The 72,089-nt window shown below is 36.0% G+C and overlaps 1 protein-coding gene across 1 annotated transcript; it reads right to left on the minus strand.

Moving 5' to 3' along the window:
* Positions 1 to 883: 883 nt before the first annotated feature.
* LOC149783315 (sacsin-like) lies at positions 884 to 55,132 on the minus strand. The gene is made up of 9 exons (XM_089933365.1): positions 54,509 to 55,132; positions 50,993 to 51,067; positions 43,281 to 43,396; positions 34,926 to 35,039; positions 34,178 to 34,325; positions 29,910 to 31,493; positions 18,262 to 29,291; positions 16,460 to 16,752; positions 884 to 14,157 (listed from the first exon to the last, which is right to left on the minus strand). The coding sequence occupies exons 2-8, from the start codon at positions 50,994 to 50,996 to the stop codon at positions 16,462 to 16,464; spliced, it is 13,287 nt and encodes a 4,428-aa protein (XP_089789491.1). The 5' UTR covers positions 50,997 to 51,067; positions 54,509 to 55,132; the 3' UTR covers positions 884 to 14,157; positions 16,460 to 16,461.
* Between the last annotated feature and the right edge of the window lie 16,957 nt (positions 55,133 to 72,089).

Below are 72,089 nucleotides of genomic sequence, written 5' to 3' on the forward strand. Positions count from 1 at the left end.
TAATTTTCATTATTGATCAATTATGGACCACCAAACCGGTAAATACTCTATTATTTCTTCACCCATTTCTAGACTGGTTCACAGTTCTTCCGTATAATTAGTACCGTGTGTCCTATATAGTGATGTCTAGCACTGGGGCATCATTGCGCAACATGTAGCATGATGTTCCACCCAGTCACATGATCCTGACACCAGGCCAACCAGTCCTAACATTAACCTCTTAATGCTGAGCGCCAAGCGAGGCAGCTGGTAGTACCATTTTTGTAAGTCTTTTGTATGATTCGGCCGTGGATAGAACACACGATCTCCCGCATCCGAGGTGGGCGCTCTAACCACTAGGCCACCGGAACGGTCCATATCAACGATATACCACTCGTTGTATATATATTTCATTAAAAGGAAACGGCAAGCCTCATTTCCGTTTAATGAAAAAAATTATAAACCTCGTGGCATATCACTGATACTGCTTACATACATACATCCACACATACAGATGGATGTGTTTGTGTATGGAGAAACATATCTAATCTTGCTGGATGAACTGGTATATTTGTGATGCAGTCTTTCATTGTAAGTATTGTACATAATGCTAAACATAATTAGAAACAATTTATGAGTGGATTAACGAGAAATGTATTAATACAGAATTAGAGTTAGAATGACAGACAAGAATCCATAGAAACATACCCATACACATCTACATATAATAATGCATACATACATACGTACGTACATACATACATACATGCAAGAAAAGCAGGCAGATACATATGGTTTTATTGATTGATTGATTCTTTAAACGACATCAATTAAGAAGAGAAGAAGAGGGAACAATTTAAAATAAAATGGCACCTGTCATATCAAAAAGAAGAAAAAACATAAATGATGGATGAAAAGTCTTTATTAAGTTCCGCTCAATCAAATTATGTATATTTTATTTACAAAAAGTTTGGCCAGTAAATTTCCATGACGGCATTGTTGTCACTTAGCAATCTTTAAAGCCAAAATATATGCTCATCTGCGACCACATAGTTACATAACGGTAAAACTGATCTCCTATCGCATTGCGACATAACGGTAGAACTCATCTGCGACCGCATAGTGACCTAACGGTAGATCTCATCTGCGACCGCAGTGACATAACGGTAGATCTCATCTGCGACCGCATAGTGACATAACGGTAGATCTCATCTGCGACCGCATTGTGACATAACGGTATATCTCATCTGCGACCGCACTGTGACATAACAGTAGATCTCATCTGCGGCAATACAAGTATATAAAGTTTGAATAGTAAAAAATTAATTTAGCTTCTATATTTTTAAAGTAAATTCTAAGCTTTTTTGAGGCATGGCCTAATGAACTCATATGTTGGTTGTTTTTATTTTACTCAAGACTGAAAAGTAGGTTAAATAATTTGTAACTGTAGCCAAAATGTAGAAGCAAGGGACACTTCATTTACTGTGTCATTATTATTATAAAAACAATCAGTAGATCACATTCCATGGAGACCGGAAACAACTATGTTAGATTTTAATTCAATCAAAATATTAAAGCTGGAAAAATACTGTTTGATAACAATAATAATAATAATAATAATAACAAGAACAACAACAACGACGACGACGACGACGACGACGACGTCAACAACAACAGATTTGCCATTTAAAGAATATTTCTCATTTTAATGGCAGCCATATTTCATGCTGGATATTGGTCACTTTTAAAACTGAAAGGCATTCATTCCAAAATACTTTATGTTGAATTTAGTATAATAATTTCAGTGGTGTGGAGAAAAAGAAATATAATTGTTTTCTTCTAATTTTACCAGCAGTGGCCATATTTTATGGCTAGTCGGTATTATTTCTACAAACTTAAATTTCCGCGTACCAGAGTGCTTTCTGTCAAACATGGTCCGATTTCAGAGCAGCGATATGTGAGAAAAATTTGGTTTATTTTCATTGTTAGTAACGGCGGCGTTCTTTGGTAACATATTAGAAGTTGTGCACAAATCCGCAAGAAAATTTACCGTCTAATTTAATTCTAGTCTGCTGAATATTTTTATCATACATCATTTAACTTCTCTTTTTCTTACTTTTTAGTATATGAAAATAGGTCCATGCCATTTGTAGAGCTGGATAGGTTTGTATACCATGAGAATTTATGTCAAATTTTAATAAATTCTGTTCAGTATTTTTAAAAAGAAGTCGCTTCGAGTTTTTCTTATTTATTTAAATTTACCTCTAATAGCAGAGTCCATATTTCTCGACATCATTACAAAGTTTGAAAGATTATTATGCAAAATTGCTTTTTGCTAAAAGTAGATGAAATTGTTCCAGGTTTTTTTGGTAACATGCTTAAAATATCATTGCTTGATTGACAGAGATGAACGATGCACTAACTATAGCATACTCTTAGTCGGACATACGGACAGGTGATCTAATAATAACAGTTAATACCTACAGACAAATAACAGGTTGACCACATACTTTTTTTTATAAAACTAAATTGTCATACTTGATTCAAATCGCAGATCATGTGCAGCGCTGCGCACGATATAATGGAAGATCATGGACTGATCTTATCGTTCTCATTGTGGAGGAAGATTCGTTGATATTAGCTTGACGCGATTATACTGTCCTTCAATTTACCGTTTTGGTCATAACTCTTTTGAATACATAACTGAGATAAATAACAACGGGAAGGTCATTGCATAGCTTGTCCGAGATATCAATAATCAATTTTAAATATCATCGCACCATTACCTAATTTTTTTAGATGGACTTGTCTTAACATTAAAAGCTGTATTAAAAGCTGTATTAAAAGCTAGAAGAATCACATTAAGGCATACAGTTTATAAACATACATACTGAGAAGACCAATGTATCATTCGCATAGACAAACATGTCAAACTCAAGCGTGAAAACGATACAAACTTCTGTATATATCTTTTTCTTGATTTATAATTAACTTTCTATTTCTTCAAAACTTTTCAATGTATATCACATTTATAATCAAGGATCCGAAATTGAGAATCATATAAACACCACCTTTTAGTAGAGAATACACATTTACTTAGGACTATTTATAGAAACCCATTCTCTAACAGTTATGTATATGATGAACCTTATTTTAAATAACATCTTCCACAAAAGGATAAATGATGTTGTCTCTTTAGTGTTCTTTAAAGAAACGATTCACCACAAGTATCTAAAAGAGAAAACGATGGATACAGTGCAACTTGTATAAGTGGACACTTTTAAATAAAATAAGCTGTTGAAGTAGAAGATTTGTAAATCCTTATTCGTAATTTTACAAAACGTAAGTAGCAAGTATATAATGGAGGATCTTTTATGTACATCTTTCACTGTGATTGTATAAATGTACAAAAATTACTGATAAAGGGAATCCTGTCTAACAGAAAACTAGAATATTAAGGAATATGTTTGTGTAGAAAAACGATTTACACAATTCCACAAAGGACAAAGTTTGGATGTTCCCTTGAGTGATCTTTATATATAAATTCCACTGTAAGTGGATCTGAATATGATACCAATAACAGTTAGACCACCAAACCCTAATTCTCTTTTTTTCCCATCGTAGGAGTTAAAGATATATTTAAAAACTTTAAAGATATCTAATTATATATTTAAAAACTTTAAAGATATCCTTTTCACCATCCAGCTTAATCTTGCTCAAACATAAAATGTAACTTCGTTTTAGCGAAACCAAACAAAAGCAAAAAGAAACGAAACAAAGCACAAACAAATTCATACCAATCATGTTGGTAGGTTTCACACCATAACATCGAATATATCCAAATTATATACAACAATGCAACAAAGATATTATACACAGCATTTCCTCAATATATTAGATTCATTCGAATATGCAAAAGCTCAGATTCATTCGGATATGCAAACACTCAGATTCAATCGGATATGCAAAAGCTCAGATTCATTCGGATATGCAAAAGCTGTCTTCAATGCCAAGATGATCTGTAGAAAGTAGTATGAAATGCCCAGGTTTCAAACTAATCCGTAGGACTTAGTATGGTAGGTAGAATACACCCCGTGTGGGTTGCGATTGATCCAGCGAATGGAGTTTTATTATCTATCCCATCAATTAAATAATAATAAACCAAACAGTTATTTGTTGACCTAGTATCACATGAATTTGTGGGTTACGTAGCCTTTTGCACGTTTCAACAGACACCGACAGGTGATCAGTCAGGTGTCAGGCTCTACTTGTCCAAAATGCTAGCTAATAAATGAAGTCACTCAGCCAATAGGATTGCGATACAAAACAACTTTTCTCCATGGTGCCTAAAGTTAGGCTCAACCTAAGTAAGAATTTTCCCTTGTTATTGTCCACTCTAGTCCTTTTAGTATTATTACCTTTTATTTCTTTTGCTGGGTTTAAAATTGTTGATGGCTGTATCTGAACTATTTAAATAGCTCGACTCGTTATATGAAGAAACTACTGTATATCAGGAATCAGTCAATATAATATTAGATTATTAAGCAATCAATGCTTGATTTCAGAAAACAATCACCTTGATCACTTAATTATGGCAATAATTACGTACAGGAGCAACTAAAATCATGCTGCCAAAATAGATAGCGTGTTATGTAATAAAAGTTTCCCCAAAAGGTGGGTTTTTTTCTTCATATGAAACGTCATTGTCTGCCATATTGAATACAGTGACTTACTATCTTGTCAGCTAAGTGCACAACGATTTTGAGATACAATTTAACTAACTATTCGTAACCAATTTACTTATAAGTGTTAAATTATTTAAGGAGATATCCATCAAAAGTTTCTAAGAACATTATCTCATCTTCTAATATGGTTCACACTTGAAACAAAGATACTATGCTTTATGATTTCATTAAAGACGCATTTACAACTCAGATGAATGCAAGCCAACTTGAAAGTATCCGTATGTAAAAAACAAATACTTTAATTCAATACTTAAGGCATCTGTGTCCAGTTAAAATGTTTTAAAAATACAATAACCTAAAAGTGGACAATTTTCATATATAATTAGCCAGTAGCTAAAATAATTTACTGATTAAGTTACTGAAATCAGGCAGTGCATGATTTTAGATCACTCTGTACTTAATTTTCCAAAAATACATTTGATCCCAAAAAGCCACTGACAACTTTGATCAACTAATTCTATATATTATGATAGCATGATATTCATGACATATTCAAAAAGTATTTGCTATACGAAAGAAAAAGAAAAAACTGTATTTACAAAATTAGTGCTAAAATTACCACATATCTCTGAGTGTCTTATTCAAAGAAATGAAAAGCTGTATTCAGATGAACATAATGCACAAATGCTAATAGATGTTATATATATATATATATATATATATATATATATATATAAAGTCAAGTTAGCACTTAAAATTAATAAATTCAGTACCAGGACACAGTAATATGTAAATAATAATAATAATAATAATAATAATATGTAAATAATACTAATAATAATAAAATGTAAATAATAATAGTAATAATAATAATAATAATAATATGTAAATAATAATAATAATATGTAACTAATAATAACAACAACAATAATAATATGTAAATAATAATAATAATAATAATAATTAACAAAGATAATAGATTTGGTCATGAAAGACTATCTGCTACATGATCCTCGACATATTAATAGGTTATGTTATCATAAAATCAATTATACACATTAAGGTATACGTAAAATCAATTATACACATTAAGGTATACATAAAATCTATGATACACATTAAGGTATATGTAAAATCAATTATACACATTAAGGTATGCATAAAACCAATTATACACATTAAGGTATGCATAAAACCAATTATACACATTAAGGTATGCATAAAACCAATTATACACATTAAGGTATGCATAAAGCAATTATATACATTAAGGTATGCATAAAACCAATTATACACATTAAGGTATGCATAAAACCAATTATACACATTAAGGTATGCATAAAACCAATTATACACATTAAGGTATGCATAAAGCAATTATATACATTAAGGTATGCATAAAACCAATTATACACATTAAGGTATGCATAAAACCAATTATACACATTAAGGTATGCATAAAACCAATTATACACATTATGGTATGCACAAAACCAATTATACACATTAAGGTATGCATAAAACCAATTATACACATTAAGGTATGCATAAAACCAATTATATACATTAAGGTATACATAAAACCAATTATACTCATTAATGTATACATGTAAGTGCACTGAAACTGAGATCTAACATGGATTGAAGAATCGTAGAATGGCACCCCTCCGAAAGATGGTTACCATGTGGATAACATAACTTCAAAGTTTCTTGAAACTCCACCTGCGGTTCAGGAGAAGTATTTGTAGACTCACAGTATAACTGTGCCACATATCAAATGGTTCGTTGTTTTGGATTCTGAATTCCATTAAGACTCTTTAAGCAAGATATCTATGGTACAAAATACTATGCAATACTGATGGTAAAATTATGGCCTTGCATGAAATGTAGACATTACTTTAATCTTAAGAAACAAATCCCTTGATATTATATAATTATAACAACATAATATTGTTAACATAATCATTAGAAAATAATATTCACTATTATATTTTAATTTTTAAAACTCTATGTTAAAATTAATATTGTCACATTATATTTGTTCTTATTTTTGTCATTTTAATTAGATCCTACTATACTGTACCTAACTGAACATTGATCTATCCTTTGAACTATTTTAAGATACCACCAGTTAGAACTGATCATTTGTTCCTATTTGCGAGTCAAGACTTGACTTAAGCCTGCACTACTGGTCCCCACCCCCATCAATTAAATCAATGAAAACCCATCAATAATAAGAAGCTGACTGGTTCGATTGGTGTCGATTGAATCAAGGCTTGGCACTGACATCAGAACAGCCTTTCATATTTATTTTCATCACATTATAACACACCCACTATTATTAATTAAAATGAATAATCAAATAAACTAATCTGATACATTTCAATGCATAATAAGGTAAACATCACATTAGGAAAGTAAAATAATAATAGCATCATTGCATGGACGGTAACCAGAATTCCAGAAATATTAATGATGTAGATTTTCTGAAGTCTGTAGCAAAGTTGCCAAGCTTGTCCAGTCTATTGATAAGTGCTCATTATTAAGCCAAGTGTTTACAAGATTTCTATTTTGAGATATAGGGTGCATACATGTCATTGTTTTTCTTTCCAATTTACACAACAGACTTAATAATGGAAAGCTAACTATGTCATGTCACTTGGTCAAGCTATATGCAGTGCTCATGAATGTAAACGTATTAACGATCATTTAAGTATTGTATGGCAGGTACATTTAACACCATTTTTGCTCTCATCAATGTTTTTTTAACCAAAGAAAATTGCAATTTTTTTCATTAAATGTAAAAAATTTAAACATAAACACTGAAAGCAATGTCTGAGCGACATCTAGACATCTGTACATAAACAAAAACATTGGGAACTAATACACTTGAGATATATATATATATATATATATATATATATATATATATATATATATATATATATATATATGCATACTTGACACTTGCACAAGAAAACTACATCTTTACCAAATATACATAGAAATAAATTCATAAATGAAACATCTGAAGTTTTTCTGACAGGTTTTACTTTATATCACCTTACAAGCTTCAATAAAAAAACCACTCATGTTCAATATTCACAAACATATGTATATACAAAATGTAATTTTGCCATGGGTAAGTATTACCGATTTGTATTACATGTAATACACTGCATACTGTCTAGATAAAGTATTACTGATCTGTATTACATGTAATACACTGCATACTGTCTAGATAAAATATTACTGATCTGTATTACATGTAATACACTGCATACTGTCTAGATAAAATATTACCGATTTGTATTACATGTAATACACTGCATACTGTTTAGATAAAATATTACCAATTATGCTGATATACCACATACTGTCTAGATAAAGAATTAATAGTTTATACTGATGTACTACACACTAAGTTTATTATTGCTGACTTGTCATAATAATCTGCATACTGCCTAGATAAAGTATCAGAAATTTATACTAAATTATAAAATTTATACTGATATACTGCATACTGTCTAGGTTATGTATTACTAATTTATACATGTATAATGCATACTATCTAGGTAAAATATTACCAATTTATACTGATATACTGCATAATGTCTAGGTTATGTATTACCAATTTATACTGATATACTGCCTACTGTCTAGATAAAGTATTACCAATTTATACTTATGCATGTATAATGCATACTGTCTAGGTCATGTACTAGCAATTTATACTGATATACTGAGCCGTGTCCAGATTAAATTTTGCAGACTTGTACTGATATTCTGCATACAGTCTAGGTTATGTATTACTGATTTATACTGATATACTGCATACTGTCTAGGTTATGCATTACCGATTTATACTGATATACTGCATACTGTCTAGGTCATGTATTACTGATTTATACTGATATATTGCATACAGTCTAGGTTATGCATTACCAATTTATACTGATATACTGCATACTGTCTAGGTCATGTATTACTGATTTATACTGATATACTGCATACTGTCTAGGTCATGTATTACTGATTTATACTGATATACTGCATACTGTCTAGGTCATGTATTACTGATTTATACTGATATACTACATACAGTCTAGGTCATGTATTACCAATTTATACTGATATACTGCATACTGTCTAGGTTATGTTTTACCAATTTATACTGATATACTGCATACTGTCTAGGTAAAATATTACCAATTTATACTGATATACTGCTTAATGTCTAGGTTATGTATTACCAATTTATACTGATATACTGCATACTGTCTAGGTAAAATATTACCAATTTATACTGATATAATGCATACTGTATAGGTTATGTATTACCGATTTATACTGATATACTGCATACTGTCTAGGTTATGTTTTACCAATTTATACTGATATACTGCATACAGTTTAGGTTATGTATTACCGATTTATACTGATATACTGCATACTGTCTAGGTTATGTCTTACCAATTTATACTGATATAATGCATACTGTATAGGTTATGTATTACCAATTTATACTGATATACTGAACTGTGTCCAGATTAAGTTTTGCAGACTTGTATTAATATACTGCATACTGTCTAGGCTAAGCATTACTGACTTGTACTAAAATATACTGCATATTCTCTAGGTTAAGTATTGATATATTGCCGAATGTTTCTGGTGAGTATTACCGATTTTGTATTGATATGCTGCATGTTATTTAGAGTAAGTATTACAAATTTATATATATTGCATACTGCAAAGTCGCTGAAAATCATTGTGTACAAGTTCTCGAAGACAATATGACTGTTTCAAGGCATGAAACTGAATGTATAAAGAGACAATTATTAATATGTTAAGACATTCATTTCCTAATTACTAATCTACAAATTTGGGTATAAAAAAGAAATGTCTTTTTTTTAAAAAAGAAAAAATATTTACAAAAAGATGTTATTTCACTTAGTCTCATTTCAGTCTGATTTTAGTTGCCGAGTCAATAAAAATTTCAGCAATTATTTCAATGAAATGTACATGTACCCTATGAACATGTTTTCATATGAATATGCAACTATTTCAGTGACATGTACATAAACACTATGAATATGTTTTCATATGCATATATTATATCGTGTCAGGAATCAAGTGTCTTTGAAAAAATATTTGTGAACATTTTGTTTATGGAATATAAATATTTTAAAGTCAACATAAGTACAAGCGAGGTAAAAAAAACAACCTTATAAATATCATATATACATTTGTCATCATTACATTTTATGGAGTATTTCTTTATTTACAATGGCCTAGTGGTTAGAGCGTCCGCCTCGGATGCAGGAGGTCGTGGGTTCGATCACCGGCCGAGTCATACCAAAGACTTACAAAAATGGTAGTAACAGCTGCCTCGCTTGGCGCTCGGCATTAAGAGGTTAGTGTTAGGACTGGTTGGCCCAGTGTCAGGATAATGTGACTGGGTTGGACATCATGCTACATGTCTGCGGCATGATGCCCCAGAACTAGACATCACTATAAACTGCCACATTGCAGACATCGTAGCGATATGACTGAAAAATTGTTAAAACTACGTAAATAAAAAAAATCCAAATCCAAATCTTTATTTACATACTGTATATTTATTAGTTTAACAGAGCCACATGCTCAGTGGTTAGTCTGACAGACTTGAACTAAATGTTTGCCAGTTCAAATCCTTCCATTCGATCAGTTCAAGACAGTTACCATGGTGTGACCTCAGAAAAGGCACTTTACTCCAACTGCCTTTGTATTAAATAGCCTATTTGTGTTGCTGTGCCTTAAGTCATAACCCTCCCCTCTGAATGTTTTATATATATTTTTTTACAGTCCATCAAAATATAAAAGAGAAATTCATGCCATATCAGAAATTAATATACTTACACATTGCAATTCTGGCCTTTTACATCTGACTGAATGTAGAGAAGCTCACATTTAAAAACATACATAAAGAGCAATAAATGGACTCAGTGAAGCATGATATGGGTAAAGATTGCAATAACAAAGTATGCATACCAATATCTAACTATACATACATATGTTAATGTAATATAAACAGATGATTTATTGTATGCAACATGATAGCATGTTTATCATATGTGTTTGAATACTGAACAATTTTACTATTGCTTTAATCCTGTACAACTTTACTGTTATTTGAATACTGTACAACATTCCTACTGTTTGAATACTGTACAGTTTTACTATTGTATAAATACTGTACAATATTGCTAGTGTTTGAATACTGTACAATTTTTATATTGCATGAATACTGTACAATACTGTTGTTTGAATACTGTACAACTTTGCTATTGTTTGAATACTGTACAATACTGTACAATTTTACTATTATCTAAATACTGTACAATATTCATAGTGTTTGAATATTGTACAATTTTACTATTGTTTGAATACTGTACAATATTGTAACTGTTTGAATACTGTACAATTTTAGTATTGTTTGAATACTGTACAATATTTCTATTGTTTGAATACTGTACAATTTTACAATTGTTTGAATACTATACAATTTTACTATTGTTTCAATACTGTACAATTTTTATATTGTTTGAATACTATAAAATATTGCTATTTTTTGAATACTTTACAATTTTACTATTGTTTAAATCGAAATATACATTAAAATTCAGATTCTGACAGTAATAATTTTGTACAGCTATATATATATATATATAAAGGCATATCATTGATGACATAAAAATGAGAATATCATGCCCATTTTGTTATTACTCAGACTTCACTCATAGAACTCTGAAAAGCAATAATTGGAACATTATTTACAACTTTACATATCAGCTGATTGGTCATATCATTATACTTACATAAAACATAGAGGTTATAAACAATATAAAATGTAGATGTTGTAAACAATATAAAATGTAGATGTTGTAAACAATATAAAATGTAGGCTACTTATTTTATTCAAAACTCAGAAAGAGTTAGATTTTCTGCACAATTTTATTGCCTGAGTTAGTGATGGTTTATTTACAAGTACTCCTGCCTAAACAAAATCCAATGATGTAACATGTTAAGACACATAAATTTGTTCAAATATCTTCCTTGTCATTAACTTATGAAGTATATAATATTGTAATCAATCTAAGCTATTGTCAGAAAGTGCATGACTGCTATAAATCCATATTTATAAATGACTGCTATAAATTTATATGTATCCAAGGCTGCTATAAATCCATATGTATCCAAGACTGCTATAAAGCCATATGTATCAAAGACTGCTATAAATCCATATGTATCAAAGACTGCTATAAATCCATATGTATCCATGACTGCTATAAATACATATGTATCCATGACTGGTATAAATACAGATTTTTCCATGACTGCTATAAATCCATATGTATCAAAGACTGCTATAAATCCATATGTATCCATGACTGCTATAAAGCCATATGTATCCATGACTGCTATAAATACATATGTATCCATGACTGGTGTAAATACATATGTATCCATGACTGGTGTAAATACATCTGTATCCATGACTGCTATAAATCCATATGTATCCAAGACTGCTATAAATCCATATGTATCCATGACTGCTATAAATCCATATGTATCAAAGGCTGCTATAAAGCCATATGTATCAAAGACTGCTATGAATCCATATGTATCAAAGACTGCTATAAATCCATATGTACCCATGACTGCTATAAATACATATGTATCCATGACTGGTATAAATACAGATTTTTCCATGACTGCTATAAATCCATATGTATCAAAGACTGCTATAAAGCCATATGTATCCATGACTGCTATAAAGCCATATGTATCCATGACTGCTATAAATACATATGTATCCATGACCGCTATAAAGCCATATGTATCCATGACTGCTATAAATACATATGTATCCATGACTGGTGTAAATACATCTGTATCCATGACTGCTATAAATCCATATGTATCAAAGACTGCTATAAAGCCATATGTATCAAAGACTGCTATAAAGCCATATGTATCCAAGACTGCTATAAAGCCTTATGTATCCATGACTGCTATAAATACATATGTATCCATGATTACTATAAATACATATGTATCCATGATTGCTATAAATACATATGTATCCATGGCTGCTATAAATTCATATGTATCCATGACTTCTATTTAACCTTATGTATCCATGACTTTTATAAAAATATTTGCGTGCATGACTGCTATAAAACCATATGTATGTGACTACTATAAATCCATATGTATCAATGACTGCCATAAAACCATGTGTATCCAAGATTAACATAAAACACAATGTATCATTGACCACTATAAAACCATATTTAACCTTGACTACTATAAAACCATATGTATCCTGACTACTATAAAACCATATGTATCCTGGCTACTATAAAACTGTATGTATCCATGACAACTACAAAACCATATGTATGCCTGACTACTTTACACTGTATGTATCCATGACTGTTAAAAATAACCATATATACCCATGACTACTATAAACAAACATGTGTATCAATAACTACTATAAAGCATAAGTACATGTATTGCCTTTTCATTGATTACATGTAAAATTTTATATACATGTCTGCCAGAAGAAAAAAATATTATATAGAAATATTAAAGGACAATTACACAATTACTGTGATGACATTATACTATCATTCATAATATACTGCAATCAAGCATAAACCTAAAAAAAATTAACAGAGTTAAAAAAAAGATATATATATATACATACATACATGCATGTATTTACAGCAGTACCATAAACAAATCTGTTTGTCCCATGCAACCACCATGCTGGTGCAGATGACATTACATATTTCCTTAAATAAAGTATTTATTAACATATGTTAATCATAATAAGCAAAAAGGAAGCAACTCACTAAATATAGCCAGTTTCCTGAAAGCAAAGTTTTAATAAAAAGTAAAAAAAATAATACAGTTTTCATCTCAGTCTAACAGTTAATACAATATCAACGTTACACTGAAACAAGCGATGAATGATGTGCATAATCAGAATGTATTTTGAAATCGCTCTCCATCGCTCCTTCTGCATATTTATCAAACAGCACAGGATGAAAATTTTAGTCCCACAAAGTAATACGACCTAAACAGTGCAGGATGAAAATTTTAGCCCAAACAGTAATATGACCTAAGAAATTTGAAATAGTTGTGAGAGAATGCTCATCTTTGCTTTCAAAATAAAAATTTCATACATTATTTCTTATATACAATATATACAGGGAAAGAAGCTTTCACTCCGATCCAATAAATCATACATTGTTGTTGTTCATCCGTCGAGTCGATGAGGACCACTCTAGTCATCCTAGGGTTGGAGAGGCTAGCTCTGTTCTATGCATGCACAGGTGGCTGATGAGGACAATTCTTGCATGGAATGTTCATTTGTATCAGGAAAAAGGGATGAGTGGGGCATCTCCAGGAGGGTTGATGGCACAAGCTTTCTCTGGCTTGCCTCAATAGCAGAATTTAAAGAAACAAATTATGTTCTTTATGATATTAAACCCAATATATTTAATGTTTTCACAATATATATATATATATATATATATATATATATACACATGTGTATATATATATATATATATATATATATATATATATATATACCTTTACATGAACCAAATTTTAGTTTCCCAGGAATACAACTTAAACACATCATCAATATTAGTGTGTATTTACACTGCATACAATGTAATATCTGGACATTACCTCCAAGGTCCATAATTAAGGTACCATTATTACATCTCAAGATTTCTTATTATATTCCCATATAATATCACAGGAAAATATTAATAATAAAATTCCTGAACTCTGTGCAACTATAAGAATAATCCAAATTTTCATTCATGGTTCTGGGTCTGTGATAGAGGCAGATTATCGTAAAAGTCTGAAGAAGAAAAAAATAAAAGGAAAAAAGTTGAATGTTCCACAAATGTTAGATGAATTTAGAAAGATGTGTGTAGTATTTTTACTGATGTCTGAAATAATGCTAGGGATATTAGGTATCTAACAATGCTATGGATATTAAGCATCTAATAATGCTACAGATACTAGGCATCTAATAATGTTATGTTATTAGGCATCTAATAATGTTATGAATATTAGGCATTTAATAATGATACAGATACTAGACATCTGATAATGCTACAGATATTAGGCATCTAATAAAGTTATGTATATTAGGCATTGAATAATGCTACATATATTGGGTATCTAATAATTCTATGGATATTAGGTATCTAATATTGTTCTGGAGATCATGTATCTAGTAATGTTCTGGATATTATACATAATAATAATGTAAGGGATATTAGGTTTCTAATATTGTTATGGCTATAAAGTCTCTGCTAATGTTATCATTTGGTTATTAGGCATCTAATAATGCTACAGATAGCAGGCATCTAATAATGCTCTGGATATTTGGAATCTAAAAATGCTATAGAGATATGGTAACTCTACTGTCAAAGACTAAGTTAGACTTCTAAACAGGTATGGAATCTGTTCATTTGAATTTGTGACAACATTCTAACTGTTGAGTCAACAGAATCAAAACAACCACGTCTACTTATATGCATAGCATACAAAGATTTCCTTTCCATGATTATATCACTCTGTTATAAATATAGTGTCACTTGAAAGTAAACTCTTACACATTTGGAAGAAAGATGATGAAGTTATGTTGTTGTTGTTGTTGTTGTTGGTGTGTTTAATGCCATTTTTCAGCACAAGATAGGCTATACATGGTGGCTAATGAAACTGGTGGAAGAAGAACCCTGAAAATCTCCGGGAATAAGCACCTACCCATGAGAAGCTATTGGCACGCTTTCTCACGTAACCATGATAGATAAGCCTGTGACTCGAACCCACACAGACAGAGGTGAGTTGGCAGTGATCCGTGACAGTGAGCGATTTAGACCACTTGGTCACTCGGGGCCCCATAATGAAGTTATAAAACATTAAGTCTGTTCATGTTGTGCTGTGTAAGCTGTCTAGGTGTTTAACCATTAGGCAATACTTTAGGCAAGTTCAGTATAAAAGGTAGCACTGCATGACAGATACATGCTGAAAGGGAACATGTAGCTAGCAGATAATTTAAATATGCAATAAACAACATTTGACTGATACTCAGTGATTGATAAGTGAAATTTGTTAATAGGACAATAACACTCTAATACATTTCTGACGTTACCATATAAGGTATTATGAGTGAATTCATGCATGTAAAGAAAAAATAGTCAATTATGCTTTTTTCTAAAGTTCTAATACAGTCTAATTACAAATTTACACCTTTATTAGTTATTTAATTTTGACTCCTAAAACTGTCTGACTAATGCGACATAAGTGAGTATTTTAGAAACTGAAAAGAAATATATCTGACTGTACCGAATGTAAATATCTCGAAACGTAGAGAACTTGTTAATGAAATAATTACAAATCTGACAGAAACTGAAATAAAAAAGGGGTATACTGGTAGATTATGGTGTTGTTAAAGCTATACGACTTTATTAAAGTTAATCTACCAGAAGGTAACCAGATAAAAGGTACTCTCATTCTACAGAATGTCATCTATCCATGTGTCAATAGAGTTGAGAGTACATTTCAAGTACTCAAGTATGTATGTACAAAGTAGAGAGGAGATGACTCTGACAGTTTATGTTACAACAGGCCATGGTCTGTTATTGTGTTATTTGCCAAAACCAATCCCAAATTTAAAGTTGGTAGCAAAACTGTACACCCACTTCTCATGTACTCACTTTCAGTTGATGTAATTTTCATCCACCAATTGTATAACTTCCTCCGCTATTTCAAGGGCAGTTCTGGCATGTACATCGGTATACAGTTCTGCTGGAATATGAGTCCTGGAAATGGAGTCAGGGTACCTCATCCTGGTTTCTACTCCTGTACATGATTCCATTTTACCGGCTAAACGGATGAGATCTTGGCTCAAGCTACCTTTAGTGGCAATGTTGACAAGCTGCTGACTTTTCAGGTCCATCTTGTTTGCATCCTTTGCATACACAGCGGCCTTCAAAGCTTTCTCTATCGCCTATTGTAGGATGGAGATGAGTTAGGAAATATAAATCACAACTAACAAAACTGAACAATTATGCAAACTGGTTAGTATATTGGGATAATTCATGGCTTGCTGTGTACAAATGTTTGCAGGAGCACAATGGAATGATTTTACCCACGAGCAAAGCCTGAGAGTTCAACACCTTTTCCAGCAGATGTTTTCTTAAGAAATACTGTAAATTATTGTTACTCTTGCATGAACATTTACTTAGTCCGAATTTTATAACATAAATAGATACAAAAAGTAGGTTTAAAAAATTTAGTGCTGAAAACCAGAATCTACCTAAGCAAGGCATGAAATTCCAATGTTTAAGCACAATTGAGAAACTCAATGTGCATGGCATAAACTTAAACAGAAATGGACATATTATATAAGAATACATGAATTTAAAAAAATTAAAATGCATGCACAGAAAAACTGTTGACAGTCACCAAAACCATTCATCTTGCTGATAAGTTGATAAAGGATTTTGTTGTTACTGTCAAAGAAATGTTCAAAACTTTCATATTTTGTATATCTTCTTCCTGATAAATGGATAAGGGTTTCTTTTGTTACTGTCCAAGAAACTGTCATAATTTGTATCATATATGTTCACAATTCCCTAAAAATCACTGAATGAAGCAAAAGTAACAGGTGAAGAGAACATGTTTCCCCATAGTTCAGGCATATTGTGTTATGAGGTCAACTTTTCACAAATATTCATATCTGAAATAATAATCAGGGCAATGCCATGATGTGAGGTTATTGTTACGAATTAGTCACATTGTTATGATCATTTCATATTCACAGGCCTTAAAAGCGTAAAAATTTTAAACTTTGCCATTTCCACCTGGTTACGTGGAAATAAATCCGAAATCTAAGTAGATGTTTCCTAGAGTTGTTTTGACATTTATTGAACAATCAGAGATAGTATTATTTTGTTTTGTTTTGTTTTTGTTACCGGTTTCAGTATTGAGACACTGTTCTTAAACGAGCACACTATTTGTTGAAACATATAGGAAAGCAGAACAAAAAGATACAAATGGTATATGAAATTTAATAAAGTCACTGGAAATATGTGAACTGCTTTAAAATTGTTCAGGAGTACAAATGTTTCACATTAAATTTTCACAAACTAACTCACTGTTCTCATTGCAATCTACACATTCTTCCTGATGGTTAATTTTAAGAAAACTACATGCTTACAGTTACCCCCCACCTCAGATCTGTAAATCTGTTAATGCTCTTGACTGTAATCATTTCAAGGATATGTGGCAATGGGGTATCATTTCCTATACTTTACCGTGAAATTATTTTTATCATGAACGTACATGTTTCAGAACCTAGGGTTGTCAAATGCATAACAACCTGAACATTATACATTTGTTTATAAAACTTTCACTTTCATTAGTACAACAGTTTGCACAAGGTTCCACACTGATCTCTCACCATTTAACATTCATAACATACATGACTAAACTACGTCCTGAGAAAGGCACTTACCTGATGACAATGGTAACAGATCCAGTTGAAGGCTGGAATATTTTCAACTAATGGATGAAACTCCTTAGCTGATAATAGGTCTTTCTTGGCCTGCAACATCCAGCGTCGAGCATTTGGTTGGTCAGGGGCGGGGAGAACAGGACAGGATGATCGACCAGCATGTATCCTTGTGTGCGCATGGTAGAAAGTGTTTTGTTGTTCTGTGTGTTGCTGTCTATATACCTCGCTTCTTCTGTTAACTCTTCTGCCAAGATCCTCATATACAGTACCGGTAAATGCATTCATTGCCTCATAGTCTCTTTTATTAGTGCTTACGCCCTCTAATGACTGCCCACGGTCCAACCTCAAAACAATTTCTCTGATGTATGTGAATACTCTAGTGCAATATTCCTCTTGTCCAATATTCCTGTCTGGATGCCATCTGAGCATAAGACGTCTTAAAATACGATGCCGTTCTTCAGTCGCTAGGTTCCACGCTTCACGTAGAAGATTTCTGATTTGGCTGCATGTGATATCAATGGGGAGAGAATCAACTGGTATGACATCTGAAGATATGAGCTCTTGCGACGTTGGGTCTTGTTTTCGTTCAAATTTGAATAGCGTATATGTATAGACTGTAATATGTTCTCTTTCGGGATATCCGATGTCAATCAGGTACTGCTTTCTTATTCCAAACATGCTAGGATCCGTGTGAGGACGAATAATGCGAACATAGATGTAAACAGGTTCAGCATTATCTGGCGAACGAATATCATCTTCAAGTTCATATGCTAAAGAATCATACTCATGTTTTTGGAACTCTGAAAAACCTTGCTCGAGGAATGCATGGAATTCTTTGGGAACGTATGTTCCAGGGCGAGGAAATATAGAGCGTGACAAATTTTGGGAACAGTTAAAGGGATCAATCTCCTGCTTATCAAGTGTCTCATCTATGCTTTTTATTCCCATGTAACAATTCAAAATAGCATACAACTCTAGACTCTTTGCCATGACTATACCAAGCGAGTGTTCAATGCAGCATGTGACCATTTTATGTATTCCATCTAGAACCATCTTATAAACTTGTTCGTCATTCATTTCCTTGTCACTGTCTGATTGAAAATACAGAGTGTATCGTACCGTGTTTTCGGCAGCTTTCTGATCAATGGACCAAGTTTCTTTCTCCTGTGACGATTGGATTATCGTGCCATTTAAAGCTAGATACGTGTACAGCCCTTTGACTTCTCTGACCTTTAAATATCGCAAATCATGTTCAATTTTCACTTCATCATCCCTTGTAAACTGTTCTTTCTTTCCATTTTGTATATGCTTAATGAGCCTCAGAATACCATGCACAAACTCGGCGGAGTGCAGAAAGTGTTCTATGCATTCGGCATGATTGCTGCTTTCCAATACAGTCATTTTCGACATATCAATCTCATTTTTTGCAATTTCTGTTAAAAGTTTAGGACGACAACGGTCTGGCAAGGCTTTTATTATTGGTCGCGGATTAGGCACTTCTATCTCAAGTTCAATGAACCCGATAAAGAAATCTAACTTACATTCCACCAGTCGTTTTTCAGCTGATTTCAGGTCCGATACTATTAAACTTCTGGCATCTTTGAGTACAAGGTCACGGTTAGGCAAATACAGAGTCCCAACATCTAGATCTTTTGCTTTATATGCCATAACTGCCAGTTGCTTCACGAGATTGGCAATAGCTTTCTTGACAATTCTTCGCTCATGAAGTAACAACTTTTCATTGGAACCCTTTTGTTGCTGATATAGTGCCTCCAAAACCGTGAAATAATGATTACATGTGACCTTTTTCTCAGCACCTAAATAACTGAAAAGGCCATGGTATTTCCCATAGTACACAGGTGCCCTATACAAATAGGGTTCAACAGCATCCTCTTCACTTAACTCTATAACGATGTTCCTGACAGGTAAAAGAATTCGGCTGTCTGGAATCAATACAAGAGGAGTATGCTTAAGTTTTTCTTTCATACCAGGATCCTCGTGCTTATGTTGGAGTAAGTGGCTATAAATCGACTCCAAAACATCTTTTAAAAAATCTGTGCTGAATGTTTCAGGAGTCTTTCCAGACAAGACTTTCTTCTGAGTATCACATATGTTTTGACAATGTAAAATCACCCTCTCAATTGGTGGCTTTGAGTATACTCCAAGTTTAGATGACAATTCTCTCCATTTCATTGATTCCTTGCATGCCCATGTCGGAAGCAGAGACATGCTTGTCCAGCATAACATTTCGAATGAAGCTGGAATGGATTTGGAAAAGCATGTTAGTCTCGTACAATCCGAATACTGTTTACATGTGGATACCAGTTCATTCGAGACAATATGTGCTGGGATAAACTTCACGTTTGCTATTCGTTCATATTCGCTTGTTTGAAATTTTAAACTTTCTGAATCAAGCAAATATTTAATAAGAATCATAGACATTTCCTGAACATCTTCAGTAACACAAATTGAACCTTTTCTGGCCACTTTTTCTGCGAACTCCACAAATAAGTTTCCGGTAACTTCCGTCCTCAGTCCTACAATTTTCATGAAACTGTTCCAGTTGATGGTATTAAAGGGTGCTGGCGGAAATTCACTTTCATCACACATGTGAGAAAACACTGCGTGAAAAGGATCATAAAAATTAGATGCACATTTCATACCCTTATTCGTTAAAATAAATGGAGTTGATTTCAAAACTGTTATTAATTTGCGCTGCTCTGCCGTTAATACCGTGTGAAGTTGTGATGTTTGCAGGAGTGTTTGACTCATGTACTCCAAATGTTCAATATGATGTTGGTTAGGCAGGGCATCAAATTTGGGTAGGATTTTTGAATGATATATATCTATGTTACTTGAATTTGCGCATCCTAGAAACGTGTGGAGCTGATCAAGTTCTGAATTCTGTCTAAGAAGGATGTGTCCTGTTGCCGCCGCCCATTCACCAATACCACCTGCTGGCATTCCGATGGGGATGACAAGCACATTTTCATTTCCATCAAGACTTGTAGCAGTCCCCTGTTGTGTGATATGCACAGGCAAAGCTTTGATACGATCACGTATCCACCATTCTTCCGCAACCTCTTTGAGTTTGCTCATATGCCTTGTGAGGTAAACAAGAAAAGAATTGCACTGTTGCATTGTGAGACCAGTACTTCTGATCTTCTCTTTGTGGAAATACAAGCAATTCAGAAGATCTAATGGTTTTCCATGAGATGCTACTAGGGAGTACAAAATCCCTGATAACGAGTCTAATCGACTTTCGTTAAATATACTCGTATCAATTCTGGGAAGATCCAGACACTGAAGAGCATTCCTAAGGTCTGATGTCGAGTCAAAGGAGAACATATCAACAACTGTAAACCCTTGGTTGATGGGCCTCAAAAGAAGGGTATCTTTATCATTTTGTTTTACTGGCAATAAACTCCATTCCTCTAGAATCTTTGCATTTCTCATCTGAGCATTTCGGTCACTATACTGTAATCCTGATTCTGTATACTTTACAGATATTTCATGAAAAAATTCCCAGAACCGGATAATCCAAAATTTGTTTGGGATCGTGTCTGATAACTTGCTGCAAATCATGTCTTTTCCGGCCTTGAATTGGTCAGGAGACAATGCTGACAGCAATAGTTTTTCGACTTTTGATACATCCAGCTCACATAAAACTCCACTGTCTTTGAATGTTTTAGACTGACAAGTCGAAACTAACTCTTGATGCAAAAATTTCTCAGAACAACACTGAAATAGGTTCCAGAATTTTGAGATAATCACTGGTTGGTTTGATAAATATAATCTTAAAAAGTCATCATTTGTAACAAGCAGAGGAAGCAAGTTAATTTCTTTACTAAAATTCTCCATTTTCTCAATATATTTTATCACTGTCCGTACATTGTCAACAGTACTAAAACTTGTGCTGGCGACTGGTACATTGATCTCCAATCTGCATTTATCCATTTCTGCTGAACTGTGAGACTTTAGAAAGTTTACAACAGCAGTGGGGTCTACTTCATCAACTTTAATTCCAGAATCTTCCATCGATTTCTTGATCTCAAATGGAAAATCAACAAGCTTCATTCCCAATTTTTTAAGGATGCCAGCTAAGTTAGGTATCAATTGATGAAAATAGGCGGGAAATGTGTGCCCTGATATTCGCAGGGCGGTCCAGTCTATATGTATCTTCATATCACCACTAGCTGACTGAATGTTACCCATTGATTCCAGCAGAACCGGAAAAACAGCTACCTTGTCCTCTATGATCAAACCATACAAGTATTGAACAACAGCCTTCCAGTCGTCATCTTTGGCCAAGTACAACAGAGGAAACTGGGCATGAAATGCATGTAATAATCTATACATTATATCGATGGACCTTGCGTTATTCCCTTCAAATATCTGCCGCTTCAAAAATAACAAAGCTGAAGCATACGCTGGTGATATAATAGCTTTAAAAATAGAATAGTTCCAGTCATGGCGATAGCCTTTATCTTCTTTCCACAGTGACCGTCTTGCTTCATGGTCTAAAGCGAAATGCCCATTTATGTGGCATGGTAATCCAGTTCTTGTTGGCAAAGGAAGAAAACAAAAGGCCCTGCCATTGTTACAATTTGACTCAATATGTTCTTTGCTGTATATTACATCACAAGGATATTTTTCGTTCTTGGGTTGTTCGATTAATTGTTGTATGTTTGGTATCATGACTGCTACGCCGCCTAAAGGAAGCTGTCCTAAATTTTTGTCTTTCAGTGCATGCACCACCGTTTCTGGAATACTGAATCCCTCATTGAATCCTATCCTCTGCACTATATAAAATGACTCAGATCTCTGTTTTCCATCCATCAAAGTCATTGTGTAGCCAACTTCCTTGGAAGAAAGTTTAGCAATACTTGTGCTGTCATGCTTGTACTGATCTGAAACCTCATGGACAACCTGAAAAAACTCGTCTCTCTTCCTCTTGTCCTCCTCTGACATTGTTACTTCCACTCTGAATTCTTCTACCAGTTCCCCTGAGGAAATATTTGACACAATTATCTTCGAGACATGTTTCACAAAAAGAAGTGCTTCAAAGTTTTCAGTACAGAACTTCTCTAATATATTATTGACTTCTTCCTCATTCACTTGCTTTGGTGATATCTGTATTGTCTCTGGAGATATCTTATTCCTTAGTGGGAAACGAAACATTGTTCCCACATTTGCATTAAATACATTTTCCTCTAAGTAACCTCTTAATACATCGGAATAATTTGTTCTTATTTTGCTGACCACGCACTGCACACCAGGGTTCTGTTCGTCAACTTTCGGTAAATATTGGCATGTAGGGTCAAACACACACAACATTTCCCCATGTTCAAGGTCAGGACCCTTTGTGAGAAATGATGGGGCATCTGTCAAGTGGTATACAGCATTGAATCCAACTCCATACTGGCCCGTTTTCAATGGGTCGTCGCGCTTGCTTCCGAGGCCCAGATGATGTATACCCTGTACGTCTGCCTGTGTAAAGGCACTATTGTTAAAAACACAGAGAGCTGGACCTTGTAGAGGTGCATACCTCTGATCAAATATCGCCCCACAATCATGCGTTCGGAAGTCCTTAATAAAATGTATCTCTGATGCCTGTGCATCGTCAGCATTTTGCAACAACTCTTTCAAAATGCCATCATCACAAGGATAAGCAGACAGAATTCCTCTAAGTCGGGTGACTAATTTTTCCTGTTGGCCAACTGGGATGAGACAAGTAAAGTCATCAAAGCATTTTCTTCTCCTTGTTGTCACGCCCAATGCAAGAGCAAGACTGGGAGAAATTTTGTCATTCACTATTTTGGTATCAGGACCAATCTCAAATTCACTGTCATCAAGACACAAAGAGCTTGTTTGTCTTAATATTCCGTCTGAATCTGGAGCTACAATGTCAACTAAGAGGGATTTATCAACCTCTGCATATTTAATAGCTTCATTATCCATTGCATCTTTTAGTGCGGATAGAAGTCCATGAATAAGGTCAATATCCTTAACTGATATTGGTATTGATCCCAACTGCCTCTTTATTTCTCCAAGGGCTTTCACAATATCTTCAAATTCTGCATGCTCTTTAACTCCTATTGCTTTCCACAAATGTTTATATTTTGCCAAGTCTGTATTCTGAAGACTGAAAAGAACCGGTGAACAGTTATGCTTCAAATAAAAGACAATTCTTGAAGCATCTATCATTTGATCCCCAACTAAGATGATGTCTTCTTTTGAAAACTCTTGGAAACATTCATTGCTGATGTCCTCTGAATTTGCACACTCTCTATCCAGAAATGAATATATGTCATGAACAATAACTTGACAATTGATTGCTGTATCTTTCGATGCTTTGTCTTTATATTCTTGTAAAACAGTCCTTAACTGATTAAACACTGTTTTGTATGGAACATCCCTCTTGTTTGATCCTTGCAATCCTAAATGTTTCTGTACATCAAGTAATCTGATACTCGACTCTGCGGCTGCAATAGACGTTTCATCTAAGATTAGCTTAACACAACCTACCAGTGTTTCAGTGCCTTGAGCAAAAAGATTTGCAGGTGAAGCTAGCCTGATTGCAATAGATGGATGACCACTTTGACAGGTTTTCATGCTTATATGTTTATCAATACTTCCTTTCCAGGAAAAGTGCCATCGAGAAGGCTTTTGAAGAACGGGCAAAAATGTGATATTTTGAAGATTTTGAAGATCATTATGGTTTTTCTGAAGCTTCCCGTGTATACTATAGGCACTACTGACATACTTCAATATCTTAGAGCAACGTTCAATTGCGCATTGTCCACAAGTCTGGTTCAACTTTACGACTGATTGGCACCTCTCTTCAAGGCAACTGAAAGGCAGACAATTATCCATCATGCCTAAATCTACGAGATGTGCAATGATACTGCCTAGCCTGAAAGTATTTTCCCCACGTGGAAATACCTCATCATCACAACTAAACAAATCACGTAGATTGCCAAGTGGACTAACCAATTCTGTGGGACATTTCAGATGACCGTTGGGTTCCGAGGGAATGCATTTTGTACTGGAAAGTGCTGCCCTCACTGCTTTGTTTTCAAACTCTAATGCATAAATAACAAGTTTGTCTCTGTTGTTGATATTTGTCTGTGAATGTCTCCAAAACTTGTTGTCAATATTACGGAGAAATACATTGAGGAAAAATTGTTCTTTGGACACAATTTTATTCTTCAGCTCAGTTGGGTAATAGGCTTCAAGATTTGTCATCACATGATCAGGCAATTCCATGACAACAGAGCTCTTTCGAGAATAAAAGGCAAGCAATGTTTCAAATGCTATTTCTCCTATCTTACTGTCGTTTCGGAGACTTGGATCCAAAAATATAGATTTTTCGAAGTTTTGCCAATGTAAGTCACGGTGAAATAATCTTGATTTAAGTTGTACTAATTTCATCAAGAAATGTTTTTTGATAGGAAGTTCAGTTTCTGGACATTCCAAAGGCCACAAGGAATAGTATTCATACTCCTTGGAAGGACCACTATCTCTAATTCCTTCAAGCAGATATATGTATGCATTAACCAACGCATCTTGGATTAAAGCCTTATTCCAGCTACTGCATTGAACCTTTTTGTCGTCTTCAGTCGATACCATCAACTGCCGACGATCAGATGTCACAGAAAAACATCCATTGATGTGTACTGGTAAACTGCAAGAAATGGGAAGAGGCAAGAAACAGAACAAATGACCACTTTTGTAAAATCCTAATGGTAAATCCTTCAGGAGCATTGGACATAATCGCTTGGCTCGCATTTCAAATGGCACAGCAACGGCACTGAGAGGAAGAGCCCCTATAATGTTTCTAAATGATTTAGCAACTGACTGATCTGTTCCAGTAGCCCACGAAATAAGCCAAGACACACTTATTGACAAACCAGCATCGTTTTTCAGCTGTGGCAGAATAGATCCGGCATAATCCTCTAATTTCTCCGAAATGGTAATATTTTGCAACCTTTTCAGTGGATGAGATCTTAACTCATTATCGGATTTCAGTCTTGATGCCTGTGACAGTATAGTTTCTTTAAGTGAATATTGTGGTTGACCTTGAAAATGTTCCTTGGTCATGGAAAACATTACTTTAGCTTCTTTGGGATCATTTCTGTCTGCAGGTAGATGGAATATTTTTATCTCCTGGATGTGTTGAGTGAACAGCATCAAATTTCCAGCGGCTTTGATTGTTATATGCAAGAGGTCTAGACATTCTTCCTTTGAATAGTACTTGTCACATATTTTACTACTTTGAGCTTGGAAGGCTGTTCGAAGCGGGAAGCGAAAAAGAGTGCCCTGATAACTGCAGGATATATCACATCCGAAGACACCATGGAAGGGCTTAAATTGATTTTTTAGCCGTTTCATCATTCTCCGATTTTTCATCTTTCCAAAGTCAATTTTTATACCAGGACTAGATCCTGGTAAGGCTTTTCCAAGGTGAGATTTGTCTGGATCAAAAATGACAATATTGCTACCACTGATGAAACTTGGAACGTCAGTTAGATTATACACTGAACAAAATCCTAAACCAAACTTTCCAATCTTTTCAAGCTCGTCTTTTTTTGTTGCTGCATTTAACTTTGTGATGTTCTTAAAGTCTTCTGTTTGAAACCGTGCATCGTTGAATGCCCATATAGCCGGCCCTTGACATTTTGCCATACCTTCGTCTAAAAGGTTTGTCCTAGCATCGTCATTTTCTCTTTCGTCATAAAGAAAATATACGCACTTTGCTCCTGCATCATCTGCATTCTGTACTATCTCTTTCGGAACGGAAAAACCGTCTTGGTATCCCTCCTTTATAATACGATGCAATCTCGTTGTGAGTGGTTCTTCCTGACCCCATTCCTCCATGGCAAGTTCCTCAGTATCTGAAAGAAGTTGTTGTGTAAGAGATTTGACACCCAACTCTTCAGCAGTCATATTTGACACGTCTTCGTGAACATAATAAATATCTTCTTCTTCTTCCTCAGAAGTCATATCTCGAAGCCACTGTGCATTGCAATAAGTGCATTCTGGTCCTGTTTTCATTACTAATGTTGACTCCTTTGTACAGTGAACAGGGAACAGAATCTCGTGCATACGCTCTTTTATTTTACTCTTTTCCTGTCTCAGTCTGTTAAGAATGCTGATTAATATTGATATATCTCTCTTTACATCATCACATGAACGTTGCAATAATTCATGCTTTTCTTTGATTACGATCTGCATCCTTAGAAGAACATCAACATTCTGTTCTTTGCTGCAACCTAGCTTTAGAAAGAAAGACTGAAGGCCTTTAAACTCCTCTGGAAGTTTATACAAATAAGGAGTAAGGTCTAGGTCATTCCTTTTTGATTCAAGATAAATCTCTCGTGAAGGACAAAATCCGTCTCCTCTCCAAATACAGCCTTTTTGAAGAAGGGTCACAAAGTTCGAATCAGCCAATAAGGTCTGCATGCTGTAAGTTGTGAGCTTCTGATAAATTCCGTGTATGACTGGCATGAACTCTGGTTTGTGACTGCTGTCGTACATGTCTATCAACATTCCCAATTGTTCTACAACTTTGTCACTGGGCGGATCTTGGTTCCATCCAAATTCTTTCGCCAACTCTTTACTCTGGCTGTCAATCAACGGCATTGTTGAGCCAACTAGTCCGGAAAATTTTAGAAGTCGTAATTCATATGGTTTACTCAGCATATGTTGTTGTTGGAACCATGCCAGTACACTTGGAAAGCTTCGATCTTTTGTTTCTGCATGTGGCATACACCTCATGTCCATTAACATTTTCTTTAGGGTATGTTCGTGCACATTAGCATTTAGGACAGCAGGTTTCTCCTCTAAAACCTCCAGAAACCGGTGTGCTTTCCTATGTATTACATCTCTCTCTTTTCCTTTTTCACACAGGTTTTCGATAACCCGAGCTGTTTCATACAACTCTGTGGCTGTCAGATTAATGTATGTCTTTAAACCCAGCTTCTTTAAGGCCTCAATGTCCGCATTTGTTTGGAAACAGTTCTTTGATGGAAAGCGGTCTTCGCCTTTAAAGAGTTTGCGCAACCGAGAATCCATTGGATCAAAGAGATCGGCCGGTGTACAAACATTGTGTGTGATGTTTGAATCGAGAAAAGAAACTCTACTTGCTAAGTTCAGAATATTTCTGGCATGCTCAAACTCTCCAATATACTGTATAAAGTATTGCATAAATTTTTGTTTGTCAGAAAAACTGTAGAATGAGCCTTGCATCATTCGCAAAGTCTCAATGACCAAACTTTTCTTATCCAACTCTGCTGCTCCCAGTGCACAACATAAACGGCATTCGTCATAACTTGCAGTGATTACAGGTTTAGGGAACTTTACTGGAAAGTCCACAACTCTGGTGACATTTGTATTCTCTTGAACAGATACTGCCCTACCATCTGACCCACTCTCCGTAAATAGCTTAAGACACCTCACAAAGTTTTTGCTATTCGAAGTCCAGGATGTACAACCCGCCAGAAAACAGACAAATTCATTCCTTGCGTTCTTTTCGCAGGATCTATTGAATTCAGAAATTAGTTTTTCCTTGTCAGGAAAAAGGTACAATTTGTCTAAAAGTTGAATTACTCCATCAAGTGTGGAATAATGGATATACTGTAATATCTGCGACCTCTGAAGCCACTCGGGTAGGGAGGGAAGTACTTTGATGGATAAAAGTTCCAAGCATTTGTAGACTTCTTCATGAAGGCTTCGCACATTCTGTATCTGTTTCACGATCAGCAAGTCGGTAAGTTGGTACAATTCCATTTCTTGAATATTAGACCAGGATCCAGACTGTAACAAAGGAATCAGTGGCATATGTTGAAAGTGGTTAACGTCATATTTATGTGAGAAAATATGCTCCCATACCTTTTGGATCCAGTTGCCAGTCAAAACAGAAAATCCTCTTACTATTCTCGGATAGGTCAGACCAAGGTGCTCTTGAACTGTATTCGCCAGCATAGCCCGAAATGTTGCAGCTTCCATGAGATGTATCTGGTATAATCCTTGAAATAAAACGAAGTTACGAGGTCTTACAACAATGATAGCTTAATAAATGATGAATCACGTTCATGAAATGAGATATCAAAAGAAAAGGTGCTTTCACTTACAAGAATATTGTACCATTTTGTGAAAACTAACAATATAGCTTTTCAAGTTTCAAATTTTAATGAATATTTCAAATCATTATTTTTGTAACTGGTCAAAACTTTCTTAAAAACAAGGTTTCAAATCTTAATGATATCAATATGCACCCAATATTTTTACATCTGATGTTGCACCGATGAAACCACCATCGTTAAAGACTTAAAATACCTACGGTGAACAATGATTACAATAAATGTCAACTGAATGATATTCAACAATGTAAAATATCATATGGGACCTCGTGGTCATGTAATATAAATAGTTATTGTTCGTTATTCCCAATCAAGCTGGGTACTTGCTTGAGCATAGTACCAAGCTGGCAAGAATCGATGATTAATTTAGAATGGACTGATATTATAGTGACAATGCTTGATCTTTTAATGCTGCTGATCATAAAATACTGAATGTAATTCATATCATTTGCTAATGAGGTAACGAAAGTGAAGATATTTATTAAACACAAATTGTATCTTTACCTTGTTTGACCATAGAACGCATGTGCTTCTGGAGCCATTGATTTTGGTGTGATTGGAAGACAAACTTTTTATCTAATCCTGGGAAGAGTTCTAGTTCCTCCTCGTTGCAAAAGAACACCTGGTCCGATGTCCTCTGTCTAGAAACAAAAGTAAGGAAGGATCCATCTTGCAGTGGGAGTAGTTCTATGCCTTCCAGGATCTTATAGGGACAGTCGGTTGTAAGAAACTCGAGAATATTTAGTTTTTCCTCACCTGACAAGGACTTATACCGTGAATCCTGTTTCAACACAGCAGCAAAACTTTGTGAATTCATATCCTTTAGACATTTGTTTAACTTTGAGAATGACTCAAAAACATGCAATGGAACATTCACATATCGTTTGTCATACATTTGTAAAACTTTCACCAGGGTAGACTTCACCGTCAGTGGTAAGTTGGCGTAATTACGAAATGTGGCGAAGAAAGCTTCGGCGCAGCTAATCCAACTCTTCTCTCCAGATTTGCTGACAGTCATTAAAGTGGGTCTCGAAATAATTCTCCCAAACAGACTTGGAAGTATTGCTTTCCATTCATCGACAACCTTATCAGCTCTTGGAATAGTTGCATATACACACTGAACAACATCATCTGGATTTCCCTTTCTCACAGCGTGGTTAATCATCTCTATCAAAAGAATTTCATATGCATCTGGCAGTACCTCTTTCAGGAGCTTTTCATTCCACACCAATGATTTGTCTCTGTGTAGATGCATCACATCTTGCTCAGCTGAAGGCCATTTAATGTGGCGTCTGTTCTGGCTCAAGGCAAAATAGCCGTTTACATGCACCGGCAATCCTGTCATACTTTGGGTCTTCTGAGGCAGTGGCAGGAAGCAATATACATGACCTTTGAACTCTGAACAATGTTGACCAATTGGGGCAGCCACACCAACAAGAGGCATGTATCCAAGAGAATCATCCTGAATAAGTGCCCTAAGTTCTTCAGACATACTTCCTCCCTTGTAGTAATTAACCACCTTCCATTCATTATTCATTTCCTCCACGACATTGTCTCCATCAAACAATTTTGTGCAAAAGGACAGGTGATATCTACTGTCTATCGAGTTTTGTGGAATAGACCTGTTCAAATTTCTAATTTCCTTCAGAAAAGTTTTCCTGAAATCTCTAACTTCATCTACATTTTTCACGATTTCTACAGTAAATAGCAAATTGATTATGTTTGTATCACTCTTCTTCTCATGCAAAGAAACTTTCGTCAAATGCTTCAGGAAGACCAAAATGCTTGAGGCTTCAGTTCGAAATGACATGAAAAGATCCATCACCTTTTCTTTATTGTACACTGCATCTGACAGATTTGAAGATTCAGATCTCAAAGGAAACCAAAATAAAGTTCCATCGTATCTCCCAGTCTTTAGAATCTCACTGGAAACACCAAATGTTCCATTAAGGGCCAGGAAAAAATCTTGTATGTTCAACTTCTTCCATGTCTGCAACTTGGAGAGTTGAACTGTTAGACATACATGGTCAGCCTTTCTGTGGGGATCCATAAACAGAATTCTATCACCACTCAACACTACGGGGTGATCTGGAACGAGGCAGATATAACTTTAGTGTAAGAATAAAGCCAGCGGTACCAAACACGCCCACCGCGTATTTAATGAGTCTATACATTGGTATTAGCAGAGATAGCTGACTCTGATCACCACTGACAGAGGAGTCACAGTGACCTTGATCTAAAACATTAAACCATATTATCAAGAGGTTTGAATTGTATCTTCATTTGGACAATGGCGACCTTCATTACTTTTCAGCCTAATTCAACATCTGTAGCGTACATCCATCCTATATTAACAACCCCCTTTAATTCTTATGCTATTTTCTTGTCTCTAATGTGCGGCATTGACAGTTACCCTGGATGTTTTGTTCTTTTTCTTACCTTACATGGGATTCTTTCTTGTACCATATGAAACTCAAACTCTGCCTTTTCTTACATGGGTCTCCTGACCATAGATGTTGACCTTTCAGCTCCACACTTTATAGGTGCCTTTATTCCCCCATATGTAAGATTTCCCAAACATGTGAGTGAAAGAATTTAATCCAACTTTGCATTTGAATTTTGTCCAACTTAAAAGTTACTGTGCGTAAACCATATTTGTTCAAGTTAAATTGACCTTTACATCTGATCTTATGACCTCAGAGGAATATACTTTTTTTCCACGCATGTACAAGCTATCAACAAAGTTTGGTTAAGATATGTGGTTGATAACTAACGGTATAGCATTGAAAGCAAGACGAGAGGACGGTCGGATTGACTGATAGATGGACAACATAGATAGACTTATAAAGCTCACAAAAGTAATGAAATTATTAATTTTCCTAAACTGTTCAATGCCACCTTTAATTAGATTATCCACTAATATATATATATATATATATATATATATATATATATATATATATATATATATATATATATATATTATTGTTGTTGTTGTTGTAGGGTTTAATGCCATTTTTCAGCACATGATAGGCTATACGTGGCGGCCAGTATTAATGGTGGAGGAAGAACCCGGGAAATCCCCAGAAAGAACCACCGACCCTCGAGAAGCTACTGGCAAGATTTCTCACATACGCACATTAGCTGAATCCGAGACTCGAACCCACACAGACAGAGGTGAGATGGCAGTGATCCATAACGGAGAGCGCTTTAGACCACTCGGCTACTCGAGGCCCCTTCCACACCCACCCACCCAACCCACCCACCCACAATTTGCTAAATCAATCAGTCAGTTGTTAATGATAAAAATCCCATACCTACTTTCAAAGAATCATCCTTACCCAGAACATCTACTAGTATTACAACAGTTAGATACTCCAAGAATAACACTTAGGTGATGTATGTTTTACTTTCATAAACCGCTTGATTTTATGCACTGTCAAACACTTTGACGGATAAAAAGAATTGGGCTCATTATGTAAAAGCCATCCGAAAGTGACAAATACTTTGTTTTCCTGATAACATATAAATGTCCACGCCTTAGGGAAATTAATAAACATATGTGTGACTACCTAAACACACAAAGATATCGATTATAATATATTACTTTAACACCAGAAACGGACGCAACTTAAAATTTAAGCGCATGAGATCACGACAACAGAACAAAGTGGACATGAAGTCCTCATGCTAATAATTCCTGCCAAGTTTCAATAGTATCTTCCATGATTCTGGGCATATCATCATACGATCGGGGACTAGTTGCACACACACACATACACACACACACAGATACATGCATTCAACATGGAAAAGGGACAAGATGTTCAATTCCACAACGATATGTGTCTGTAGGATCAAGTGCCAATAATTTTTGCCAAGCTTAAGCAATTCATCAAAAGCTCTGTCACTTGTTACACACAAAAGCAGTATCATGTACAACATAGCCATTCTACTAAAGCAGAACTTAATTCTGAAAACGTGCACACCACAGCATGATAAAAATAATATATGTACATGTGGACCTCATGTGAATAATATCTAGCCAAATTTTACGGCAACTCATCAAACTCTATTGTAACTGTTGTACACTAAATATAATATATAACATATACTTCGAAAAACCAAAACCAAATGACAGTGACAAAATACATCTGAGGCTGATGACAAAATGACATGGGTTATGCTTATTACGTTTAAATAGTGACTGCCAGCTAACCAAATGTTGTACAGCTCGTTTTGCACGCAATTCGTGTCACTTATGGTATATATCATTGACATCATTAAGGGGCATAACTCTGGAAACACTTTTCCGAACAAGCTGACTGCACGATTACCCCATGTCGATAAAATCATACAAGTTTCAATACAGTCTTTTTGAACATGCAGAAATGAACTGAGGAACATACGTTACGTACAACCATATGCACCCAAAAAACAGACATGCATACGCTGTATGCCTCTTATGTAACAAAAACAATAACAACAAAACACAACAGCGGTTAATTCGTCACTTTTCAAAGAAAATATCGCGAGTATCTCGTTATACACAATCTGATAGACAAGCATGGATATGTTAGTCTCCATGCCTGATTTTCCTCCTACATATCAGATAAAAAATTGTTCCCATTGTATCGTAAGAACTACACTGGGGGAATTAATTTGTTTGATGGAAACAGAAGAAGCAGGATGGAAGACATGAATGAGTTCGAAACGCATGGAATTATGCTGTTTAGTGAGGATTTTTATCCTATGCTGACAAACCGCATTACCTGTGATGTGGAAAACAGATTTGAATCCCAATCCGAATCGTCCTACTTTGAGTGGATCATCTTCCTTCACACTGCTGTATATCATTTTTATTCCCCTCCAGTCTGATTCGGTGAAGGTAGCATCATTAAAGAAGCAAAGAGCAGGTCCCTGAATTATTAATAATAATAATAATAATAATAATAATAATAATTCTACTACTACTAATAATAGTGATAATAATGATTGTCATTATTATTATTATCATCATCATCATCATCATTAGTATTGCTATTATTATTATTATTATTATTACTATTATTATTTATGTTGCACCTGCTGCTCTTGTTATTATTTTTATTATTAAAAAAAAGAAGCAAAATAGGAAGGAAATAAACATGCAAACTCTCCGGTAAGTTCCCAAAATAATAAAAGTTATTAAGTTTATAATCTGACAAAAAAACAACATTTTCAATAGTGAATTAGTGCTCACCTGCGTAAATCGATAATAGATCATATGATGCAAAGAGCATGTGTGTAATCTGGAGTATTGAACATGTTCCCTTTTTATATTAAGTAATTACGGTACTTTAAGCACAAATGAAAATGTGTTACCTATTTGAGTTCTGTCTTCATGAAACATGGAAGCATGTTTTTATCATCTTATGTTAGATAAGAAAATTATACAGTCATTGAAAAGAACTCATATTCCATTATTACTTTACGATACAAATATAAGCTTCTATGTATTTTAGAATTTCTAAAACTGACCCTCAGAAACTTCCGAATGCTGCTCCTACTTTCCTCTGGCATATTGAAACTTCTGTCATCATAGAGGATCTTGACCTCACTTGCTCCAGCATCCTCAGCATTCTGAAGTAGTTCCTGAAAGTTGTAAGAATCGTTAATCGGTGTCGAAACTTTGAAGAAGAAAATGTGTGTGTGTGTGTGTGTGACGTCATCCCAAGAATGTCTATTGTTATATAGACCGCTTTATGTATTGAAACTATTGCATTTACTGAATATTCATGATATTTGCGTCTAATAACCGATTACAATAATGAAACATTGTTCATTTATTTCGAATTACATACAAATGCAAACTTCTGTGATTATGATGTTACGACTCTATGGTCTTAAAGTAAGTAAAAAGAAAGAGAGAAAACGAACAAGTTTAGCAAAATTCAACTGATAAAATCCATCTGGGGTTACACATGATGAAATTTATTTTGCTCTCCCTGTGAGTGGAATTTGCCAGGAGCCTTTCAAAAGATAAAACTTAGTGACATATTTTGCATTTCTAATATTTTAATGCAGTCATCGATTATTGGCATTAATCTTTTGGTGACAGTGTTCACCTTTCTAAAGTCAGTAGACATATGGAGAGTATTATCTTGTTTCGGAACAAGAATATATGGTGATTGTTGTTGTTGTTGTTGTTGTAGGGTTTAACGCCAGTTTTCGGCACAAGATAGGCTATACATGGCGGCCAGCATAATTGGTGGAGGAAAAACCCTGGAAAACCCCGGGAAGAACCACCGACCCATGAGAAGCTACTGGCAGGCTTTCTCACGTACCCACGTTAGCTGAGCCTGAGACTCGAACTAACGCAGACAGAAGTGAGATGGCAGTGATACTTAACGGTGAGCGCTTTAGACCACTTGACCACTCGGCCACCCGGGGCCCCAATACAATGGTTCCATACAATCATTCTCCAGGAGATACTGAATTTCTTTTCTCAAACATTCCTAATTGACCGGATTCATCATGTACGGCTGCTGTTTCACAGGTGCAGAATCTACAATTTCACCATTTTGGTAGATTTTATTTGTTGGTTATTTTAAATCTGGAAACAGGTGCTAATATTCACATACTAGCTGTTTTAGTTCATTCATTCATTCTGGCTGCTGATGTGAAGGTTTCCGGTCCCGATTATTCAACATTTCCGAATTCCGAAGATTGGATAAATGCATGTCAATACAGTCCGTCTATAATCCATCATGGTGTAATAGACCTGGGGCTCAAAAGCTGTAATAGGATGGATGGGAAGGGTGGTTTTTCTATGTCATAAATTTAACATGTTGTTCATGTCAATGAACATATAAACTGCTGAAAGAATGAATTTAAACACTGTAATGTATCAGAAGTGTATAGATCGCGACTTACCTTGATATCTGTATTAAACCGTTCATGTTTATGTCAACTGTGATTGCCGGTCATGTGGTAACATGCGTCATGAAATTCAACCTCGCACATCGTTAAATACTCACAAAATCTTCTGGAATCTTATTTCATATGAATTTGTCACACCAAAAAATATGTTTATCACCCTTAAATTCCCATGACAACTCATCATTTGAATAGCACTATGCTCTATGACTCCAACAACTGACATCACGAAAATACGTCTGCAGGCAAGATGGCCGACTCTACATCACATGACCGGTTCCACACAGTAAAATTGTCAAGTGCACATTTTTTAAAATTAAATTTCACTTGTTGATTGTAAATGCTGGCCTTCTTTTATACTAGAATAAGTATGTTTTGAATATTTAATGCGTATTCTTCGTTTTTATGCTGGTCAATATATTTTCAATGTTATCAGCGTTCATCGGTATTTGTGTACTCTTCACCCAAGCTTAACTGTCTTGGTTACGATTTCAAGTACGTTGACGTTTGACGGACACGACAAAATACGTAATGTTTATATATTTGCTAATGACAAGTGATGATAGTTAAACTGTATATAAAACTCAGTTTGTGTCGCTGGTTGTAGAGTATCTGTTCGGCACCACCAGATCTGTTCTGCGTCCCGGACAAGCAATGAGGTGGCGCTCACCAGATAATATGTACTTTTGAGAGAGTGACGTATGTAAGGTGAAGTAGTTCGCATTTAAAACATGCACAGTGGAGAGAATGTTTGCATACCTCTATGCTACATTAATGTAATGTGGATGATATTTCTTTTGGATATTGTACTTTTGGAAATTTTACATGATTTAAGCACACTGCTAACTAAAATGACTGCTCCCTTGTGTTAAAAAATCAGTCTGAATTAGTCTAAAGTACACTATACATAGCAGCTATTAAAATAGGGAAAATGAATTTTGCCAGACTAGACAATACCAGCTTCTGAAAGTGCAATGAATGAATTACCAAATATATAAAATGTAAAAAAAGTTATCGGCTCTTTTTTATACAATTGACCTCTGAAGTTCAGGAAGTGAAAATGACCAAGTAGAGCTAGCACTTTTTTGAAAGATGCACATTTGAAGTAAGGCCAAGCTGTATACTCTATAACCCATAGTACACACATCAATCATACACCAAAATAAAGGGAATTAAAGGTTCTTTGCATTATACCTAAGATATACAAGGTCTTTTTTAAATAGCCAGTATAACCAGTGAGGAAAGCCGGGGACATTCTTTTTCTTTAAATTCCTAAGCCTATGCAAAATGCGAAACTGTATAGCGCCACCTGATTGGTTATGTTCACATCACATGACCACTTTCCAAAGAGTATAAATAGGAGTGAAATTTGAAATATAGACCAAACATGGCAAGATTTTTGGAACTCCTCCACAAAAGGGAAAAATCACCATGAAACCCAAAAAAAAACGTAGATAGGAACATACAGCTACCTAAGGGTACCTATTTAGAACAGAAAACCATAAACAGGATAATAACTGGAAAAACTAAACTAGCAAGCAGTTTTGGAAGGTTTATAGAACCCAAACCAGCAACCATTAACTGCTTTAACTGCCACACCACCGAAGATCTACACCACGTATTCAATATATGCCCAAAATATCAACTCGCTCGGAAAATATTTATCAAAAACCAAAAAGAGATTGGATTACCACACACATACCCAGAGTTACTTATGGACTCTAATAAAAATAAACAATCAGCATATAAAAATATAAATCAATTCATAGACTCAGCAGGAACAAAATATAATTGCTATCCCCACAAAACCAAAAGACCCAGTAACTAGCTAAATAAATGTAGAAGCCACCACATAAAAAACCATAACATATCATTCAATTTTATAAAAGTATTAATAAATAATTCACTTACGAAGCACCTATAAAAAACTAAGGAAACCGCAAAATCGGATGCCCTAGATGTCCTTAACGAACCGAGTAATCAGCTAGGATTCCTGTCCTAGATGTCCTTAACGAACCGTGTAATCGGCTAGGACTCCGGTCTCTTGCTAAATAAAGTATAAATAACATTCAATCTCTAAAAACATCAATTAATAAATAACTTAAAGAGGTAATATCTAAAAACTTATAAATAACATAACGTATGAAACACACCCAAAAAACCTCGACTAGTAATACCATAATAATCTTGAAAATCTCTCTTCATACATGATATCTACTAAGAACCTCTATAAACAGCATAGAACATACCCCCTCCTTTTAGAACATTTTGAAGAGAAAAAAAAAAATCTCAAAAAATAAAATAAAAAAACAAATCTCGAAAAAAAAAAAAAAAAAAAAGGCAAATGCAACAAGAAACCAGCGATGTAAAGCAAGCAGGACCGTTCCCGAGCTCTCCTTCCCACTAATGACAGCCAACCATTCAACTGTAGGGACCTTTATGGACCCACAGATTGAGGCCAAACTATCAGGGTTCCTTGAATCCATAAAAAGCCTGGGGGAGGTGGCACCATCCCTTCCCCAGGAACAAGTAGCAGGCTGCGGTGCAGTCAGAAAAAAGTGGCACATGCACAATTGTGCGAACGCTACTATAATTAAACTCAACAACAACAACAAAATTCGCAGATAGTTGTCAACATTAGCGCTTTAATCAACATCTCTCCACCATTGAGGTAGTTACAATTACAACCTTATTGGATGGCATAAAAAAGCTCATAGATACTTGTAAAAATAAGACAAGTCTACAAATTTTAGTTTCTTTATTCTCAGAAACAGACTAGAATTATATATAGTACAACAATAGGAATCAATTCAATTCAAACAAATTCAATTCACTGCTATTGATTCAAGCTTAATATAAAAGTAATATTGTGTCACATAAATAAGCCACTATCTCCCGCTACACTAAGAATTTAGGGTTAACTTTCAAAATACTCCGTGGGTCGTCCATTTCTCGCTGAATGATTAAGGTTATGAAGGCCAGCATATTATAGCATTTGTGTATTGCATACGTTACGCGTAATCAAACACATACATTCATGTTTTAGTCATATTTCTTGTACTAAGCATCTTATCACAATTTCATAGTCAAAAATAAAAAGGTCCTGACTTTGAGCATTCTTGCAATTTATTATTATGTTTACACAAGTTATCCCATACCCCCCCCCCAATCTGTTACAATATAATCATAAGGATAAGGACCATAATACCTAACCTGAACAGGATTTTGAGGTAAGAGCAAGAGACTCTAAACTCTATCACCAGGATGAAAACTTCATTCCCTTATAGTTCTGTCATATTTTAATTTCATTTTCTACCGAGTAGAGGGAAGATTAGTTTTTGCTACTTTCCAAGCCTTGATCAATTTATATTTTAAATCATAAGCAAAAAGATTAATTTCTGAATCTTCGGTCCAAAAGAAGTTTCTCTTTTCATAAGTTCAGTGGACCATGGACAATATGTACAAAAGTTAGTTAAAAAGGTCTAAAACCTAATGATTCTTGAACTGATTCCCCAACAGCAAACAGCAGTAAATGAATGCCTTCATCCCAGTCTTTTCATGTATCAAAGCAATTGACCGAATCAAATTTTTCAAAATTTGATAAAATCTTTCTACAGTCCTTAAAACCCAGGATATTAAGAGCTAAACCATCTCGTGTCTAATTCATGCACAACTTGTTGAAAATTCCAGATATAAAATGTGACCCTTGATCAGATTTGTGAAGGCCAAACACCGTAAAAATAATATATCAAATCTTCTACTGTGGTTTGATTTTAATATTCCTCAATGGAATCTTGTGGATGCACACATTACGGTCAACATGTATCGGTTTCCTGGCCTGGCCTTTGGTAAGGGACCAACATTGTCTACCATTATTTTGCTAAATGGTTCGTTAAATGCAGGAACAGGTTGCAGGTGAACCATTTGTATCTTTTGGTTGGGTTTTCCTGCCATTTGAAAAGTATGACAAGATCTACAGTATTTACAAGCATCTCATTTAATTGCCGGCCCAAAAAATATGATTTCGATTTTTTAGATAAGTCTAATTGACGTCTAAATTACCAATCAAGTGTGTTTCGTTTGGTTAGACTAAGAATGTCCTGTTGATATGACTTCGGAACAAAACTTTGATAGCTCACTGACCACTCATCACCAGTGGGTGCCTCAGGTGGTCTCCATTTCCTCAACATGACCCATTTATCATCAAATAAAAAAATGGTACTTGTGTGACTTTAGTCTCACTAATAGCCCTCTGAAACAAACTGGAGATCTCAGGATCTTGTTCCTGTTTGACAAAGATGTAGTGCCTTTTGTCAGAGAATCACTGCGATCAATACATCTTAACTGATCAATACGAGGAACAAAATTTAACTCTCAAGAGTTGATTTTGTTTTGTTTGTCATAGTTCTAGTAGTAACACAAGCATGACATAAATCAATGATTTCAATATCAACATAATAAATATTACTGCTGCAAGGCTTTTCAGTTACAAGTGGATTAACCACAACCCAATCCCCGACTAAATCACTGCCTAGCAATAAACTAATATTCTTTAAGGGCAAAGAATGCACTAATCCGATTATCATGAGCCCTGAGACAAAGTCGGATGACAACTTTAATGGCAATGACCATTAACAAAGCTGTGCTCGACTCCCTGAATAAGAACACTTTCAATGTTATTATTAATTGAAGTAGTTCTTGCAATCAATAATAATAATAATAATATATAATAATAAGGGGCCATGAGTGGCCGAGTGGTCTAAAGCGCTCTCCGTTACGGATCACTGCCATCTCACCTCTGTCTGTGTGGGTTCGAGTCTAGGATTCGGCGGGTACGTGAGAAAGCTTGCCAATAGCTTCTCGTGGGTCGGTGGTTCTTCCCAGGGTTTTCCCGGGTTCTTCCTCCATCATTAATACTGGCCACCATGCACAGCCTATCATGTGCTGAAAAATGGCGTTAAACCCCACAACAACAACATAACAATAATAATAATCTTTGCCATAATGATGATAACAGCATATACTACCATTACTAGTAGTGTTACTGATCTATTGTTTTCTAACACTGATATTCGAAATGGTTCTTGTTTGTTTTTGTTAGTTTTAATGACACATTAAATTTGGGTTGTAATGAATACCGAGATAACCGTTAATGATTAAATTGGTAGCGATACCCGGTTACTAAATATGGTAATTGGTACAACCTCCCACACACCTCTTTTGACTCATAACGCTTAGTATAGTTATTAAGTTGAACACATTTATATACAAGTTGAAAGTATGAGCAAAATGTCCCATGAATCGAAGTACTGCAATACATCTGCTCTGTGCGCATTTAACTTTTATACATGTACCGTGTAATAAGAGGTACCGTGTAATAAGAGATCACACAGAACAATTTTAGCACCATCTTCACCCAAACTTCATGCAATAGCGTTTTACAGCACTTCAGGACAGTAGTGGCTATATGGTACCAAATTAAAGCTGAGGTTATAGTATTTCAAGGAATATGTACACATGCACGCATTTGCAAACAACATGAACCCAGTTTTCATCCTTTGACAGTTCAGGAGTCTTACAGTTTTGAGTCCAGCTGCAAGTGATATACAATTTTTCACATATAATTTGAGTGATCCTGACGTTTGGCCTGTTTGGTAATGATTAATAACGGAAAATATGAAGAAATAATCACAGGTTTGTGGTCTGTAGGACCCCTGGTGGGGACATACGGGGCAAAGCTATTGCGTTTCAAGAGTTAACTGGGCATAATTTTGACCATCTAACTGTAAGGATAATTTACTATTGGAAATGTTTTGTTCCTTCATGATCATCTGTTTCTGGTTGTTGTTGTTTCTTTTCTTGTTTTTTGTTTATATTTTATATTATTTTATTTTATTTTTGGTGGGAGGGGTGCATGGAGAAAATAGTTTGCTGAAGAAATTTGCATCTCTAGGAAGTTATTTCCCTTGTATCACATTGACAACGCTGTAAACAACAATGTAACTTATTGCAGCTGATTGGGTCATGCCAAACATACAACTCTCTTATCTCAATAACATTTGGATCAATAGCCTTTAAAGCAATGAGAATTTAAGAAAGAACGTTGTGGTAGCGTGCTGAAGAGTTCTGAAACAGTCTGACTCTACATCCCCGTTTATTTGTACCCCCTACCGATTTCAAAAAAGAGAAAGTTTAATGTGATAAAAAGTACACAGAACTAAGTCAACTGAATCATTGATTTATAATTTCTAACCTGACTGTGACCAGTATGGCAATAATGCTGGCATCCCCTGCACCATTTCATGCTTAACGGACTTTCCATACTAACACGGCGCTATATTGCATACACTATAGGCTAGTTTATTTCCATCAGACAACATCATGACATAGTTCATCCAGTTTGGCAACTGCTGAATAATTGCGTAAATTATATAACGTTGAGAGTTTGGAATTATATCTCTCTGCATATATGAACATAGAAATTAAACCGCTTGTTAAATCCACATGAAGAGCAAATTTGCAGTTGTCATTATTTTCCTCTGCTTGATTCGACACTGTAAATATCGGAAGCAGACGACTTATGTATGTACATCTGTAGTCGGGATGCACCCCTTTGCTGAAAATGGTTAGAAACTATAAATCAGTGAACGAATTGACTAAGTTCCTTGCACATTTTATCACATTAAACGTTTCCGTTATTGAAATCAGTAGGGGTGTACAAACAAACGGGTTTGTATTATCAGACTATCACTCAATGGAATATTGGAGCAAAAAATTAAAAAATAGCCCCTCTCATTGTTGAGAGAGAGAGAGAGAGAGAGCAGTAGGTTACTGTTTGTATCAGTGATGAAAATTAAATGTTAAAGACTGGTTTGTGTTCAAAATAATTATAAATAAACTGAACCTGAGATCATTCAGCAAAATATCGAGAGAAAGAGTAAGAGGAGTAGTGATTACTTTTATGATTTGTCCATCATCCGGGTACTCAGCTAGAATGGTCTTCAATTGTTTTATCAGAGGAGGTTGTTCCATCGAGGAATATTCCTCAAAGTCGGAGTCAGAATCCTCATCCGCTGAAACGAAAATATTAACTCTATATTTAATAAAGGTTAGAATGAAAATCTGGCAAATGCAGATTTGATAAAGCACAAATTTTCCTCCATTCGTTTCCTGGCTAATTGTTCAAATCATATATATATATATATATATATATATATATATATATATATATATATATATATATATATATATATATATATATATATATATATATGAATGACAATTAAAAATCAGGACAGCAACATGCACTGCATATCAACACTTTAAATGTATTCTTTTCTTATGTCTGTTTACAGACATGGCAACAAGCACGCCTTCCTTGTGTTTAATAAAGCGACCAATGTAGGACTAAGGTATATAACTGGAATGATGGATGGATTTAACGAGAAAGATGGAGGGTACATACTATGCATCTTTTGGGGGTATACTATGCTATACACAATTTACGTGTATCTTTACATTTATAAAGTGGGTAATTGAGACAGCTTGCCAGTAGCTTCACGTGGATCGGTGGTTCTTACCGGGACTGCCTGGATTCTTCCTGCGCCTGTTATACTGGCCAACGTGCATAGTCTGTGTTGTGTTGAAAATGACATTAAACCCAACCAAACAACAGCAACAAGGGAGATAAAACTGACAGGCATAAACTGTGCAATGTGAAGGGAGTTTTACATTTCACAGCTCACTCAGGTTAATCATATATGTACACCCCCACCCTTCCCCCAATAAAGTTTTTGAGTGACTCGTAATTTCGTTAAAGCTCCATTCATATTAATTAACATATAGTTTTGTTTTGCATTTAATAAATAAAATGAAAACAAAAAATAGCTGGCTATTAACATTAAAAATGTTTTAATAATGAAAATGCGAGCAGTCAACTTTAAGCATTTTGTGTCTTGAACAGTGACGACACAGCTATTTGCATTGCACTTCAAGCATGTGAACTCAAACCCTCAAAATAATGAAGTAACAAGACAAATGTCACCCTAATTATGGTTCATTCTTGTTTTGTATGTCCATAGTTCGCTCAATCTACTGATGGTCAGACTGACTTTCTATAACTCTCCTACATTTCAGCTGTGGGGCATGTTTTAGAGGTCACCTGATGAAAAACGTTCACCAACGAATGAATCTCATTTATATTGCTTTGCGGGAAGTTAATATCAAGCATACTCTAGTGATGTTCTATCCACGGACTCTGTGTGTGTGTGTGTGTGTGTGTGTGAGAGAGAGAGAGAGAGAGAGAGAGAGAGAGCGTGTGATCAGGATTTTTAACGTAACTTTAACAATTTTTCAGTCATATCGCTACAATGTCTGCAGTGTGGTAGTTTATAGTGATGTCTAGCACTGGGGCATCATGCCGCAGACATGTAGCATGACAGCTGTTAGTACCATTTTTGTAAGTCATGACTCGGCCGGGGATCGAACCCACGACCTCCCACTTCAGAGGCGGACGCTCTAAAGACTAGACCACTGGAGCTGTCTATCAACTATTAAACTGATTCTGTTGTATATTACATGTTTGGAAACTTGAGATATTAGTCTGATACAGTGCATTTTAAAGTTTGTTTATTGCCGAGTTAAGAATGGCTTAATAAATACTCGGGGAAGAATGAGGGCTTCGTGTTGCTCACGTAACTTGAGTGTCTTTTGTTGTTTGTCGCTGACGCTTGAATAGCAATGTGAGGAATGTACATTTCTGTCGCCGGAAATTTGCATAAAATCAGATTGCGAAATGTTTTTGTCTCATAAATTTTGAATTAGGTATTTCCTGTTACTGGCGTTTGTCAATTATTTTGCCTCTTTTACATACCCTAGTTTGTTAATTCCTACAACTTGTTATCAAAACCATAGTGGGTTGGTGGCTGTGATAGTAGACATAGTATCTGACGCAGTAGAGAAGGACTCTTCTGGTTGACAACTCTCTCTCTCTCTCTCTCTCTCCAAGCCATCCGTAGATAGCATCTCTCATGTTGTTATTTGATGTGATGCATATTAAGATTAATGACCCTGATGTCTTTCCCGTGTTATCTGGGGGTTTTCTGCCTTTCATTCTTTTGCTGTCAGTTCCCTCTTCAAATTCTAATCTTCAGTCACTCTCCACAAACCAAAATGCAAGCTGTTGTTAAACCAAATTGTGAAATTCTCCAATCGCAGAACACCTTTTGAACATTTTCTTATCTTAAGATGGAGTGAAAAAAGTTGAGTTTATTCTGAAAACTTTAGCGCAAACTAGCAATGATATTTATGGTTTAAATACATTTTAGCTTTCAAAGAAAACTGGTTGAAATTCGTACGTTAATATAAAAAGATATGAATTGTGCACTGAAGATAACTTTCGCAATTATACAAATGTGAACAGATCATTAAATAAAGTTGGCATTTATCCATAAGATTAATCGGTCAGACAAAAAAATAATGAAATAGTCCTCAATTCAACTCTGATCTAGAATTGATTTAGACCGTAATGGTGAAAATAAAGGTTAATTCACCCTATTAGCTTCATGAAATGGTCGTCCGAGAGTTATGCATTGGTACAGTGTTGTATTTTAAATGGGAATGTGAAGCTGTTTAGTATTTTGGCGAATCTGAAGCGATAAAAGATACATGAGAACAGCCTAATCGAGCGCATGGTTGGGGTCACGCTTGCACTCCTTGTGTCAATTTATATTACCGATAAGGTGATTACATGTTGTCAGAGATTACGCCGTACTTTATTGATAAAATGTCAGACTCCTGTGATTTATAGTACCGGCAAGAGTGATTTCGAGTTGTCAGAAATGTCATCGTATTTTAGTGGTAAAAACTGACATGCTTACAGACCAACCAACAGAAAGGTATAGAATAAGGTCGTTCGATTTTAGTGAGACTTATCATTTCATTATTTTTTGTTACTGTTCATCACAATGTTGGTTGAAAAGGCTGTTGTCTGATCAACAAACATGGTGAAAGAGAAAGAGAGGAAGGGAGAGTAGCCTTCGGACATTTTAATAGTTATAAATTATCTGCTTTTATAACGTTATTATATTTTTATATTATGATATTATTATTTTTTTTATTTTTTTATTTAGGGGGTGTGCGAGGCCTGGGCCTGACGTCCCGCTTGCCAAAGGAAAGTGAAGTGTTTCTCATAGCCTCTCCTTTCCAGGTGTAGTGATCGCCGCAGGATCACTGTCTCGCTCTGCTGGGCAGGAGGTTACTTGCATTATGGTCTCTCCTACACTATTATGTCCACAGCAGCACCTTCACGCGGGGCCCCCTGTTTTCACAGAGCCTGCTGTGTGGCGCGACCGAGTGTCCGGAACTGGGTGAGCAAACTGGGCTCGTTAGCCTTGGCAGGCAACCAGTCTAAGAGAAGGGAAAGTGTGACTCCAAACCCGGGCAGATGAAGCTCATTAGCCTTTTCAGGCAGTTCGTATAGGATAAGGAAACTCTGATTCAAAACCCACCAAGTCCCATCCATTGGATGATGGCTCCACTGCCTTTTGGATATCTTCGGGAGAAGGAAAGGCTACGGGAGTAAACCTGGACAGAAAATCCGGAGTGGAGCCCCCAAGGCGGCTGGGTGTCGACTACGACTTCCTTCCGGCAGCTCCTGCATCCAAACTGGTGCCAAATGTCATTTTCAACATTCCTTTGGACCCCACTAGCAAGGATGAGAGGGGGATCCTAACGTCCAGGCACTCCAGGATCTCCATACTCCACGCCCAGGCTTGCGCCCTGGAGAGGACATTCCAGTCTCGCTGCTGAGTGAGGAAACAACACGGAAGCTGACAGTTTACGGATTATAAGTCCCACCCAATTAACGTAGGAAAGGGGCGCCACGGGTCAGCTTTGACGGTTGGAGGTATCTTCGTGTCCCACTGGCCAACTATCGCCCGCCTCAAGCCGGGCAGCCCCCGGTCAATAAGGTGTTGACCCGCCATCGTCTGCCTGCCCCAGTGGGTGTCTGGAGCTCAGTGTGTTGTTCAGCATGACAAGCAGACGGTAATTCCACACTAGACAAAAGAAACAAGAAACCAATAAAGAAGACTCCAGCACTTCGATTTGCAAGCTGGAATGTGCGCACCATGTGTACAGGCATCTCCGATGACCTCAGGGAAGTGGACGACACCAGAAAGACGGCCATCATCGATAGAGAACTCACCGGACTAAATATCAGCATAGCTGCCCTCCAGGAAACCAGTGTCGCCTCTGTTGGCGCTCCCTCAGAGAGGAAACCTGCACCTTCTTCTGGAAGGGTCGAGAACCTGAGGAGCCCCGCCAGCACGGAGTGGGCTTCGCCATCAAAATCAATCTCCTGGCCTCGGTTGAACCTCCCACAGGGGGGCACTGAGCGTCTCTTGTCCATGCGCCTCACCATTGCTGCAGGTCCTGTCAACATCATCAGTGTCTACATCCCCACCTTCACGTCGTCAGAAGACACAAAGGATCAGTTCTATGGGCAGCTGGACGAACAGATTAAAGGATGCCCCAAACACGAACCACTATTCCCCCTCGGCGACTTTAATGCCAGAGTAGGTCCGGACCACGAGTCATAGCCTACCTGCCTCGGATATCATAGCACTGGAAAGACCAACGAAAACGGTCAGAGTCTGCTGCAGCTATGCATCTACCATGGCCTGTGCGTCACAAAACACCTTGTTCAAGTGTAAGCCACAACACGAAGTGTCATGGAAACACCCCAGGTCTCATCGCTGACACCAACTCGACTTGATAAACACCAGATACTCTGCCCTTAACAGCGTCCTCTCCACCAGAACCTACCACAGTGCAGACTGCGACTTCGACCATGCCCTCGTGAGCAGCAGAGTGAGACTACAGGCACACACACTACATCGCTCAAAACCAAAAGGACGCCCTCGCATAAACACTGCGCAGATGTCAGTCCCCGCCAAGGTGGAGGAGTATGTGTTCACCATGGACAAGGCTCTCCAGGACCTGCCTGAGCACGACGCTACAGCCAAATAGAACACCATGAAGTGTGCCATCTACAGTACAGCTATGTCTACGTTTGGCAAGAAGGAACGACCCCGCCAGGACTGGTTCAATGCACACCTATTAAGGATGGAACCACAAATCGGGAGAAACGAAAAGGCTTCATAGCTTACCCAAAAAATTGCCCTAATGAGCGGACGCTTGCTGATCTCAGAAGTGCCTGAAGTAACACCCAACGCATCGCTAGACAGTGTGCGAACGAGTACAGGCTGCAGTTGCTGGCGGACCGTGTGTACCCGGAATCCCAGTGCGGCTTCGGAGCAGGCAGGTCGACGACAGACATGATCTTCTCCCTACGACAACTCCAAGAGAAGAGCAGAGAGCAAGGTCAACCACTCTACATGATGTTCATCGACCTCAACAAGGTCTTTGACTTGGAAGGGCCTTTTTGAACTTCTCAGTAAGATCAATTCCCCCCCCCCCCCAAAAAAAAAAATAAAAAAAAAATCCGCAACATGATAATCTCTTTCCATGCAGATATGAAGGGAACAGTCCTGTATGATGGATCCTCCTCAACTTCCTTCCCAATTAACAGCGGCGTGAAGCATGGCTGCGTGCTGGCACCAACACTATTTGTGATCTTCTTCTCCTTGCTCCTGTCCTATGCCTTCGACTCGTCCACGGATGGTATATATCTACACACCAGGTCCGACGGGAGGCTGTTCAACCTGGCAAGACTGCGCTCAAAGACCAAAGTGAGAGCTGTGCTGATCAGGGTGATGCTTTCTGCAGATGATGCAGCTCTTGTGACCCACACCAAGGAAGACGTCCAGAGACTGGGAGACCGTGTTGCTGATGCCTGCATGCAGTTTGTTCTCACCATCGGCTTGGAAAAAACAAATGTCTGCGTGCAAGATACCATCATTGCCCCTTCCATCAAAATGAACGGTGTCACCCTGGAAGCAGTCAACAACTTTACCTACCTAGGGTCAACCATCAGCAACACTCTCTCGCTTGATATGGAGCTGGACAGAAGGCTTGGAAAGCAAACACCATCATGGCACGACTAACGAAGAGGATGTGGGAAAACAACGCGTTCTCAGCACCCTTCTATATGGAAGTGAGACCTGGAGTACCTACATGAGGAAAGAACGCCGGCTCAACTCCTTCCATATACGGTGCCTAAAACGCATCCTGAAAATCAGCTGGCAAGACCGTGCTCCACACAGCGAGATCCTGCAGCGTGCAAGTACCCCCAGAATGTGCTCCCTGCTGAGAAAACGCCGCCTTCGATGGCTGGGACACGTCCGACGCATGGAGGATGGAAGGCTGCCAAAGGACATCATATATGGTCAGCTGGCCACTGGCATGAGAAGAGTCGGCCGCCCCTCACTCCGTTTCAAGGATGTATGCAAGAGGGACATGAAGGAATGCAACATTTCACCCGATGGCTGGGAAGAGCTGGCCGAGGACCGAGGCACCTGGAGACTGACGGTAAACAATGGCATATCAGTCGCTGATGCGAGGAGAGGCCAGTTGGCGGTGGAAAAATGTGAGAGAAAGAAGAACGCGGCAACAATCACAGTAACTCAGACTCCCCAGTATATCTGTACCAACTGCAATAGGGACTGTCACTCACGTATAGGCCTGCACAGCCATAGCAGACGATGCCAACAGAGACAGACAACACCCCAAGAGCGCTATTCGCATGGTCTCTCGAGAGTCGCCAATGATGGTGATTTTTAACAAAAAAAGTACGTAAATCAAAACAAAATATTAAATACATTACGATATGTGTGTACCTCCAAACTAAGGATTTTATTCCTTACGGTCTCAACAGGCTATATTTGCAACTTTGTATGACTGGTATTGTGAATACTAGATAAGTCCCAGTGAAAATCCATCCAGGTTTTGGTAGATTCCTTGCACTAAGTTAAAATATAAATGGTTTCATCCAGCTCAGATTCTTTTTTTTTTCTTCTCACTCCAAAGACCTCATATGTGTGTCCCTTATGAGAGAGAGAGAGAGATAGATGACTGTGGGAGGGGAATCAGAGGGGAGTTTGATGAAATTGTGTACCATGTTCAATTATTTTAGAAAACGGGGATTATTCATATTTTCCGGTATTTTCTTGTATCAATAATGATTAAAAAGCAGGAATTCATCCCTAGAGTATAAAAAGCATTACCATACTTTTAATAACCATATTAATGTATATTAATGTATGTGCTTCATTTTCCATGCTCGGATTACAATTTGATGTCCAAAAGTATTACTATATGAAATTGATATATACAAACCCTTTGAAAGCCGTATTAGTTTTCACGTATGTGATTTAAACACGCACGTGTGCGCGCACATCGATGTGTGTGTGTGTGTGATCAGGGGCGGATTAAGGCTCACTGGTGTCCTAAGCACTGACAAATCTTGGTGCCCCCCCCCCCCTCCACGTACACCTGGGAAGATAACCCTAGGGTGCACCATGATCAAGAAACAGAACATTATGATCAATTTGCGCTAGTTTTATCAATTTTTTTTTACAAATCTTCATTCGTTTTTTTTCTTTTCACCCTTTTCTCAACTTTGTGGTTCCCTCTTTGGCCCTTGTGCCCTAAGCACGTGCTTAGTCTGTTTAATGGTTAATACGCCCCTGTGTGTGATTGCTACATACCCATTTTTGCGAATAGACTCCTATATCCACAGTGGCAAATCAGGTGATATGTCACAGTAAAACCATTTTAAAGGACTGAAAAGAAAAGAGATTGTGATTAAGGTTCTTGAATCTTGCATTAAAATGCATTCATCGTATTCTCATTTTTATTTTATATTTTAATCATCATTTTCGTCATCACTATGGTAACGGTACTTATTTGTAATCTTTATGTCACCAATTTTTAAACAACTTTCTTAAAAGCAAACAAACTAAACGATTTGGCAGAGTTACTAAACGTAAATCAGTAAGTGTAAAGGAATTTAAAATGCAATAAATAACCTCTAGAAGACTGCGAGTCAAATTAATGTTTACAGTACATTTTTATATGTGCAAGAAATCTGCCTTTATTTAAACGTAGTTTGTTGTTCGAAATAAAACAATATGGGATCAGACACACGCTAATAACGCATACGTCATTTCTCAATTAGTACAATACAAACGCCGTTGTATTATAAAAATAATAAGCACAAGACTAAAAACAAAAGGAACGACTGAAGACAATATAAACCAGAAAAGGATGAAGATAATTAGCTTTTAGCTATAAAGATAATCATTATTAAACTTGTACCATACAACTAATACCAAAGCAGTGTAGGTGTAGGTAGAATGAAAACGCTGAAATACACAAACATATCATATATTTGTTACACCATAAGGAATCACTCGCTAATCACAATATCAGTTTGATAATAGTAATTGAAGACACGATAAAGATATTGCAGAATAATTTTAATTGTTAAATGAATCATTATATAATACATGAAAGGTAAGGAGAAGGCAAGTATATGACATGGCTTTGGCGATAGAAAAAGTAATGGATGTTCCGAATGCTCTCGCGGTATTGCGATATCTGATTTGGAACACGTTCGACTATGTGAGCAACATAACTCAAACCCTTTGAATGAGAATCCTTGTAACCGTATTGGTCCATGTAAAATTAAAGCGTTTTTCGCGTAACACAGACCGAACTAAGGACAAAATAAAACAATCTGGACATTATGTCACTCGTATTTTCTCACGAGTATATGTGTGTGTGTGTGTGTGTGTAATCTCTGATTGAAAATGAAATATGTCTTTACTTGTTTCAAAACAATATTGGGTAATTGGTACGCTGCGCATGAGGTGTAATTTCTCTAATTACAGATGTTACCTCTTATTACAATGTGTTGTACGGGACACATTGTAGCAATGTATAATTTCATAAATTGTCCCTTGTCACCTTGCGGATATGATGAGACTTTCTTCAGATAGTATTATTTAATAATTAAAAATATGAATATATTTTTGTGAATTAAATGTTTCGGGTCTGTGTTGTTTTACACCTGACATAGTCACTTCAGTTACTTCACAGTATGCAGTCGGTGAATACCAATAGTCGGGTAGGACGCAGAGCTAGCCACCCATACCTGTAGATGCAAGAGAATTAAAAGCAAGAAGAACATCTCAAAAATGACCTTGTTGGCAACTGATTCGAAATGCGTTACGCTGCTTCGTACAGAGTGTTTTACAAAGGTATCACCTTGTCAGATGGTTTGCGTTTATACTTTGAAAAGTGCATGTATAAATTTGGGGGTTGGGGTGCACAACTTTCCTTTGCTATGAACATCATTTTTCTGGTCAGGTCAAGTGACTACTGGTGTTCAGTTTTATTATAGTTATCCATAAATATGGACTATTAATTTTTATTCTGACCTCACTCGTACATTTTATTGTTATGCTTTTTTATTAGGTAGGTGGCTGTGGCATTAAACGTTTATATAACTATTGCTCCTTGCATCGTTATGATACAAATTTAAGCCATTTTAGTATCGAGCTTCCGTCCGGCACATGTGAGTATGCCCTGCAACACGGCAACATGTACATCTTTTGATAACAGTACTAAACAGTAGACTTTGCACCAGTTTGTACACTGATCGATTTGCCGCACGAATCAGTAAGGGCTATTAACGTTGCACTGCTTAATGTTCTACATTATGATTCAAAATTACTGCAGTAGAAAACTCTGTGTGTGTGTGTGTGTGTGTGTGATTTGGATTTTTAACATAGCTTTAACAATTTTTCAGTCATATCGCTACGATTTCTGCAGTGTGGCAGTTTATAATGATGCCTGAGGCATTATGCCGCAGACATATAACATGATGTCCCACCCAGTCACATTATCCTGACTTCTGGCCGACCTAACACTAACCTCTTAATGCTGAGCGCCTAGCGTGGTAGCTGTTAGTACTATTTTTATAAGTATTTGGCATGACTAGGCCGGGGTTTGAACCTGCGACCTCCTGCATCCGAGGCGGACGCTCTAACCATTAGGCCACCGGAGCGGTCTACTGCACTTAACAAAGAATAAATAAATATGCCTTGTCCCACAGCTGGTACAGGTGTTTGCAGAAAAAGGGAGAACTCTTAAGTTAGAAAACCAACGGACACACTATGGCAGGGGTGGGCAACCTGCGGCCCGCGGGCCGCATGTGGCCTGCCAAGGGCTTTCATGCGGCCCGCCATGGGTTTTCATGCGGCCTGGGAACAAGTCATCTTTCTCACTGACTCTGTTTATGTTACTCTGTTTATCAAATCAATGTGCTTCTTTTGAAGTTTAAGTTTAAGTTTTCAATTATTAACAACATATTAACAACTGAAAATTAATTATGATGTTATTTAGAAAAACCTATTAATTATTTTACTTAATGAACTATGCGGCCCGCGACAAGGTGTAAATTTGTGAATGCGGCACTTGCACTGGAAAGTTTGCCCACCTCTGCACTATGGTAACTCAATCTCCCCAAACGTATATTCTTATTGGTAAGTTATCGCTCTTAAATACTGACATAACACTCATGGCTATCGATCTGGTGGAGTCCTCATAACTATCGTTTCTATCGAGGAAGTGCCTGCGTGTGTGTGTCCATAATATATGTTTAGTGTTTTAGACTCATTTTTTTCCGAACGAAATTCTTAAAGTATCGATCAGAAAGACGGACGTAGTAACGCTGATTAATATCAGTTTTAACCACGCTAATACATGGCTAGGATCAACCTTACCCATCGAAATCAAACCTAACCTCATTATATAAGTAACGCAAAACTTCCCATCATGAGAGAGATAGGTAATGAGTTGACCGTTTGTCTTTGAAATTTTTTTCTAAAACATGACCCCAAATCAAGTGCGTGTCCTTTTGTCTTTGAAACTTATGTGTAAGAGATAACCCCAAGTCTAGTAAACTAATATCACTTCTATTTTAATAACAGACTATATATTTTTCAGCACACGATAGGCTATGCACGGCGGCCAGTATTAATGGTGGAGGAAGAACCCTGGAAAACCCGGGGAAGAACCACCGACCCACGAGAAGCTATATTTTATTGTAAATGTATGTGTGCCCATAACTTTTCTACAGTTTACAATTTTTGAACATATCAGATGGTGGTATTGTATATTATTACACGTTGTTAAGAGTAATTATAGAGGTATCTTACCTGTTATGTTTGTTGCACGTGACAACTGGGTGCTGAACACCTGGAATATCGGATTTTTAAAGACACGGGGTCGTCCATGTGACGACACAACCAACAGACCAATCGAAGAAAAACAAAATACATAATACATTGCTTCAAGGAAGTTATACTGAAAGTATGAAACACTTTTCTGAAATCAACTGACCGACTTAATGAAACTGCAATGTAATCTGTCTGAAGGCTAGATAACATACAAGTAGACGCATTTGGGGTTTGTTTGTATCGAAAAAGTGGGGAACGCTAGACAGACAAAAAGGACGGACTTGTCTATACTGTAGCACCACGCATACTCACCTACACACACACACCCATCCACACACACACACACACACACATACACACACAACAATGGCAGTAATATGCGAATGTATTATAATGCATTTTGGTTACGCTGGCAAAACAAATTACTTGCATATCAGTGTTAGAAATTTTAAGCATATGGTGATATTTCAACAAAACTTGAACTCAATACATAAACCAAACCAGAATATGAATGGCTTTCACTTTGACAGAATATTAAACCTGATGACGACATCGCCAACATGGCTACCCTAAACTCAGTGAGACGTGTTTTGTATATGAATATTGGACTTATTTTGAGTCTGTTGTAACTATTGTTACCATAATTCATCTGAAATTTATATTTAAAGTACCCTTCCATACGCTTGAAGCCTAGCAAGACAGAAACACTTTAAATCAGGCACACACGCACACACACACACACACACACACATATATATATATATATAGAGAGAGAGAGAGAGAGAGAGAGAAAGGGGGGGGGGATTTAATGAAATAGAGTATTTTACTGCTTCACGCTAATGATGCCTTATTTGAAGTTTTCTTCCACCACACAAAAACGTTTAGAACAGTGGCGTCGCTAGGGTTGGTGTTACCCATTGCGGTAACTCATGGTGTCACCCCCATGGACCTCCTTCCTGCACAAAAATTCAAACATGTTATAGACAGTCATTTTAGTGTCACCCCCACTGATGGTGTCACCCAGTGCGGTCCATACCACTCCCCCCACCAGTGATGCCACTGCATTACCACACAAATTAACGACTCCATCTTCAATGAAGTTCGAGAAATTCTTCCGCAAGAGGTTCTAATTTAGATAGGTTTTTAGGCAAGCGTGTTCATTTCAGTTCAAATAAATTGTCTACTTAACAAAAATCTATACAAGTAGACAGGATTAAAGTTTAAAATAAATAAGTACCACACGGTAACGATGGGTTCAATGATGAGAACTATGACACGTTTTGCTAAAGAAAAATAATATTAAACAATCGTGCAGTAACAAATCTATAACTGTTATGAATTATGGATTATACTGTATTTGTTCTGTATTTCTGAGAGTAATAAAGGTTTTGTTTTTATCAAACGAAGAGAGAGAGAGAAGTGGGGTTAACCATTGTTGAAAAATATAATCAATAACTAGATATAGATCTGTTTGTCGCAAATAGTCAACGAAAGAAAAGAGAAGACATTTTGACTTTTAGTTGTGAAACTAATACTAAATAAAGCGAATTGTTCACGATAACTAGATGATCTAGTGTGAGCGTAATTTAAGTCGTTGCCATTGGCCATTTAACACACCGTACTGCTTGCTACAAAAGATACTCGGAAATGCTTCAATAATGAGATTAATCCTTAAAGTTACCGGTGTATTTGATTTTTCACGTTTAGACGATCCTTAGGATCTGTTATTGTTGTCTTTATGTTTTTCTTTTTATTTTAGTGATCTGAATGTATCATTTTAAGGTCTTTTCGGCAGCCAAAAGGGTGTGTATATAAATAGTTGTGTATTTGCATAACATCCGATTGTCTATCAGGTTTCTGTGTCTGCTGGTTTTTTTTTTTTTTTTTTTTTTTTTTTGGTGTTTTTTTTTTTGTTCCAACTTGCAACCGTATTTTCTAAAAACCCGGCATGTATACTACCCAATAACACTAAAGTGCAAGCATACGGATATCTGAGAGACGTCCTGCCTAACTGGGTCAAGAATCCGTTTGCTAGCATTACATCATTAGTACTGTTAAATGACCTGGTCCTTAAGTTCGACCAGGCATGTGCAACCTACAGCGCGCGGGATCTGGCTCGCGACCTGGTTTTATCCGATTACATTTACATCATACGAGTACATTTAAAATTCGCTATCCGGCTCGCACCTTTGTGGAAGTTGCACATACATGTCAGATTTTCAAATGCATTAATTACAAATTTTCGGTTTATTTCTTCGAATAGGTGATTGAATAATATGGTGGGGTTGGGGTGGCGAGAGGTGAATTAGGACTGACGGTACTAAAATTCAACTCCAATAGTAAACGTATCGAAACACTATCATATTCAAAATTCAATAACTTAAAATTTCTGGGTGCTGATGATGAGACCTATAATTCTCCATGCACATCTAACCTTGGTGCAAGCTTATGTGTGGAGAACACCATATGAGCCGCGGCATTTTGTTTACATACATGTGCATGAAACACATGTTATTGATTCTGCACCAAATGAATTAGATGCTACTTTCATTATTGAGTGCTCCCGAGTCAAGCCTGTAAAAATGCTAAAATTGCATCAGTAGAAATTTGTCTATATTTTTTTAAAATTACATATAGGATAAACTCTCAAAAGATATTTATACTAAAATTTTAATTTTCATTATTAACCAATTATGGGCCACCAAACCCGTAAATACTCTATTATTTCTTACCCATTTCTAGACTGGTTCACATTTGTTACGTATAATTGGTACCGTGTGTCCATTAGGAAATTTGTAAACCTGCCTGGATGTTTATACGATGGCATTATAAAGATAAGGCAATATGGTCAAATATAGTATTCTGACTTGTCAATAAAACAAGCAAATGCATTGAAATGTATTATGGTACTTGACTTGATATTTTTCTGGTACCCTATGCTGCACATCCCCTTTTTTTTTATATTTTGGAGTCTCGACCTTGTGATTCTACTCGCCGCTACAAAACTTATCCGATATAAAAGCATACCTTTAATAGTATAGATGTTATCGTACATCCAATCAGCATTTTGCTTCGTAAAACGAAACGGAATATGTGTGTTGTAGCTCAACCAATATGTACATAGTTTTATGTTACGTGTTTAGGCTCGAATAAACAGTAACACAAGAAAGAGTAAAAACAACAAGTTTTGAAAACTATAACAAATAAATTATTTCCCTGGAAAAATACTGTAAAAATGGAGAGAAAAAAAATATGAGAACTTACGGTTTCCAGAATCAAATCCTAAAAAAAACAAGAATAATCCACGAATAAAATTTTTGAAGTACTAATATTGAAATGTTCTAATGATTCCAAGTTCTAGTCCCGACGAAGAATCCAAGATGGAAGGCCATGACGTATGTTGTAGCTTATACTGTGTCGATGTCTACAGTTCCTTGTATAAACACAATAATTTATCCACCGGTCTTGGAAATCCAAATATAATGTTCAAGAAAAGTCAGTGTTCAAGAATTCTGTGTGAATACAATACTATTTCCAGAGAAACGAATTAATCTTCTAGAGTCCAAATAATCTAAAGAAAAATTAACATATAACTCAAAAACTCAAAATCTTCAATACTGGTCACAACAGAAGAAAACAACTGGACATCAAGTTTTTAAAAGCCCGGACTCACTCTTTCTCTCTAACCATCACTATTAATACTAAGTATTCCGCAATTTCGGAAATGCCCAATTGCGAAATAGAGGATGACGTGATCATGTTTACATGTAAAAGGCACATAGCTCCTGTATGTCCTTGATAAGAACCAATCATTTTACTCCGAGAAAAAGTGTTTTTACTGGACTCTCAATCAAGGCCAGGAACTATATCAAAAATAGAAACAAGTGTTTCTAGTTTTAAGCATCTAAGGAAAAACTCAGGTCAAACTGAATTATCTGAAAAATATCAAATTCCTAGTAAACACAGTTACATTACATTGACATGTTAAGAAAATAAAAAGATTCCTAAACCCACAAACAATCAAATGAAATCAAACACAAATTAAATCAAATATAAATTAAATCAAATATATGTAACAATATTTATTGGGTCTAGTTCACCCAAGAAATAAGCACATTAGCATGCATGAAATAGGCATATCATCACTGGCGTGAACGCAAGCATTCCTGAATAGTACGCATGCGCTGCACTACTTACCATTCGAGTGGACTACGGTTTAATGAAAACTGAGATGAATGCTGAAGCTGCATTTCATCGTATGCAAATCATAAACTGAGGTAAAAGCATGACATGAGTTTGTTTTTTCTCCTACTAGAGAATAATTAATATATTTTGCAATAAATGTACACTAGTTCAGAACAGAAAAAGGGAAGGAGTGAGTTTGCTGGGGATCTCCATACACAAGAGATAACAAGTAAAATAAGTCAGGTTTATTTCCAGTACTTAGTTCGTTATCGATACGTTAAAAACAACGGTCGAAAAGGTCAACGTAGCGCGTGCAGCTTTACACAGATTACATCAGTTAACTCGAGAGGGGCAAAACCAACGTATAGGACGTGCTCAATCTGTCCCGTTGTTACTACGTAACAGTTCTATGAAGTATCGCGTGTCTTCGAGATGCTTTCAGGACCAGCACTTGTCACATGTAAGAATAGCGAGCGTTGATATATTTCCCGTGCAAGTGACCATTCGACGAGCACCTTGCAGATAACACAGTTAGATGAAGGTTCTTTTAATTTATATTAAAGCGCGTCATCTTATTCAAAATGAATCTAACAAAGTTATATTTAAGCCCTGGCGATAAGACTGATAAGGCTAGCTGACTCCAGTTTGAATTGACTTTGAGCCCAGTCATTAAAACATCACGAGTGGAAGCTCTGAATTTACATAATTTTGATTAGTACGAAGATACTTATGGCCCATTGTTTTCTTTCTTCTTGTCGTTACATTATTAATTTATTTTCATCGCCTCTGTAATACTTGCATTAGAAAGCAGTAAAATTTTACACGTTGTACAATTGCTTACAACTTTGAATCTCCCCAAAACTCCAACACATAATATATGGCTTTTAGCGTTAATTGTGTATGTATATCATAACTTACGTTTAGCACAAAAGCTGTTTATTCAGGTGCGGAAAACGCATAGTTCGTCCTAAAGTAAAACCGAAATCCTCCAATGTATACACCAAACTAATTTCAAAACAGTATAATTTGCGTTTACTTTACACTGGTATCATTTAACAATACACAATTCCATGTCGTAAGTAAATAGTTTATGCCACGTTCCACACACTTAATGCACATAATTATTCCTATCTCAAACTGCTAACCACTTATATAGGAATTACTTGTATTAAGAAATTTGACAAGGGCTTTCTTACGAAACTAACCCTACATGCCATTCAGTCCCATGAATGTTGAAAGGTTTGAATGACGATTGCACCTACTAATTGGCTAATTAGTCTATGTCAGAATATTTTCCCAATGCCTATTCCCCATAATCAAAGAAGTAATATATGTATATTGGCAACATCCATTGCGCATGCCAGAGGTCGCGGGTTCGAATCCAGGCCGAGTCATAAAAATTGGTAGGCCTGGTATCATGATACTGAGACTGGGTGGGATATGCTTCTGCAGCATTATGATGTCTCAGTACTAGGCATCTCTATAAACCGCCGAACTGCAGACTCTTGCAACCACCGCTCATTCTTAGCATATACAGGAAATGATTGCTTGCTTGGTTTAACTGCACATTTAACTCATTATTGGACATAACATTATTGGTCATTGCTTGCTTGGTTTAACTGCACATCTAACCCACTATTGGACATATCATTATTGGTCATTGCTTGCTTGGTTTAACTGCACATCTAACCCATTATTGGACATAACATTATTGGCCATTGCTTGCTTGGTTTAACTGCACATTTAACTCATTATTGGTCATTGCTTGCTTGGTTTAACTGCACATTTAACTCATTATTGGTCATTGCTTGCTTGGTTTAACTGCACATTTAACTCATTATTGGACATAACATTATTGGTCATTGCTTGCTTGGTTTAACTGCATATTTAACTCATTATTGGTCATTGTTTGCTTGGATTAATAGCACATTTAACACATTATTGGCCATAACACTATTGGTCATTGTTTGCTTGGATTAATAGCACATTTAAATCAGTACTGGCCATAACAAAGCGATTGATGAGATGGGAGCTAAATGCCATTACCAAGAACACACTGATGCAACTGACACGGGCAAGACTGGGTGGGAATCTAACCGGAGGTCCTTGAACTGTGAGTTAAACGCTTTATCAACTGAGCTACCATAGCTCCCAGTGATTAAAAACAACAACAATCAGAATAAAGTCGAACGTTATTTTATATATATTTTACTATATGTTATATGAAGGTGCTTTCTTACATATTTTTTTAAACATGTAATCCAACTGACAATCATCCAACGACAATTAGCCAACTGACAATCATCCAACGATAATTATCCAACTGACAATCATCCAACTACAATTATCCAACTGACAATCATCCAACGACAATTATCCAACTGACAGTCATTCAACTGACAATCATCCAACGACAAGCTCCAACGACAAGTATGAAACTGACAACCATCCAACGACATGTATCCAACTGACAATCATCCAAGGACAATCATCCAACTGATAATTAGCCAACTAACAATCATCCAACGGCAATCATCAAACTGAGAATCATCCAACGACAATCATCCAACTGACAATTATCCAATGACAATCACCCAACGATAATCATCCAGCTGACAATTACCCAAATGACAATCATCAACTGACAATCACCAAAGGACAATTATCCAACTGATACTCATCCAACAAAGAATATAATACATTATTATACTGTAACATGTACATGCCTGTTGGCTTAAGTATTTGCCAAAAAAAAAAAAATAAGCTAATTTTCCTTTCTTTAGAACCTAGAAAACACTGCCTTTAAAAACCAACGTATTCTTTTGAAACTTTTAGAAAAGGTCATCTTCAGTTGATAGTTAACTTTGCACGTACACTGGATGAAAATTAATGAGGAACTTACAACTTGATCTATAAATGTTAAATAGTACAAACTAACATGGTAGCGTCCTCTAATGCTGGCATAACAGACGAATAAGCAACAATAATAGCCATCCAGTGGTAGATAGGCAGATCCGGGGATTAATAATCTGCATGGTTCATGCTCAATTTCTTTATGAGTCGCGTTAGATTAAAATGTACTCTGTTTATATTTGCGTTGATATATATATATATATATATATATATATATATATATATATATATATATATATATATATATATATATATATATATATATATATATATGTTAATAATAATAATAATTGAAAGGGTCCATGGTATATAATCCTTTGGTACATTAACAAAAATATTCAACACAAGGTGATACGGAACAGGTAAAATTCCACATAGAAGTTATGAAAGCATATAATTCTGTTCACGTTTCTTTATTCGGTGCAAAAGGCAAAGATTGTAAAGATTTTTTTTTTTTTTTGCGTGTTACATCCCTGGTTGCTTTTGTTTTGCAAAAGATCAAATTTTCCTGAAGGCGTATGCACTCGGGTGATAAATTTACAAACAAAGCCCCCTGTCATATCCTAAATCATCGATTTCACAAAGAATTCAATAGGGTTTAAAATTTCCATAGGTGCATTTATCACTATCTATACTTTAAGGTATACGCTTACATTTCACAAAATGACGTAGGCTTTTCCAAAGTGGTATTTACCACTATCTATACTTTATGGTATACGATTTTTCCCATAAATATGCATTAACCGTTTAATTATATGCTCATTTTCTTATTCTACCTAAGGCTTAATTACATAATCAAAACTACATTTCAAAAATAAGGTAACTGAATTTATGCTGTATTCCCAACTAAATACACAAGCCCATATTCATCAGTACACCAAATAGTAATGCGCACATAATTCTGGCCAGCGAAATTTGAATTTAGTCGACATTACTTTCGAAAGAAATTGTCGATTTTTAATCTACTTAAAATTGAGATTTAGGGTCATATAGTTAAGGAATGCGCATTGCGACAACTTTTTCCTTTGGTCTGGAATGAATGAATTTTAGTATTTTTGTCGATTCTGCTAATGTTCGTGATTATGGACTGGACTTATCTATGTCAATTCTACATAAAGTACATCTGATCGGAGCAGCGATGAGGGCGTCTTGGCTCAGCTGCATATGTTTTTATGTTCTGTCATTGAATGTTTGGAATCATAATGTGGGAAACGTTTTTGACTCTCAATTGTAATTACCGCAAAGATGCTATGGCATATAACGCTCATTTCATTTTGAGTAGAATAAGGAGGATGTTATTGGACTTGGAATGTATTCAAAATTACAGTACAATTTCGAAATGTGTAATCATGCTTTAGAACCCATGACATAGCTCACATCTCATTTAATTTACCGTTCCGGTGGCCTAGTGGTTAGAGCGGGATTTCGTGTGTTCTATCCCCGGCCGAATCATACCAAAGACTTACAAACATGGTACTAACAGCTGCCTCTCTTGGCGCTCAGCATTAAGAGGTTAGTGTTAGGACTGGTCGGCTTGGTGTCAGGATAATGTGACTGGGTGGGACATCATGCTACATGTCTGCGGCATGATGCCCCAGTGCTAGACATCACTATAAACTGCCACACTGCAGACATCGTAGTTATATGACTGACTTTGTTTTAAAGCTACGTTAAAAATTCAAATCACACACACACTCACACACACACACACACACTCATTTAATTTGCATTTGTGGAACTAAGAAAGTACATTTTGAGGAAATTCAAGGTTCAGAAATGTAAGTAATATTTTTGCGGGCAGCTGTTAGTATTGTGGGCTATCTAAATTCGAGGGAGTAATTACATGACTCATAATGTGATACAACATCGATATTATCTGGTTTTGATGATGTTTAGGGCCAATATCTTTCAAGAGTCAGTACTATTCAGATTAATTAGCATATACTGCTATTTGCACGTGACGGCGGAATTGTGGTTTTAACTCACGGTCTTCACTCAGTGTGATATTATCAGGATGTTGACCCCGTTTACAGCGCCGGATTACCAAGTAGGCAGAGTAGGCAACAGCCTATGGCCCCCACGCCTTTAGGGCCCCACGACAATAATTATTTAATAATTCTTGTTTAATAACATAAAATGTTAATTTGTTTAATAACATTAATAATTTTTAATATTTGTTTTGTGTAATAAACATGGTTAATTAAAATTCTTGATTAGTATGATTAAAAACGTATTAGGATATAATTTGCGGGGGAAGGGGCAAGATTTCGACTGCCTAAGGGCCTCCACGGGGTTTAAACCTGCACTGCCAGTTTAGTATCGATTTTTCATTCAATACCTGTAATAATAGCCAGCCCATAGCAACCTAGTATACATGTTTTGATATCGCTAGTGTAAAAAAAATGGAGTAGTATAGATACTGCATAATTTTCACAGAACCTATTGCTGCACGATGCATATTTATTATCGATTATCTGCAGGACTTTTGACGGGATCAGGGCAATGACGTCTTATATGTCACTGCCTAATAATCTCCACTACCATCTAGAATTACTGCACTTAATAAAGAAAAAGTATACCTAAATATACATAGTCCTACATAAATACCGTCTAAAGTATACCTAAATATACATAGTCCTATATAAATACCGTCTAAAGTATACCTAAATATACATAGTCCTATATAAATACCGTCTAAAGTATACCTAAATATACATAGTCCTATATAAATACCGTCTAAAGTATACCTAAATATACATAGTCCTATATAAATACCGTCTAAAGTATACCTAAATATACATAGTCCTACATAAATACCGTCTAAAGTATACCTAAATATACATAGTCCTACATAAATACCGTCTAAAGTATACCTAAATATACATAGTTCTATATAAATACCGTCTAAAGTATACCTAAATATACATAGTCCTACATAAATACCGTCTAAAGTATACCTAAATATACATAGTCCTACATAAATACCGTCTAAAGTATACCTAAATATACATAGTCCTACATAAATACCGTCTAAAGTATACCTAAATATACATAGTCCTACATAAATACCGTCTAAAGTATACCTAAATATACATAGTCCTACATAAATACCGTCTAAAGTATACCTAAATATACATAGTCCTACATAAATACCGTCTAAAGTATACCTAAATATACATAGTCCTACATAAATACCGTCTAAAGTATACCTAAATATACATAGTCCTATATAAATACCGTCTAAAGTATACCTAAATATACATAGTTCTATATAAATACCGTCTAAAGTATACCTAAATATACATAGTCCTACATAAATACCGTCTAAAGTATACCTAAATATACATAGTCCTATATAAATACCGTCTAAAGTATACCTAAATATACATAGTCCTATATAAATACCGTCTAAAGTATACCTAAATATACATAGTTCTATATAAATACCGTCTAAAGTATACCTAAATATACATAGTCCTACATAAATACCGTCTAAAGTATACCTAAATATACATAGTCCTACATAAATACCGTCTAAAGTATACCTAAATATACATAGTTCTATATAAATACCGTCTAAAGTATACCTAAATATACATAGTCCTACATAAATACCGTCTAAAGTATACCTAAATATACATAGTCCTACATAAATACCGTCTAAAGTATACCTAAATATACATAGTTCTATATAAATACCGTCTAATGGTGAACAAAGTCTGCCAGGATTTAAAACAATAGCTCAAGATTGATAGATTAGGAATAATATATGGATACTCATATGTCAAGCGAATTACACTTGAAGTTGGTATGTTGTAAACTTCGCGAACTGACATGTATATTGCTCTGGAAAGAAAATAAATAAACGCGTTTCCAAACTTGGAGGGAGATGAAGCATATTTTTTCCCAATCATAGGGAATGACAGATTATTGTTCCAGAAACTGTTAGTCTCTAAAACTATAACATTTTAATTATTTGGTATATTATTAATTTCAGCTTTCTTTCCAACTAATTCAATAATAGGTGTTACCAGGTGGGTTTTGAAATGTAAATTGTGCAGGGTAGCATGTGAAACAAATGACTATTGCATTCCACAAAAGCACGGGAACCTTCACACAGTTCGTCAATTTCAAAGACAAAGGGGTGTTAATTTGCAACATTGAAAACAGGACTGTCTTGTTAAAGAAAAGAAGAAAAACATGGAAACGAAAGAAAATAAAAATGAACGAATAAAGTTATCACTTGATCTTGTCCTGCTCTTGTTTCTAGTTAGGAGGCAAGCAAGCGAGCGCGCGCGCGTGTATGTGTGTGTCAAAAATATATTTTTATGAGTGTTTAAGACAATAGTTCTAAAAGTATGTTCTGAATTTTGGATCATAAAGAAAAGCAGACGGACAGAGTGACGCAGACAAACATTTTAATCGCGAACAAATATATAATTACGATCAACTATTCTCGACAGAAATTACAACAAAACAAATTATATAAGTAGGACGAAAGTGAAAATTTCCTGCTATGAGAGAGAGATAATTAATATGTAGACTTTTTCATCTTAGAAAATTCTACGTAAGAGACAGCTACAGACCTAGAAACTCAATATCACTCCCTTTAAAAATTGAACATGTACATTGAATACATTACGATATATCGACGTCTGTCTTTACGTGTTATGTAAGTGTACGGGTGTGCTAAGTTTTTCTATATTTTTAAAATTGTTCATCATGATAGATGGTGATATTATAATAAACGTCTATATGGAGTAATGAGAGAGGGATCTTACCTGTCTGTTCCTTACTCAGGTGCACGTGACAACTAGGTGCTAAACATCTGGAATATTAGATTTGTATAGATGCGGAGTGTTCTATCTAGCGATGCAATCAGTAATGCAGTAGGAAAAAGCACATCGTATATATATATATATTCCTTAAGGCAGGTGAGATAGTGTACAAACAACTGTTTGGAAATCGATTGACAGACCTCGTCAATGAATCGTATGTGTCTGAAGTCCAAATATATCATAAATCAGGTGATATTTTGTCCTTGTATGTATAGAAAAACAGAGAACGCCCAACAAATAGAAGGATCGCTTTATAGGCTGCACGTAATAGATAAGATCTGATAAAGAATATTATATCAACAAGCCTAAAGACAAACGGTCAGACAGGGTAGGGATACAGACAGACAGACAAACAGACAGGAAATAACAAAAACATGCAAGATATATCATATAGAGAGAGCTATGTACTATCTCTCTCTCTTAATATATATATATATATATATATATATATATATATATATATATATATATATATATATATATATGTGTGTGTGTGTGTGTGTGTGTGTGTGTGTGTGTGTGTGAACACCTTTGCCGTCACGAGAGAGATATGATCTGTTGCCCTTTTGTCCTACAAAGTTATACGCAACAGACCAAGAGAAAACTCCAGTTCTAATAACAGAATAGCATTGCCATTTTAACCAAAGAACATACATGTTGAATACATTAGGATATCTTCACGTCTGTCTGTATGTGTTACATAAGTGTATGTATGTGGATAATATATCTACATCATTCAGTATTTCGTCATGTCAGATGGTGGATTGAAATGCGAAGACTAGTATACATTGCGGAACAAAGCGAATAGACAGGAGATAATCAAAACAAGCAAGCGAGATGATTTACATTTACACTGATCTATGCTGTTTATAAAATAATGCATCTTAACGAGATATATGGCGAATCGTCAACATAACTTCCGTAGATTCTTTTTCAGGTTACAGTTTTTGGAAGGCTTGCTTCATAACCTGTCAACACTTCATATTCGTGGGATACTCTTCGCAGCAAAAGTTGTTTTTCTTTAAATAAAAGAACGAAGAAAATAGTGATGAAATGAAATGTAAGAACTATAATACCGAATAATTTTCAAAATAATGTGGTTGATATTATGATTAAATAAGGTATTAGGAAATCCATCGACCTACTGTACCGACTATGTCCTCGGGATTCAGTCAAAGTCGGATCGCTGGATGGTGAAATTTATCTTCCTTGTTTGAAATATAGGGCCTTCTCCTGTATGTAGAAACAGACCAATGTTGAAGTCTAAATGACATTTTGTATGGTCTATCAGTTTTATGCTATGTTCATGTAAGAGTATGGTTGTTCAGTTCACAGCACAGTCCCTTTCAGTGTGTGTGTGTGTGTGTGATTTGGATTTTTAACGTGTTCATATCGTTACGATGTCTGCAGTGTGGAAGTTTGAAGTGATATCTAGTACTGGGACATCATGCCGTAGACACATAGCATCATGCCCCACCCAGTCACATTATCCTGACACCGGTCCTAACACCAACCTCTTCATGTTGAGTGCCAAATGAGGCAGATGCTAGTGCCACTTTTATAGATCAGTGGTATGATTCGGCCGGGATTCGAATCCGCGACCTCTCGAATCAGAGGAGGACGGTGTAACCACTTAAGCCACCGAAGCAGTCGCCCTTTCGGTATTAGCTTAATTTTCCTGAATGCGTAAGTTCTCTATTTTGAGCCATTGTTGGTCTAACAGAATTCAACGTCACCCACTGCAATAATGTGTTTATGACCTCTTAAAATATATACCATTAAAATCGGTTTAGTAATTTTGTTCTGACGTATGCTGACGTCTGGTGGTCCCATCAAATCACAGGAAGGCACAATATATGATTATAGTGTGCATGACCCGAACAGTTTTAGAGAACATGTAATTTTTGCGAATATAGTGAGTACTCTAGTTATTCGCAAAGTGTGTATGTATGCTAAAACTTTATGATGAAAAGGTGTACATGTATATGAACTCAACGTATACAAATTTTTCAGTCGACAGACTATTTACTTTTCCTTTCAATAAAATTGTAAATATAGATAGGTAAAATATGTATTGTAATACACCGTGTGTTATATCGAAGATGAATAGGGTTCAGGATTTTTAAGACACCGTGTGTTATATCGAAAATGAATAGGGTTCAGGAATCGTAAGACACCGTGTGTTATATCGAAAATGAATAGGGTTCAGGATTTTTAAGACACCGTGTCTTATATCGAAAATGAATAGGGTTCAGAATTTGTAAGACACCGTGTCTTATATCGAAAATGAATAGGGTTCAGGATTTTTAAGACACCGTGTGTTATATCGAAAATGAATAGGGTTCAGGAATCGTAAGACACCGTGTGTTATATCGAAAATGAATAGGGTTCAGGATTTTTAAGACACCGTGTCTTATATCGAAAATGAATAGGGTTCAGAATTTGTAAGACACCGTGTCTTATATCGAAAATAAATAGGGTTCAGGATTTTTAGGACACCGTGTGTTATATCGAAAATGAATAGGGTTCAGGATTTAGACGATTTAATGAATAATACGTTTGAGATAAAACATGCCTTTCCATAGGAAAACGAATTACAGCAATACGATGTTTGTCACAACACTATCAAATTCTGATGATATAGATCTCACAATTGGCCATCTAGATATCAAACGTCAGCGTTATACTACACGATATTACGTTGAAATTAATTGTACTGTTTTACTCCTATCGATAACGGCAATCAACTTTATTAGATTGACCTGGATACATTATGACATGGTAGCGAGATCTCGAGTTAAAGTTTTTACGGTTTACTTGAGCAGTGTGGTGGGAGACAGGAGCGGCTTAAATAAAAAAGAACTACTACACAATCATTATATATATATATATATATATATATATATATATATATATATATATATATATATATATATATATATATATATATATATATATATATATATATATATATATATAATCATTATAAATTAATTGACAATCATGCAAACCAAATCTACTTAAAATTACTTATAAATAATTTGATTCATTTTTGGGGGGGGAATTGTCTTGTGTTGAAGTTAATATTCGTTATGTCAGTACATAAAATATGATTTTTAATTTGATTTTGAATATATGGCCGAAATTCACTTCGATGTTTATACTTTTATCGACAGAATTAAATTTTTCTCCCAATATTAGTTGTATGCGTATTTACTCTTAATCTTATTTATACCTTCATACCCATGATTCAGTAGAACTCAACAAAACGGACAAGTGAATTTCGATGCAAATCGAGTGAGAGCGCAACGTCCTGGTGTAACGATTCGTAATGTGGTTCGACATAGTCCTTATCAAATGCACACAATTTTGTACATTGAAATAAAATAAGAACTGATCTGTAAAGAACTTAAAATAATGAACATAAACATCTAATTTAACTTAGTCTTAAAACAAAAACTTGGAAAAACTGTGATTGTTTGGCTGGACACTTTCATTCCCTCACTATTCTCCGTCTAGCTGTTTCCGCAACAAAACTCCACCTGATGGTTGAAGTCACCAATCATATTTCTGGCTTTGATATTACATATTTTCAGAAAATTAAGAAATTCAATTCCTAATTTATTCTTGAGAAATTCCAGGAGAAACAGGACAAACTCTCAAAAGATTTTTATGCTGCAATGCTATTTTTCATTATCAACCGATCATAACCCTCCAAACCCATGTCGGCATTATTTTATATCCACATATTTCTAGACCAGTTTCTATTTTGACATATAATTAGTACCATGGGCCCTTAAGGGATGCAAATTAAACGCATGCTACACATAACCATGAAGCCATTCTGTTGAATCCTTTGGCCACTAGAGACAACATATTTCCTGGAAAACGTCTTGAGATGGTTTTGTTTAAAAGTTTCGAAAGTTATCTGGAGAAGCGCGACCATCCTGTTGAAAAGCGAAGGAAAGAACAGACAATAATACGTACAGGAAGAAGGACCTATATATACTACAACAAAGAGGCATATTACTTATAGAGAAATACTACAACAAAGAGGCATATTACTTATAGAGAAAAAGCAAGTCGCAAAAACATTAGCATGAGTGACACAAAGACAATCAATCGATGCATTGACTAAAGACTATACTGGATTGAGTGGTGCTCGCATAACACCGACATATGAAAGAGTAATTAGTGATGAAGCAGTATTAGCAAATAGTCTTTCTTTCGCCTCCCACCCTAGTAGTAAATGGGGCCACCCTAGGGACAATGGGACTTAGCATTAAAAACACCCCTGGGCCACTCTAGGGACAATGGAAATTTAACATGGAGAAAAATCGTGGGCCACTCTAGGGACAATGGGAATTTAACATAGAGTTTGGGCTTGTCTAGGGACAAGGGGAATTGAACATGGGAATAGAGTTTGGGTTTGTCTAGGGACAAGGGGAATTGAATATGGGATTTTTTTTTTTTAAAAAAGTTTTTTTAAATTTAAATTTAAATTTAAATTTAAAAAAGGGTAGGCAATGGAAAGGCTATCTCTTTTCGAGAAATATGGCTGGCCCTGAAAAGGGCCTTTGGGTTTATGTTAATGTATCCATTAACATAAAGGGTGCCGCATTGGTCTTCTTCTTGTCCTTAGGCTACGTTTCACTGTAGGACCGTAAATCAGGACTCTTTTCAGGCATCCTTGTCTTTCTACGTAGATCCTACGTATCCACAGACTGGTGTTTGTCCTGTGGACAACGGTCCACTTGGATCGGACATACATGGGTATGTCCGTCCGGAACATCATGGAAGACACAAGCGTAGAAGATTGCACATCGGTCCACATCTTGAAGCGACGAGAACAGGTGAATCAATGCACTGAACTGCGCTTATTTATCGGTAGAGGTAGGATTGAAACGGATTGAGTTCATTCTCCAATCCAAACACGCGTTACAAAATTCAGTCAGCCCGCATCCAATCCGAAGAGATTAGTCTGTGACGTCAGTTGGTCTATATAGATTCGCTAGCGCTTGTGTGCAGTCAATCTATGCGACAGTGATTCAACATGACGGAAATTCAGAAAACGATCCATTGGGGTGCACCAGCAGGGGAGACCGCCCAAGGGAACCCGGACTTACTTTCAGAAGAGGTACATTGGGATTTTGTGGATTTTCTTACCTCGCAAGAATTTGTTCCGGAACCTTCGTCATTACCGCAAGTGGAGAATTTTAGACAGAGACAGAAAGAAGAATTGGAGAAATTTATGCAACGACAAAAGGAAGCGGAACAAGATTTTCTCCTACAGCAACAGCAACAGCAACAAGAAGAGGTAAGAAAAAAACAACAGCAACAACAGCAAGAAGAAGTAGCAGCAAAGAAACAAGAGGGTGAAAATCAAACGGCTACGGTACTGTTCGACATTTTAGCGGAGTTAAGAAGTCTGAAACAAATGTATCAGACTTCTTTATCACGACCGAAGAGAATACGACCTTCCCGAGCTAAACACGCCAACCCTGTGACTAAGCCTACCGTACCACCCTTAGTGATTTCAACCCAATCATCAGAAGTAGGCCTTAGTCGTGGCAAAGGCTTAAGGCAGTTAAAGTTGATTGGTTAAACTCACCCCTACACCAAAA

Source organism: Sinohyriopsis cumingii, chromosome 14, assembly GCF_028554795.1.
Source record: "Sinohyriopsis cumingii isolate HCF-2022 chromosome 14, ASM2855479v2, whole genome shotgun sequence".
In the NCBI taxonomy this organism is placed as follows: domain Eukaryota; kingdom Metazoa; phylum Mollusca; class Bivalvia; order Unionida; family Unionidae; genus Sinohyriopsis; species Sinohyriopsis cumingii.

Bases quoted from the DNA above. Each gene is read 5' to 3' on its own strand.
- LOC149783315 (XM_089933365.1), bottom strand. The intron at 35,040-43,280 runs GTAATCACTACT...TACAACTTTCAG, and splicing joins ATGATGGACAAATCATAAAA to GAACTACTTCAGAATGCTGA. The intron at 16,753-18,261 runs GTAAGTGCCTTT...ATCCTACAATAG, and splicing joins TCTGTTACCATTGTCATCAG to GCGATAGAGAAAGCTTTGAA.